Here is a 72,089-nt window from a genome sequence, read left to right as displayed (position 1 = left end):
AGACCTCATCATCACTGAAAATGTTTGAGATTTACTGGATTGCAAGATTAATATATCTCCAGAGATTTCTTTGTTAAATGGAAAGCAAGGCTCTCAATGAAACTTATTAAATACTGAAAATTGGATGTTATATTTAGTTTATAAAACTTTTGCATAGCCCTTTGAAGGACTGGCGCCCCCTTCATGGTGTATTCCGCCTTGCGCCCATTGACTCCAGGTAGGCTCTGGACCCACCGCGACCCTGAACTGGATAACTGGTTACAGATAATGAATGAATGAATGAATGAATTAACTTTTGCATTTGTATATTAAAGTATACTTTCTGTTTTTTTACTGACATTAAAAAAAATAATAAGTTGTATTTAATCACACATTTGTAACTGCAAATACATTAAACATGGCCGTTTGAATGTTCACTTTAAACATGTTCTTAAAGTAAATTGTCCACCACAGGACCACTTTTGACCCAGTGCTTTTTGGTGTGTCATGTTAGCATGTACCATGCTCTGTGCCATAGGGTACAATGGGTCGCCACTTATTAGAGAAACACATTATAGTTTTCATTTCACTGTACTTCCTTTGTATTGTACAAACAGCCATTCTGCTACCAATTAGTCATGCTCTAGTTATTTTTCAGAAGTTGGCTTCTAGCCACAGGATCACTGTTGGTTGCACACTTTTAGTTGGTGGACTATTCCCGACCCCGACCCACTTGGAGCACTGCCATATACTACCACATCACTATAATGTTCGAGGTACTGCTGAGTAATGTCAGTACTACGTAGGTGCAATTCATAAACAAAGATGAAACAATAAACCGTGAGCCAATTTGTAAATGAGCTTTCACTGAAGCGGTGAGAGGAGATGGTGGAAAGCTACTCGCTAGTGTCCTCTAGTGGGAAAGAGTTCGCACTGTCTTCCACAATCTACAGACAAACGGAGCTTAAACAAACTTTACACAGGTACAAACAGAAATTGATTTAAAAATGTACCGGTAACAGTTTATTGAAATCCTGCTATATAAAGCTGACATTAACCAGATACTCGGTGAATCATTTTTAAAGCAGCAGTGATACTGACGTGGCAGTATCATGTGATACCGTGCTTGTTGCAACACAGGACAGTTGCTAGCCTGTTCCTTAGAAACATCTTTTTCCCCAATGGTGTACATTTAGAGACAATAGACCATTTGCTGCCATATAAAATGTACATGAATAATAGTTTAGTCAGTAGTCGGTGGTTTGTGTCTTACCACTATGACTACTAGATGAACATTTTTGTTAAGTGAACTCTTCCTGACACTTCCTGCATTGCCACATATACTGCTAGGTCATGTTGTAGGAATCCATTCATTGGTAAAAAAAAAAAAAAAGTGAGGATAAATTAGATTTAAATACACCAACCACAGTGCTAAATAAGTGCTAAGTCCTTGACCTACGCCATAAACACGTATAATGCTGTCAGGATATGTCTTTTTATGTCCAGTAATAACACAATGTGTTCTTACTATTACTAGTTATTACAAAGACTGATTGCTAATGTTCAGTGTTATGAGAACAAAGATGAACATGACAAAAATGGTCATGAAAGTGCCTGCCATTGTTAATAGGACACAGTTGTAATAAAATTAAATCTTCATACTGTGTGAGTGTTTGTCGCTCTGTGAAGGACCGGTGTGTGTTTCTCCCTTGCGCCCAGTGATTCCGGGTGGGCTCTGGACCCACCACGACCCTGAACTGGATAAGCGGTTACAGACTATGAATAAAAGAAAAAATAAAATAAATTTGTTACATTATCTTGTACTAATCTTGTTATGGAGGTTTTTCTTGATTCTGTAAAGTGAGTTCTCATGACGTTTAAGGTTTGTTCAGTAGATGTTGTAAATTTAGATATCGTACATTAGTGTGTTTTATTTTTAATGTGTATGTACATAGTGCAGCTTATCAGTTCATCAGGTGTAAAGTGAAACTGTTCATGATGAACCGATAAATGTTGGGTGACACAATTTATATATGTCTTAAAATAAAAAAAAGTACTTACTAAACATTTATCAGGTGTAAAACTAAGGTGTTAACCAGATCTTATCTTGCTATTAACTGAGGGGAGATCAGAAATAGGTTTCTGGAAAGATGTCACAAGAAGGTGTCAAACAGGAGGCGGTGGAGGATAGTCACATTTTCCTCTTTCAAATACCTCAGAAGACAGTAGGGAAAAAAAAAAATTGTTTGTTTCTGAATACCGTGTTCCCCTTTTTGCAAAGTTTGAGTTTAGACTGTATAGGTCATTCAAAACTGAGGTTGTGTCAGTTTCAGTGTTGTAACATGCTAGGTATTGAACAGAAAGTCAAGGGTTACATTTACGCTTTTGATCAGCCACAGTATTTATTTTACTCACGTTTGTAGCAAACTATACTGAGGGCAATGATGAAGACCAATCCCAAACAGGCACCGATAGAGGAGCCGACAATGATGAGCCTGGATATGCTTTCAGTGATATTAGCTGAAAACACAGATGAAATAACAGTCAGTGAAACACAGTATTACTATCTGTAGAGTCATGTTTTCTTTTTCTTTTCTTTCATTTTTGTAGATAAGTTCATTTTTATACATCGTTATTAACTTTAACACGATAAAATTCAGTTATTAACAAAAAAAAAAAAAACGATAAATCAGACAAATTGTTTGGTGAATCTGTAGCAATAAAATTGTTGTATATAATTTCCAACAACAACCAAAAACAATTCTTATAGTAAACAGGTTTATCGTTCTAGTTTAGAAACAATTTTGATCTATATATAAAGGTGATAAAGGAAGTGCTTCTGCCCGATCGGTACACAAAAGCAAACAAGGACTTGTTTTTCCCTACAACAACTACAACAACATATTGTTAAATGCAAATATCTCCAAAATAAAACAGAAATGCCCTTTGAGAGAAAGTGGGATGAATGTCATAGTGAAATTGTATGAATACTTTTCCAGTGGCTTTCAACAGGTCTCAGGCAATCAGTTATCAGAGTCTGAATCTGTTTTAAATTTGATATTCTAATGGATCTCAGCTTTTAGAACACAAGACAAAGCAATCTTCTAGTGTATTTTCCATATTTACCAGGTACAGGCTGGTTAACTATTTTATAGCAGATAATATTATCAAAGTTTAAAGTTTCCCAAGGAGTCTAACAGACAAAGCAGTGGTACTTCTGCCTGGAACCAGGAATTGTATCAGGTTCAATGTTGTTGTGCAGTGCATCATTTCCTTTTTTTTTTAATTCTTCAGTACTTTCTATTTCTTTAATAAATTTCTAAATTTATTTTAATCCCCTATTCTGTTAATATGAGTCACAGAAATAATCTAAATGGACTCAAGCTCAATATATCTCCACTGTGCCTTGGTGCACGAACATTACATTTTTTTTATTACCAAAAACATAAAATAAAAATGGACAATATCTTGTTTCTCTATTGGGATAAAACAAGAATCGTATATTCTGATTCTGCAATTCTAACCCGAACCCTAGCTCAAAACCTTCCTAAGAAAATATATAACACAGCAGAAATTTATACATCGTTTTTTTCTGAATTAATTGCTTCAGCCGTTGCGCATTTACAACATATAGCCACTGTTTTTTGCACTTTCTTCCATATAAACATACTCATCATAAACAAATGACTGAAGGCAGATGCATCTCATTTTAGATTTCCACTACCACAAATAGTCGAATTATTGTTGTCGCAACAAAGCCTTATGTCCTTAAAAGGGCATCTCTACAGGAGAACAGTAAGAGACATTCTTAATCTTAAAAAAGCAGATCATGGTGCAATTAATCCGTTCAATTCAATTCAATAAGCGTTATTGCCATGACCATATTCAGACAGAGTATTGCCAAAGCATTAATCCAACAACATTGAGCATTAAGAATATTTCTTTTTTTTTCATTTTCATCAAAAGTAGTATTATTATTATTAATAATAATGAAAAGCAATCTAGTAAAACTGTAATAATCAAGGAACCAGTTAAAACATTAAATGTAAGAAATAAATAATTATTATAATTAAACTTAAATGTGTGAAAGTTGTAACAGACACAGCATTTGTGTGTGTGTGTGGGTGTCCAGTATCATTAAAATCTGATGCAGTAATAGTTCCTGGCACGCTCAAATTCTGTAAAAAAAAAAAAAAAAAAAAAAAAGGAGACATGACGGAATTCTATTTCCTTTGCTTCAATGCGATAAACCTGTGAACTGCTATGAAAAATAGAGCTTTGAGTTGTTGCTAAAGACCAATGTCGTAATTTTGAATTTCTCAAAGCAGCTGTGGTTACTGTTTTTCACACGGTTGTGTTTACAGGGAAAAATCTACAGTGGTTAACATACATTGTTGTAGTTACCTCAGAAAGGAAAGCAATGAAGAACACACCAACGACAAAATAATGTGAGCAGGCAAGTACTTCAAGAGATATTAAGATAGGTTTGTTATAAAGTGTTCCTGATACCATCATTGGGCCACAAGAAATCTGACCTTGAATTGATCCTAAATGAATGCACATAGAGTTAAGAGCAGAAAAGGCTCACCGTTGACTGTAATGCTGTTGTTGTACAGCGTGTGGTTGCTGGAGTAGCTGGCCTGGCAGGTAAAGGTGTCTCCATCATTCCAGTCCGGCTTGCAGAGTCTCAGTGTGCTGTTCATGATTGTGATGTTGCTGTTGTTGTGGCGGTGAACCACAACAGATTCTTGGCTCCAGGTGAAGTTCACCTGCTCTGGACTCAAACCCTCCAGAGAGCAGAGCAGATGTATGCATGAGGCGTTACTGCTGTTCATCTGCTTCACCACAAGAGCAACTGGAACTGAGAAGACGATACAATTTACAGACCACACAGCTTTTAAGACTGAGAGAACCGAGAGCAAACTCATATCAAGTAATCACAGAATTACTTATTTTTACGGCCAACTCCACATGGCCACTCAGGACTCCACCAATCAGTAGAAGCTAGTATGTTCTTACTCTGTGTCTTGTCAAACAAGCCAGTATATAACCTCATTAGATGACTAAGCATGCTTTAAGTAGGACACTAACTGCACAATGTTGCTAAGCTAGCTAAGACAACCACACAATATGGCTGCATAACACAATGATATGGAGCTGGAGGGACGCTTTGACTTGACCACAGATGGCTGGGCATCACAGAGGATCACAATCTCTTTATGCTCTTTGACCTGATTCAAGGGCCAATGGTTTGTCTATGGTATTTTCACATAGGATTTCTTATACACAGTATGTGACAACCTTTGTAAGACCAAGCACAAAATAATTGTGTTTAGTTTTATGAAGTATAAGACAAGTCAGCTACTTTAAACGTAATAGCATGTCATTGCTGCACAATTAAAAACATTCTCCCTAAAAAAATCTTTGAACCAAGCAGCTGCCCTTTACATTGGTGCAAACCTTCATGATGAATGAACCAATAGAAATACTTCAAAATTACTTGGAATAAAATCTTTTTTTCATTGACATCTATTGAAAGGGTTTTCCCTTCTTCTGTAAAGATGCTAATTCGGGAGATACCTATTTTTAATTGGACAGCGGCGATATGGTTATAAAGGCAAGGAAAAAAAATATATAATATATATATGAGTCACCTTTAACTTGAAGAATAACAGCTGTAAAGTCTTCCAGTATTGGTGGAGGGATGAGCCTGCTCACTGAGCAGTTATAAACACCAGCGTCGCTGCTTTTAACATCTGGTAGAATCAGTCCAAAAGGGTCTGTATTTACTTTAAACCGAGATTCACAGTTGAGATTAGAGATATTTTTGTTTTGAATACGATAATTACAGAAAATTTGCCCTCCACTTTTTATCCACTTAAAATAAACCTCGTCACTGAGGTTAAATGGTGAATAGCACGGCAGGAAGACAGAATCTCCTGTGGACTCTGTGATAACATTCTGTGCACCTGTAGAATGAAAGAGTAGATTAGTACCATGTCACGACATAAACTACCAAAAGACATTGCACCCTGAAGACACTTAAAAAAGCACTGATTCAAAAATTACACAAAACCTACTAAAGTCTTTAATTACAACAGATAAAAACCTAAAATAAAATGTTAGGATAAAAAGCTTATTCCAACAAGTGTTTGATGGATTTTGTTGGATTGATACTTTATATCTGTTAATGTACATTAATGACAGTTATAATGAAAGCATATGTAGGTGTTATACAGTGTCATATCTATAACTTTATTACACCTACATTTATACTAGAGCACACACTGCAGAAACGGGAGCTGAGCCTGAAAACTCAGGACCTTTTTTCCAGGTTAAAGCTGGAGCAGGTGTGTGTGTGTGTGTTCATATGTTCATGCGTTTTGGAGCAGTGGTTTTGGATGGAGGTCTGAAGAGCTGGTATTCTTTCAGTTTGATATTTTCAAAAACTCGATTTAACTTAATGATTTCCACAAAAATACATGCTCCAGCATTAAATGAAATTGAAGGTTTAATTCAGAGAGTTCAATGAAATTGAATCGCACCTATTCAGTTGCTTGTTTCCACATTAAGTAATTTTTAGGTTAACAGACTCAACAAACAAAGTTGTGAATATTTCTTCACATTTTTTTGGATACAAACTGCAATGTGTAAAGTCTTTACTTAAATACTAGAAAATCAGCCTATGATTAAAACTCTTTAAAATGATGTTCCTAAATAATTATTAACTTTAATGCCCCGCTGACTACAGAATAATTCCTATTATTGTTCAACAGTCTTTAAAATGAAAAAAATCCTTCAGTAGGGCATCTTACGAAATGTTTCTTTAAATAAAGATTACCAGGTTTCCAAAGAATACTTTCCGATCCACAGTCATTATGAGTTAAAGCAATAACCACCCCCTTCAGCTAAATACTCTTCTCAGTATTATAGTCTGAAAAATGTTTTATTTGGCTTGAATATAGTTTACTAGGGGATAATATTTTATTTAACTCCAGAATATAGGGGTTGTTACTATCTGTACCATCTGTACCATCAACTGAGAAGTTATTTAGGGTTCTCCAAAGAACTCCTTAGATCTCATACACCACTATTTGTAATGTTTTGATGAAGTTAAAGAGTCTAAAAGTGGTCCCTAAATGGATCTTTGTGCTTTTGTAGATTAGACTTTACATCAGTACAAAGATTACATGATTTGGAGGTGCTGAACACTCCCACAATAATAGCACTATCAGTTGAGAGTTTCTTGAGAGAAACACGAGTGGTTCTTCTGTGACATTGCACAATGCTCTGGCTTTTATTTTTAAATGTGTTTTATTAATGAAGTAGCAGAGCCATTCTTCTACTGTTCTGAAGTATTCTAAAGCCATAGAATGTGTCTGTGTAGACAATGAGTGTACCCATACTGAGGCATCGACAAACTATCGTACCAATGTAAGCAGAGAACTGAAAAAACCCTTTGTGTTTTAAGTATATTGTGAACAGAAAGTAAAAGTATGTTCACTTTGAATTTGGGCTAAAAAGTAACAAACACTGTTTTGGGGTCTTTTTACAACACTAGGATAGTATGAATGGACTTGACAGGAAATATTGAACACTGTTTACTACAATGCAGTTAACATATAGTTAATCAACTATATAAAAATGTTATAAAAGTTAAATAAGGTGGTAAACAAAGCATCTTACCTGTGTCTGTAGCAGAAGAGATCAGAAAAAATGGAAGAAAATATAATTCAATTGAGAACATGTTTATCAAGTGTCTGAACCTCTCTGTGTGTCAGAGGAAGATGTGTTATGTCAACTGCTTTGCTACACACACACACACCACAGGCACACACGCACACAAAACTCAATGTCCTGTCCACACTTTGAACCTCCACAACACAAGTGACGAAAGCAATGAGATATTTTTCCCTTCATCAAAACCAGGAAGATGCCATTTTTAATCTCTTTAAAGATTAGAATCAATGGTTATGTTTAACTCATTGAAACAAAGAAAAAAAACATATTTTGATATTTGTCTTTATGGCACTCAATTTGAAACGTGTGATGTTTCATTTTGTCTACACAGAGACTAGAGGTCTTTAAAAAGCACACAGAATCAAAATGAAGGGATCTGGGGAACTATTGTCTGAATTATTTTCGTCTTCAAAACAACCTCCAGGTTCTGCTTCTGAAGTAATGCAACACTGAAGACACAGGAAGTGAGCTTCACTGTGCATAATGACTTCAGCTTATGATGCATGGTATAGCAATCTTTATTCATCATTATGACTCAACATAGTGTTTTTATAAAGAATAACTAAAAAAAAATAATAATAACCCAACCTGGAACCCCCTTTGTGTTTAAGTCCAATGCCACAAAAGAATATAACACTTGGTGAAACAAAATTAAACACATATTGACGACTAGGTTTCATTTCCTTTCTATTTAAGTTTGGAGACATTTTTTGAGGAGATTCAATACATGCTAAACTGCCTTTAAAATAAGCACAATGCAAGACGTGGTGGACCTGTGAAGTAATTAGATAAATAGATCAAACTCTTGATTCCATCCTGATGTCCATCCTTTCATTGTGAGAAAACAGCCAATAATTTATGTTCAAAAGAATGTACAGCTGTTACTCAGAAAATGAAATGGGATAAAACCAATAAATTACAAACATGACTCGTTTCCTGTTGTGTGGGGGTGTATTAATGTGTAAATATCAAAATGATTTACACAAGTAATTTTTGGGCTTATATCAGATCATTTCTTAGATAAAATAAGACTTCATTGATCCAGAATAAAACTGCAGTTCATTATGTTTATTATGTGTAAACTGGCAGTATTGTTTTACTGGTAGCAGAATCACATTCGTAAAGTGTGTTCTTTTAAAGGATGCTAAAAATTGCAAACTGATGCCCATCCTTTACAATTCATTCATTGTTTATAACCACTTATCCAGTTCAGGGTCACGGTGAGTCCGGAGCCTACCCGGAATCACTAGACGCAAGGTGGGAACATACTCTGAAGGGGGCGCCAGTCCTTCGCAAGACAACAGACTGAAAACTAAATGTCTAACAGATTCAGAAACTAATGCAGAGTTCCATAATTCACTTCACAAAATGATGTTTGAAGTAAATCTCAATTCACACATTATTAACTCAGGTTTGATTCTTGTGAACATAAGCTGAATTAAAAACACTCCACATTTGATATGTAACAGCATTAGCTCTTATTGACTGGAAATTTACTGCCGTTAATTAGCCTGTAACCTATCTGGCAAATTCATATTTAAACAAAGAATTGATTAGAATGGCTTTGGGCTATAACTCTCCACAACTGTATTACTTGAAAGCATTAAAAACATTTTTCACAGTGAATTTTTTTTTTTACTATATGTTTGAGCTCCTGCATTTAACTTCCTTCTTCAAGCAAAACATATTTATGTCATACTAATAAGGAAACTGATTTCAGTGAATATAGGTTTTAGTTCTTATTTTCACTTTAGTCTCTTCTGTTTTATTTTCATAGCATAAACTAAACTGCATAAAATCTACAACCATTTAATGTGAATTATTTGAGAGAAAATTCCATCCACTCAGATAATACTTGTTTTATTTCAATGGGGTTGCATATATACATTTAGAAAAGAAACATTTGGTTATTTAGTTTACAGAAAAATTACACAATTACACAAAAAGATATGGCTGCTATGTGCCTTCCCAAGACACGTGAAGCCACTAATGATAAAAAAAATGGTAAAAATTACATAAAATGTTCTTCCAGTTAAAAGGTTTTGCGCCAAAAAAATGTAATGTTGACTAAGACTGATAATGAAATCATAATTATTGGTGGCCATCGAACATAACAAATGACCATTTGACCATTTAAAACTATATTAGTTTTTGTGTAAATTGTTGTGAGATCCCAGACAAAGGTAGGTAAATCGTAGTTAGGTCTTCATCCTACCAAAGGACTCATAGGATAATTACTCTCTCCACTGTCTTTTTGTTGTAAATCATTCAGAAATTGTTGATCTAGGGTTGTGCAATAATCATTTTCATTTCTCTGTTTTGTTGTAAAAATAGAAGTAAGTATCCAGTTATGAAGGTACAACACAAAGTTCCCAGTAGTTGTGGTGAGCTGATTATGGTGTCAGACATTATCTGGTGTGAGGCAGTTGTACGATCCCAAGTTGGAAACTCTTGGCCTTGTCTTCCATCTTTTTCTTCTCTGGATTACACGGTCATCAGATCTGATCAGTTTGATTTTGAGGATCTGCAGGATGTGGATGGGTCAAGAAGTCTCTCAGCTGCTTACCTACAGGATGTGGTTAATACGTCTCATACCAGAAAAAACACTACGTTTTAGGACTTTCCTTCCTCAAAGAAAATCTATTTTAGAGACTATAGATATACAAATATATAAAGATATCTAAATATCACTTATGATTATAAGAATAATACCAGGACGCTAAGTTGTTAGGAGATTAGTTTTTAATCAAAACACAATACTTCCTTATTCACTTTCTTGTTTTTCAAGAGTCATGTTGTAACACTGGCCAGCCATGTTACCAGCAGTGAGGCAGTGTATCACAAGTGCTAACAACTACTGAGAATAATCACCACAAGGAAGCATTAGTGGCAAAATCGTTTTTCAGTAAAAATGGGTGGTGAGAATAAGTGTTTCCCCATTTTCAAAGAAGAATACAACATCATACTGCTGGGTAGCTTCCTACATTTTAATACTGCAGTATTTTCATATAATTCAGTGAGTTTATTTACTTTAAGGTGCCCCAATTTTAAACAAAGACATCCTACTGTGCATATATCTGGTATGATCCTAGTGCAAAAGAAACAGTGAAATTTGTTCTAAACCTGCAGCACATAAACCTATGGTAATGCCCAGTTGCATGCCAGATGGGTAAACAGAAGCATCATGTTGTGTAGCAGTAGAACTGCATCCTCTAGAGTAATCATTACCTCATTCAATACCTTTGAGATGAATTTGAATGTTTTTAATTCAGACCTAAATTTCCAACATCGGTATTAACTGACTTCAATAATAATCTTGGTTTAATTATAATTTTGTGATTGAATGTTTAAATCCCCACAGCAATGGATGAGCCGATGTCCAGTTGGCCATGTAGCATCTACTTACTCAGCAGTCAGAAAAAAGGCCCATGCTTTCTGGCTCTAAAAAATGTTAATGTTTATGTTAATGTTAATATATTAATAATACTAATAATAATATTTGCCATACTTGTGCGGAAAAGAGGACACTGGAACAACATTTTATCTTGGAGATAAAGCTAGTTGAATACTGCATAAACAGGGCCTATAGGGACTCTATGTAAACTTTACAAATGGATGCCCCACTCAGCTACTTTCATGTTTTACCCAAGCCTTGTTATTCTCACATCAATACCCTACCACCAGGTCATATATATCACATAGCACTAACACAATGGCTTCATATGCTTTACAATAGTTTACAACTCTACAGCTTTTACACAGAGTACGTAAATAGGTGTAAATTAAATGATGCTTTATGCCTTACGTGAAAAGGTGTGATACAATATCCAAACAGTTATGATGATGAGGAGGAAGATGCAGAAGAGGATCACACAGAAAAGGTTTCCTACTTGAAGACAAATAGAAAAAATATAATCAGCTCATGAATCACATTCACAAACATGAATCTCAGACATGGTCCAAAATATTCCATCCAAATATCCTTGTTCTCAAAAGCAAAGGAGTCTGGTGAAAGTACAACCCCAGCTGGGATGCTGTGTAAAATATGCTACTTTTCAGAAAGGTTTTCTTTCATAAACAGATAATAGTTTTGCTGATTAAAATAAGCATATACAATATTAATATGTAATATATATTTTTGTCATGGCAGTGTTTTTATGCAGTTAAAATTTTCAGTTCTGAATCCTGACCTCCCTCCTCTGGCCCACAATCATTGCATTTGACTGTAATGCTGTTGATATACAGTGTGTGGTTGCTGGAGTAGCTGGCCTGGCAGGTAAAGGTGTCTCCATCATTCTAGTCCGGCTTGCAGAGTCTCAGTGCGCTGTTCATGATTATGATGTTGCTGTTGTTGTCGTGGTGAACCACAACAGAATCTTGGCTCCAGGTGAAGTTCACCTGCTCTGGACTCAAACCCTCCAGAGAGCAGAGCAGATGTATGCATGAGGCGTTACTGCTGTTCATCTGCTTCACCACAAGAGCAACTGGAACTGAGAAGACAAATTTTCAGACCACGCAAGATATAGATAGAATAGACTAAAGGAAATACCCAATTAAAATAATGCAAAACAATGACATACTGTTTAAAAAAAACTTGAGCGCACAAATACTACTTGCTGCAGTGGAAATGTATTATTTTATTATTACTGTCAAAACAATACTGTCAAGATTCAAATGTTGAAACTGAGAAATTTTATCTTTAATTTGTTTTATTATTATTATTATTATTTATTGCCAATTTGAGTTTCAGAGAATCCAGAGGTATCTCTATATCCTAAGGACAATAAGCAGTATTAGTTAGATATAGCCTTCGGGCCCTCAGACGGCAGTGGAAATGACTTGGGTCCAGAAACACTTTCTGTCAACTCAGTTTTTCATTTCAGTCACAAAAACAAGTTAAATCCAACAAATGCAATAGAAGACTTAAATAATAAATAAACAGCATCCAAAAATGCTGCCACATCTTCTGGGCCCAAACTCATTTAAATTGAAATGAGGCAAAGTGGAATTTTCCTGTGGTCTGTTAAATAAAAAATTAAATTATTTTTGGAAATCATGGATGCTACACCCTCTGGGCTAAAAAGGAATGGGACCATCCGGTTTATTATAAAGACACAGTTCCAAAGCCAGTAACTGTGATGGTATGTGGGGTCATTAGAGAACATGACATGACTTGCACATCAGTGAAAGCACTGTTAATGAATGTTATACACCAACCTGCTGCCATCCAGACAACATCTATTTCAGGCAAGGCCTTGTTTATTTCAGTAAGGCTGCGCTGGTCTGTCGATGTGTTGCAGCAAAAAGTTGAGCCGAATAATATGCAAATGAATCCGGGTGAAATGATGTGTCTATCCAATCAGAAGATAGCTGGTGTTTGCCTGGTAGTTGCAAACCACCACACATGGTTTCATTTACATTTACATTTATGCATTTGGCAGACGCTTTTATTCAAAGCGACTTACAAAAGAGGATCTAACATTCAAACTACAGTAAAATTCATACAAGGTACCTTACATTGAGTGCAATATGCCAGGAAGTAATAAGTGCATTAAAGAAAGACTTTCAGTGCAAGAGATACTCTCGGAAGAACTGGGTCTTCAATGATTTCTTGAATGCAGAGAGGGTTTCTGTTGCTCTGATAGTGCTTGGAAGCTCGTTCCACCAGCGTGGTACCAGAGATGAGAATAGCCTCAACTGACCTGTACGGGGGGTTGGTCGTGTTAGTTGGCGCTCCTTTGAGGAACGGAGAGGGCGGGCGCTAACGTATGGTTTTAAGAGTCTATTGAGGTAGATGGGAGCAGAACCAGTGAATATTCTGAAGGCCATCATTAGTGATTTAAATTTGATGCGAGCAGCTAAGGGTAGCCAATGCAGCTCAACTAATAGGGGTGTGACATGTGCTCTTTTAGGCTGGTTGAAGACCAGGCGTGCTGCAGCATTCTGGATCATCTGTAGCGGTCTCACAGCACAGGCCAGAAGACCTGTCAGGAGGGCGTTGCAATAGTCAAGACGGGAGATTACTAACGTCTGAACAAAGAGCTCAGAATCAGAATCAGAATCAGAATCAGAAATACTTTATTGATCCCAGGGGGAAATTGCAATTATTACAGTAGCAGCCAGTTGTAAAAGAATAAACACTGTAATAAAAATTTAACACAAAAGGAATTTTTTACAATATGTACACATCTATAATAATAAATACGGATATACTGTATACAGCAGTATGAGTATTGCACATTTGAGTTACACTCATAATTAAAAAAATTGTTCTATTGTAATTACTGTACATGTGAAAGGTGTCGTGCTTTAAGTGTGGAGTTAAGTGTGGAGCTGTGTCGCATGTTGAGGTAGGTATGGCCTAATCTTCCTTATGTTGAATAGGGAGAAGCGGCACGATCGAGCTACAGCTACAGCTACAGGTTTCATTGAACGGCGCAGGGAACACCTCTGTTTACGCCCACATGCAGCCAGTTGGAGAGGTTGGCTGCCTTCACCTGCGTCAACACACTGGAGCAGTGGAAATGCAGCGTGTAAGACAATCATCAATTCACATTCTGCATGGGTCCTTAGTTAGAGAGTCTGGGAGCTAAACTAGTCCCGACCTGTCACTCTCTGAAAAGAACTGGTGCATTATTTAAAAAAAAAACACACAAACAAAAATAAAAAACTATATATAGAGACCCCAAGCTGTAGAGCAGCTGAAAAACAGTTCACTTTTAGCAACTACCTCCTCACTTCCCAAATGCTTAGTGTTGTTATATTGTGATGCAACATTGTGGTAAACATATCCCTGTCCCAAAATATTTTGAAATGTGTTGTTGGCATCAAATTCAAAATAGGCAAATATAAAAAAAAATAAAACATTAAACCTTCTCAATTTCAACATTTAAAATGTGGTCTTTTTTCTATAGTTAATTTAGGTTTTAAATAATTTGCACATCATAGCATTTTGTTTTTATTTACATTTTGTCACAGTTTTTTAGAAATATATATGAAACTAGTACATTTCCTAATTTGCCAGTACAGGATTTATGTCTTAAGTACATTTTCATAGCGAGGAACACTATGAATATTGTCTTGAAATTTTGCTGTTGTGACTGCAGTCTTGTTTATGTAAAATGTTAGATTCTTAACTGTAATTCGAATAACTGTATGGACAAACTGCAGGGAAAAATGCATTAAGATAAATCACCTTTAACCTGAAGAATAACAGCTGTAAAGTCTTCCAGTATTGGTGGAGGGATGAGCCTGCTCACTGAGCAGTTATAAACACCAGCGTCGCTGCTTTTAACATCTGGTAGAATCAGTCCAAAAGGGTCTGTATTTACTTTAAACCGAGATTCACAGTTGAGATTAGAGATATTTTTGTTTTGAATAAGATAATTACAGAAAATCTGCCCTCCACTTTTTATCCACTTAAAATGAACCTGGTCACTGAGGTTAAATGGTGAATAGCACGGCAGGAAGACAGAATCTCCTGTGGACTCTGTGATAACATTCTGTGCACCTGTAGAATGAAAGAGTAGATTAGTACCCTGTCACGACATAAACTACCAAAAGACATTGCACCCTGAAGACACTTAAAAAAGCACTGATTCAAAAAATTACACAAAACCTACTAAAGTCTTTAATTACAACAGATAAAAACCTAAAATAAAATGTTAGGATAAAAAGCTTATTTCAACAAGTGTTTGTTCAACCCTATTTTGTTGGATTGTTACTTTATATCTGTTAATGTACATTAATGACAGTTATAATGAAAGCGTATGTAGGTGTTATACAGTGTCATATCTATAACTTTATTACACCTACATTTATACTAGAGCACACACTGCAGAAACGGGAGCTGGGCCTGAAAACTCAGGACCTTTTTTCCAGGTTAAAGCTGGAGCAGGTGTGTGTGTGTGTGTTCATATGTTCATGCGTTTTGGAGCAGTGGTTTTGGATGGAGGTCTGAAGAGCTGGTATTTTTTCAGTTTGATATTTTCAAAAACTCGATTTAACTTAATGATTTCCACAAAAATACATGCTCCAGCATTAAATGAAATTGAAGGTTTAATTCAGAGAGTTCAATGAAATTGAATCGCACCTATTCAGTCGCTTGTTTCCACATTAAGAATTTTTAGGTTAACAGACTCAACAAACAAAGCTGTGAATATTTCTTCACATTTTTTTGGATACAAACTGCAATGTGTAAAGTCTTTACTTAAATACTAGAAAATCAGCCTATGATTAAAACTCTTTAAAATCCATTATCTGTAACCGCTTATCCAATTTAGGGTCGCGGGGGGTCCAGAGCCTACCTGGAATCATTGGGCGCAAGGCGGGAATACACCCTGGAGGGGACGCCAGTCCTTCACAGGGCAACACAGACACACACACATTCACTCACACACTCACACACACACTCACGGACACTTTTGAGTCCCCAATCCACCTGCAACGTGTGTTTTTGGACTGTGGGAGGAAACCGGAGCACCCGGAGGAAACCCACGCGGACACGGGGAGAACACACCAACTCCTCACAGACAGTCACCCGGAGCGGGAATCGAACACACAACCTCCAGGCCCCTGGAGCTGTGTGACTGCGACACTACCTGCTGCGCCAATGATGTTCCTAAATAATTATTAACTTTAATGCCCCGCTGACTACAGAATAATTCCTATTATCCTATATCCTTCAGTAGGGCATCTTACGAAATGTTTCTTTAAATAAAGATCACCAGGTTTCCAAAGAATACTTTCCGATCCACAGTCATTATGAGTTAAAGCAATAACCACCCCCTTCAGCTAAATACTCTTCTCAGTATTATAGTCTGAAAAATGTTTTATTTGGCTTGAATATAGTTTCCTAGGGGATAATATTTTATTTAACTCCAGAATATAGGGGTTGTTACTATCTGTACCATCTGTACCATCAACTGAGAAGTTATTTAGGGTTCTCCAAAGAACTCCTTAGATCTCATACACCACTATTTGTAATGTTTTGATGAAGTTAAAGAGTCTAAAAGTGGTCCCTAAATGGATCTTTGTGCTTTTGTAGATTAGACTTTACATCAGTACAAAGATTACATGATTTGGAGGTGCTGAACACTCCCACAATAATAGCACTATCAGTTGAGAGTTTCTTGAGAGAAACACGAGTGGTTCTTCTGTGACATTGCACAATGCTCTGGCTTTTATTTTTAAATGTGTTTTATTAATGAAGTAGCAGAGCCATTCTTCTACTGTTCTGAAGTATTCTAAAGCCATAGAATGTGTCTGTGTAGACAATGAGTGTAACCATACGGAGGCATCTACTTACTACCTGTACCATCAACTGAGAAGTTATTTAGAGTTCCTGAATTTTTTCCTAAATTGCATCATGTATATGTGTGTTTTTCTAGGATAGATTTTACTTGAACTTTACATGAAGGAGCTACACCCCCCACACTAATAGCACCATTAGTTTAATGTTAAACTGCAGTAACATATTTTAAAATGGGAATAATCAGAGTTATATAAAGAAATAAAACAATGTATCTTACCTGTGTCTGTAGCAGAAGAGATCAGAAAAAGTGGAAGAAAATATAATTGAATTGAGAACATGTTTATCAAGTGTCTGAGCCTTTGTTTGTGATAAAGATTACTGATATGTCAAGTGCTTTTCCACACACAAACACACACACACACACACACATAGAGACCTGTCCTCAAGACAAGTGACGAAAGCACTGAGCTGTTTTTTTCCCCCGTAAGCAAAACCACATGCAATTATTTCATCTTTGTGCAACTTAGTATCAGTGCTTATGTTTGACTCAATAAAACAAAAAAGATACTGACTCAAGATAATGAATAAACTCAGATCTGAGAATGTGAATTTTGTGACTTCACAAGTTAAGGTACACCACATTATCACTGATGCATAAAAAGACACTCTGTTGGTGGTTAATTAATTAAATAGTTAAACGTATTAACAAATATGTGTTGAAGCTAACAGGATTAATGTCAACTGATGACCAAAGCAGAGTATGGTCAATATCCGGCAAGATCTGAGGTTTAACGGTGTAGATAAATGTGGTTTCACTGTTGCCCGTTCTGTCTAAGTGTTATAACTGAATATTAATGTATTAAGAACCAAATGAATAACTAATCAACAGATTTTAAACCATTTATAAAACTTTATAAGTGTAGTCATATTCCCATGATTTTATACAGAATTAAAAAGAACCACTTATGAGAGAATACGATGATTTGAATACACTACAAAGACAAGACATTTAATGTTCAAATGGATAAACTTTATAGTTTTTTGGCAAATATTCACTCATTTTGAATTTGAGGCCTGCAATACGTTCCAGAAGAGTTGGGACAAGGGCATGTTTACCACTGTGTTACATCATCTTTCCTTTTAACAATATTCAATAAGCGTTTGGGAACTGAGGACATTAATTGTTGAAGCGTTGTAGGTGGAATTCCTTCCAATTTTTTCTTGTTGTACAACTTCAGTTGCTCAACAGTCCGGGGTCTCTGTTGTCATATTTTGTGCTTCATAATGAGCCACATTTTCAGTGGGAGACAGTTCTGGACTGCAGGCAAGCCAGTCTAGCACCTGCACTCTTTTACTATGAAGCTATGCTGTTGTGGCTTGGCATTGTGTTGCTGAAATAAGCAGGGACGTCCCTGAAAAAGACGTTCTTTGGATGGCAGCATATTTTGCTCCAAAACCTGTATGTACCTTTCAGCATTAATGGTGCCTTCACAGATGTGCAACTTACTCATACCATGGGCACTTACACACCCCCTTACCATCAGAGATGCTGGTTGGGAATTTTGCGCTGATAACAATCCGGACAGTCCTTTTCCTCTATGGCTTGGAGGACACAATGTTCATGATTTCCAAAAACAATATGAAATGTGGACTTGACAGACCACAGGACACTTTTCCACTTTGCATCTGTCCATCTCAGATGAGCTCGGGCCCAGAGAAGCCAGTGGCGTTTCTGGTTGTTGTTGATATATGTCTTTCACTTTGCATGGTAGAGTTTTAACTTGCACTTCTAGATGGAGCGACGAATTGTGTTCACTGACAATGTTTTTCTGAAGTGTTTTCTGAATGGTTTCCTGAGCCCATGTGGTAATATCTGTTACAGAATGATGTTGGTTTTTAATGCAGTGGATAAAAGGTCATGGGTCATCATATTTGATTATATTATGGACTGTAGATGATGAATTCCCTAAATTCCTTGCAATTGTACATTGAGAAACGTTGTTCTTAGTTGGACGATTTGTTCACGCGGTGAACCTTGCCCCATCCTTGCTTGTTAAAAACTGAGCCCTTTGAGGATGGTCCCTTTATACACAATCATGACACTCACCTGATTCCAATTAAGCTGTTCACCTGTGGAATGATCCAAACAGGTGTTTTTTTCGTGAGCATTTCTCAACTTTCCCAGTCTTTTCTTGCCCCTGTCCCAACTCTTTTGGAATGTGTTGCAGGCCTCAAATTCAAAATAAGCGAATCTTTGCAAAAATACAATAACGTTTCAGTTTGAACATTAAATATCTTGTCTTTGTAGTGTATTAAATTGAATATAGGTTGGATTTACAAATTATCGTATTCTGTTTTTATTTATGTTTTACACAACGTCCCAACTTCTTTGGAATTGGGGTTGTATATACTTTGCTTTTAAGTCAAATATCAGAAAAGAATATGGCACTTGGTGAAACAATATTTAACACATACTGAAGACCAAGTCTCATTTCCATTCTACTCAAGTTTTAAGACACTTCTGAGGAGATTCAATACATGCTAAACTGCTTTTAAAATAGGTACAATACCAGACCTGATAGTCCAGGGAAATTATCACCATCTGATAAACAGATCAAACTCGTTTTTCTGTGTCCATCCTTCCATTGTGAGAAAACAGTTCATTTTTTTTGCTCAAATCAATGGACTGGCCACCCTGAGACCCAGATCTCAGCATTACTGAATGTAGTATTTGACTGGAGAAAATAGATGCCGATTTTAAAACTGAATTTCAGGGGTATGGAAAATATAGCCCCCATTCTCTCAAAAGGAACATGAGCTGAAATAAACACAAAAATATCACACTTTTATCAGTTATTCTACATTAGTGTTAGAAACTCACTGAAAATTTGCCATGTTTTGTTTTAAAAATAGAAGTATCCAGTTATGAAGGTACAACACAAAGTTCCCAGTAGTTGTAGTGAGCTGACTATGGTGTGAGACATCATCTGGTGTGAGGCAGTTGTATGATCCCAAGTTGGAAACTCTTGGCCTTGTCTTCCATCTTTTTCTTCTCTGGATTACACGGTCATCAGATCTGATCAGTTTGATTTTGAGGGTCTGCAGGACGTGGGTGGGTCAAGAAGTCTCTCAGCTGCTTACCTACAGGATGTGGTTAATACGTCTCATACCAGAAGAAACACTACATTTTAGGACTTTCCTTCCTCAAAGAAAATCTATTTTAGAGACTATAGATATACAAATATATAAAGATATCTAAATATCACTTATGATTATAAGAATAATACCAGGACGCTAAGTTGTTAGGAGATTAGTTTTTAATCAAAACACAATACTTCCTTATTCACTTTCTTGTTTTTCAAGAGTCATGTTGTAACACTGGCCAGCCATGTTACCAGCAGTGAGGCAGTGTATCACAAGTGCTAACAACTACTGAGAATAATCACCACAAGGAAGCATTAGTGGCAAAATCATTTTTCAGTAAAAATGGGTGGTGAGAATAAGTGTTTCCCCATTTTCAAAGAAGAATACATCATCATACTGCTGGGTAGCTTCCTACATTTTAATACTGCAGTATTTTCATATAATTCAGTGAGTTTATTTACTTTAAGGTGCCCCAATTTTAAACAAAGACATCCTACTGTGCATATATCTGGTATGATCCTAGTGCAAAAGAAACAGTGAAATTTGTTCTAAACCTGCAGCACATAAACCTATGATAATGCCCAGTTGCATGCCAGATGGGTAAACAGAAGCATCATGTTGTGTAGCAGTAGAACTGCATCCTCTAGAGTGATCATTACCTCATTCAATACCTTTGAGATGAATTTGAATGTTTTTAATTCAGACCTAAATTTCCAACATCGGTATTAACTGACTTCAATAATAATCTTGGTTTAATTATAATTTTGTGATTGAATGTTTAAATCCCCACAGCAATGGATGAGCCGATGTCCAGTTGGCCATGTAGAATCTAGTTACCTAGCAGTCAGTAAAAAGGCCCACGCTTTCAGGCTCTAAAGAATGTTAATATTAATATATTAATAATATTAATAATAATGTTTGCAATACTAGTGCGGCAAAGAGGACACTGGAACAACATTTTATTTCAGAGATAAAGCTAGTTGAATATTTAACAAGGGCCTATAGGGACCTGTTTCACTGGTTAAAAGCATATACAATATTAATATGTAATATATATTTTTGTCATGGCAGTGTTTTTATGCAGTTAAAATTTTCAGTTCTGAATCCTGACCTCCCTCCTCTGGCCCACAATCATTGCATTTGACTGTAATGCTGTTGATATACAGTGTGTGGTTGCTGGAGTAGCCTGCCTGGCAGGTAAAGGTGTCTCCATTATTCCAGTCTGGCTTGCAGAGTCTCAGTGCGCTGTTCATGATTATGATGTTGCTGTTGTCGTGGTGGTGAACCACAACAGAATCTCTGCTCCAGGTGAAGTTCACCTGCTCTGGACTCAAACCCTCCAGAGAGCAGAGCAGATGTATGCATGAGGCGTTACTGCTGTTCATCTGCTTCACCACAAGAGCAACTGGAACTGAGAAGACAAATTTTCAGACCACGCAAGATATAGATAGAATAGACTAAAGGAAATACCCAATTAAAATAATGCAAAACAATGACATACTGTTTAAAAAAACTTGAGCGCACAAACACTACTCGCTGCAGTGGAAATGTATTATTTTATTGTTACTGTCAAAACAATACTGTCAAGATTCAAATGTTGAAACTGAGAAATTTTATCTTTAATTATTTTTTAAATATTTTTTAATTGCCAATTTTGAGTTTCAGAGAATCCAGAGGTATCTCTATATCTAAAGGACAATAAGCAGTATTAGTTAGATATAGTCTTCGGGCCCTCAGACGGCAGTGGAAACCACAAATGCAATATAAGACTTAAATAATAAATAAACAGTATCCAAATATGCTGCCACATCTTCTGGGCCCAAACTCATTTAAAATAAAATGAGGCAAAGTGCAAGTGTCAAGTGGTCTGTTAAATAAAAAATGTAAATTATTTTTGGAAATCATGGATGCTACACCCTGTGGGCTAAAAAGGATTGGGACCATCCGGTTTATTATAAATGCACAGTTCCAAAGCCAGTAACTGTGATGGTATGTGGGGTCATTAGAGAACATGGCAGGACCTGCACATCAGTGAAAGCACTATTAATGAATGTTATACACCAACATGCTGCCATCCAGACATCATCTATTTCAGGCAAGGCCTTGTTGATTTCAATGTTGTTTATAGTTGAATAATATGCAGCCACAAAAACAAGTTAAATCCCACAAATGCAATAGAAGACTTAAATAGTATATAAACAGTGTCCAAAAATGCTTCCACATTTTCCACATCAGTGAAAGCACTGTAAATGAATGTTATACACAGGTTATATAACAACATGCTGCCATCCAGACAACATCTATTTCAGGCAAGGCCTTGTTTATTTCAGTAAGGCTGCGCTGGCGTATCGATGCATTGCAGCAAAAAGTTGAGTCGAATAATATGCAAATGAATCCGATCAAAATGATGTGTCTATTCAATCAGAAGATAGCTGGTGTTTGCCTGACAGTTGCAAACCACCACACATGGTTTCATTGAACGACGCAGGGAAGACCTCTGTTTACGCCCACATGCAGCCAGTTGGAGAGGTTGGCTGCATTCACCTACGTCAACACACTGGAGCAGTGGAAATGCAGCGTGTAAGACAATCATCAATTCACATTCTGCATGGCTCCTTAGTTAGAGAGTCTGGGAGCTAAACTAGTCCCGACCTGTCACCCTCTGAAAAGAACTGGTGCATTAAAAAACAAACAAACAACAAAAAATATTATATATATGAAAGACCCCAAGCTGTAGAGCAGCTGAAATCCTACAACAAACAGGATTACTTCACAGGATTAGTTCACTTTTAGCAAGATCCTCTTCACTTCCCAAATGCTTAGTGTTGTTAAATTGTGATGCAACATATGTGGTAAACATATCCCTGTCTCAAAATATTTTGAAATGTGTTGTTGGCATCAAATTCAAAATAGGCAAATATAAAAAAAAATAAAACATTAAACCTTCTCAATTTCAACATTTAAAATGTGGTCTTTTTTCTATAGTTAATTTAGGTTTTAAATAATTTGCACATCATAGCATTTTGTTTTATTGACATTTTTTTCACAGTTTTTTAGAAATATATATGAAACTAGTAACTTTCCAAATTTGCCAGTACAGGATTTATGTCTTAAGTACATTTTTATAGCAAGGAACACTATTGTTATAGCAAGGAACACAAAACAATATTGTCTTGAAATTTTGCTGTTGTGACTGCAGTCTTGTTTATGTAAAATGTTCAGTTCTTAACTGTAATTCTAATAACTGTTTGGACAAACTGCATAGGAAAAATGCATTAAGATAAATCACCTTTAACTTGAAGAATTACAGCTGTAAAGTCTTCCAGTGTTGGTGGAGGAATGAGCCTGCTCACTGAGCAGTTATAAACACCAGCGTCACTGCTTTTAACATCTGATAGATTCAGTCCAAATGGGTCTGTATTTACTTTAAACCGAGATTCACAGCTGGGATTAGAGATACTTTTGTTGTTAATACGATAATTACAGAAACTAGACTCTCCACTCTTGATCCACCTAAAACCTCGTCTTTGTGGTTAAATGGTGAAGAGCACGGCAGGAAGACAGTATCTCCTTCGGATGCCATGATAACATTCTGTGCACCTGTAGAATGAAAATACCATGTCACAACATAAACTACCAAAAGGCATTGCACCCTGAAGACACTTAATTAAACTGACAACACTTGGATCATTCTTTCAAACATTACATGAAACCTACTTATGTCTTTCATGACAACTGATATAAACCCAAAAAAACATTAACATATAAAAGCTTATTCCAACAAGTGTCGGTTCAAACCTAGAGTGTGTTATGACAGCTGACATTTGTTGGACTGACACTTTATATCTGTTAAAGTACATGATTGACAGTTATCATGAATGGCGTGTGTAGGTGTAATACCATCTTATAGCTATAACTTTATTACACCTATATTTACACTACAGCGCATACTTTAACAATTAAATCTGATCAATACTTTAAATCTGAAGTTGGTGTGTGTGTGTGTGTGTGTGCCTGTGTTTTATGGGAGTGGTTTTCAATGGAGGGCTAAAGATTCCAGCATTAAATGAACAAATATTACATCCAAAGTATGAATTTGAATTGCACCTATTAAGTTGTTTCCACATTATGTATATATTTAGGCTAATATAATATTATTTTATTCAATGCAGTGAATATTTCTAAATGTTTTTGTATACAAACTGTGAGGTGTAATGTCATCGCTCAAAAACAAGAAAATTAGCCTATAATTAAAACTCTCTAATTAAATAAAATCACCCATTGACTGGGTCTCCAAAGAACTTTCTAGTATTGCAGTCTCAAGAAATAAAGCAATGGCCATCCCCTTCGGCTAAAAATATGCTTCTCAGTATTATAGTCTGAAAAAATGTTTTTTGGCTTGAATGTTTTTTCTAGAGCAGAAAATATAAATTGGAACAGATCTGGGGTTTCTTGTTACTTGTACCATCTGTAGCATTAACTGAGAACCAAAAGTGTTTTTCCTATTGTGTTGCTGGTGAAATGAAAGTGTCTAAAAGTTGTTCCTAAATTGCATCATGTATTTTTGTGTTTTTATAGGATAGATTTTTACTTGAAGACAAATTTTACATGAAGTTACTACACCCTCCCACACTAATAGCACCATTAGTTTAATGTTAAAGTACAGTAACATTATTTATAATGGGAATAATATGTTCTATATTTAAAAAAATAAAAAAATAAAACAATGCATCTTACCTGTGTCTGTAGCAGAAGAGATCAGAAAAAGTGGAAGGAGGTATAATTGAATTGAGAACATGTTTATCAAGTGTCTGAGCCTTTATGAGTGAAGAAGATTAGTGATATGACAAGTGCTTTTATACACACACAAACACACACTCTCTTGAGGAGTCCAGTCCTCAAGACAAGTGACGAAAGCACTGAGCTGTTTTTTTCCCCCGTCAGCAAAACCATGTGCAATTATTTCATCTTTGTACAACTTAGTATCAGTGCTTATGTTTGACTCATTAAAACAAAAAGATACTGACTCTGAATCTTTAATTTCATGTGCACAGAGTCTAGAGAATCAAAATGAAGGGATCTGAGAAATGTCTGAATTATTTTGGTCTCCACAACAGCCTCCAGGTTCTGCTTTTGAAGACACATGAAGGAGTTTCATTGCATATAATGACTTAGGTTTTATGATGCATGATGAAACAGTCTATTCAATACTTTGATTAAATGTAGTGTTTGTTACCCCTTTACTACAAGACTATAATTAATAGGTTTATTAATAGTTTTAAAATCTGTTTATTACATGTTTATTATGTAAGTTATAAACATATTTAATGTCATTAATAATCATTTGTAATACAGAGGTAGAAAGTGCAACCGTGACCTCTTTTTTGTCTAATTCTTAAACTGGCTGAGAACATACTCAAAATGTCAAGATAATGAATAAACACAGACCTGAGAATGTGAATTTTGTGATTTCACAAGTTAAGGTACACCACATTATCTCTGATGCATAAAAAGACTCTGTTGGTGGTTAATTCATTAAATATTTAAACGTATTAACAAATATGTGTTGAAGCTAACAGGGTTAATGTCAACTGATGAACAAAGCAGTCCAAGTGTTATAACTGATTATTAATGTATTAAGAACCAAATGAATAACTATTAATCAATAGATTTTAAACCATTTATAAACCTTTACAAGTGTAGACTTATTCCCATGATTTTATACAGAATTAAAAAAAAACCATTTACAACAGAATACGATGATTTGCAAATCCTTTTCAACCTATATTCAATTTAATACACTACAAAGACAAGACATTTAATTTTCAAACAGATAAACTTTATAGTAAAAAATTCACTCATTTTGAATTTGAGGCCTGCAATTCCTTCCAGAAGAGTTGGGACAAGGGCATGTTTACCACTGTGTTACGTCACCTTTCCATTTAACAACACTCAATAAGCGTTTGGGAACTGAGGACATTAATTGTTGAAGCTTTGTAGGTGGAATTCTTTCCCATTCTTTCTTGTTGTACAACTTCAATTACTCAACAGTCTGGGGTCTCTGTTGTCATATTTTGTGCTTCATAATGATCCACATTTTCAATGGGAGACAGTTCTGGACTGCAGTCAAGCCAGTCTAGCACCTGCACTCTTTTACTACGAAACCACACTCTTGTAACATGTGCAGAATGTGGCTTGGCATTGTCTTGCTGAAATAAGCAGGGATGTCCCTGAAAAAGATGTTGCTTGGATGGCAGCATATTTTGCTCCAAAACCTGTATGTACCTTTCAGAATTAATGGTGCCTTCACAGATGTGCAACTTACCCATACCATGGGCACTTACACACCCCCTTACCATCAGAGATGCTGGTTGGTAATTTTGCGCTGATAACAATCCGGACAGTCCTTTTCCTCTATGGCCCGGAGGACACGATATTCATGATTGCGGCACGGTGGCGCAGCAGGTAGTGTCGCAGTCATTCGCTTTGCATGGTCGAGTTTTAACTTGCATTTGTAGATGCAGCGATGAATTGTGTTCAATGACAATGGTTTTCTTAAGTGTTCTTGAGCCCATGTGGTAATATCCGTTACAGAATGATGTTGGTTTTTAATGCAGTGCCACCAGAGGGATCGAAGGTCACAGGCATTCAGTGTTGGTCTTTGGCTGCATACTTGCAGAGATTTCTCCAGATTCTCTGAATCCTTTGATGATATTATGGACTGTAGATGATGAAATCCCTAAATTCCGTGCAATTGTACATTGAGAAATGTTGTTCTTAAACTGTTGGACGATATGTTCACACAGTTGTTCACAAAGCAGTGAACCTTGCCCCATTCTTGCTTGTGAAAAACTGAGCCCTTTGAGGATGGTCCCTTTATACACAATCATGACACTCACCTGATTCCAATTAAGCTGTTCACCTGTGGAATGATCCAAACAGGTGTTTCCTGATCATTTCTCAACTTTCCCAGTCTTTTCTTGCCCCTGTCCCAACCCTTTTGGAATGTGTTGCAGGCCTCAAATGAGTGAATATTTGCAAAAATACAATAAAGTTTATCAGTTTGAACATTATTTATGTTTTACACAATGTCCCAACTTCATTGGAATTGGGGTTGTATATACTTTGCTTTTAAGTCAAATATCAGAAAAGAATACAGCACTTGGTGAAACAATATTTAACACACACTGAAAACCAAGTTTCATTTCCTTTCGACTCAAGTTTTAAGACAGTTTTGAGGAGCCAAACTGCCTTTTAAAAATTAATACCAGACCTGATAGTCCAGGGAAATTATCACCATCTGATAAACAGATCAAACCCTTTTTTCTGTGTCCATCCTTCCATTGTGAGAAATTAGCTAATATATATTTTTTTGTTCAAATCAATGGACTGGCCACCCTGAGACCCAGACCTCAGCATTACTGAATGTAGTATTTGACTGGAGGAAATAAGTGCCATTTTTAAGATTGAAATTCAGTGGTAAGGAAAATATCACCCCATTCTCTCAAAAGGAACATAAGCTTAAATAAACACAAAAATAGCACAGACTTATCAGTTATTCTACACTAATGTTAGAAACTCACTGAAAATGCATCTAATGTTTATTTGCTGAAAAACATATCTCTTTGTGTTAAATCATTTATAAATGGTTGATCTGGGGTTGTGCTCGAAAACGACTATTTTGTTTTAAAAATAGAAGTAAGTATCCAGTTATGAAGGTACAACTCAACGTTCCCAGTAGTTGTGGTGAGCTGACTATGGTGGGAGACATTATCTGGTGAGGCAGTTGTACAATCCCAAGTTGGAAACTCCTGGCCTTGTCTTCCATGTTTTTCCACTCTGGATTACACGGTCATCAGATCTGATCAGTTTGACTCTGAGGGTCTGCAGGCTGTGACTGGGTCAAGAAGGCTCTCAGCTGCTCACCTACAGGATGTGGTTAACATGTCTCATATTAGAATGTTTTATGGCTTTCCTTTTTCAAAGGAAGTCCACTTTACAGGATATATAAAGATATCTAAATATCACATTATGAAATATCATATTATGATATCTTGTTACCAGCAGTGAGGCAGTGAAATACAATTGCTGACCACTACTGTGAAAAATCACAGTGAGTAAGCATTAAATGGTAAGACAATTTTTTCAGTTAAAAATGGTGGTGAGAATAAGGATTTCTCCTTTATCAAAAAGATTCTTGATACAGCAACACACTTCTGGGTAGTATTGCAGTATTTTCAAATTGGTGAGTTCAGTTACTTTAAGGTGCTCCAATTAATGATTTGGTTCATTATTAGACAGTTGTGCCAGTTGGGAATGATTGTACTACTAGTGCGGCAAAGAGGACACTAGAAAACATTTTATCTCAGAGACAAAGCTAGTTGAATACTGCAAAAATATGACCTAGGGACTCTATGTAAACTTTACAAATGGATACCCCACTCAGCTACTTGTATATTTTACTCAAGCCTTGTTATTCTCACATCAATACCCTACCACCAGGTCATATATATCACATAGCACTAACACAATGGCTTCATATGCTTTACAATAGTTTACAACTCTACAGCTTTTACACAGAGTACGTAAATAATGATTTGTGCCTTACGTGAAAAGACTCGATACAATATCCAAAAAAGTAAGATGACAATGAGGAATGTGCAGAAGAGGATCACACAGAAATAATGAGAGCATCCTGTTGCAGACAAATGGGTGGGAAAACAAAATTATAAGCAATACGTTTACAAATCTCGTAGATCCATATTTTATTCACAGTAGTGCATAGGACTCATATCAGAGGTTGAAGGTGAAACATTCTACAATTTCTTGAAAATTATGAACTCATTTAATATTTGTTGGCAGCAACACATCCCAAAAAAGTTGGGATCAGGCCACATCTACAACCGTGTAGCATCCCTTCCTCTTTTAATAACAGTCTGTAACCATCTGGGAAGTGAGGAGATCAGTTGCTGGAGTTTTGGAAGAAGAATGTTGTCCCTTTTTTGCCTGATGTAGCTGCTCAACAGCCCTGGGTCTTCTTGACCCAGAATTCAGCACTGGACTCACAACAGGTCATACTGTTGTGATGGTTGCAGTAAGTGGTTTAACATTGTCTTGCTGAAATTAGCAAGGCCTTGTCTTGATTGGAGCATGTGTTATTCTAAAACCTCTGTATACTGTATAGGATTGACAGTGCATTCCCAGATGTCTAAGCTGCCCATGCAACAGACACTAATGCAATGCCATACATCAGAGATGCAGAATTTTTAACTGTGAATTGATGTGAACTGTTCAAAAAAATATCTGATTTTGATTAATTTGACCAGAGAAAAGTTTTGCCTCAGTCCCTTATAAATGAGCTTTGGCCTAGAGAAGGCGACAGCGTTTCTGGATTGTGGTGGCATATGGCTTTTTCTTTGCATGATACAGCTTTACTTGCATTTGTGAACCTCACAGTGAACTGTGATCACCGGCAATGATTTGATGTGACATAGTTGCAAATTGCTCCTACTTTTTTTTTTATTAGCTCCTCTTTTCCAGCCTTTTCTTGCCCCATCCACTTTTCTGAGATTTGCTGCTGCCATCAAGTTCTAAAATAGTTAATATTTTTCTTGATATGACAAAATGTCTCGCTTTCAACATCCGTGCTCTGTTACATTGTGAATAAAATGTAGGTATAAGATATTTTCAAATCATTTAATTTTTATTTTTTTACATTTAATATTTAATGAGTTGTACATTATTTACATATTTATTTTTTCTGCTTATTTTATCTTATTTATACATTTCCCTAGAGTTGTCCAGATATTCATCTTAAATTAAATAGGAAATGTAGTTAATATAATGAAAGTTTCTTTGTTTATATTATTATCATTATAATTAACTAATAATTGATTTTACTTTAAAATTATTACAACTAAGTTAGATAAATTAACTATTAAAATAAAAAAAAAACATGCACTTAATTTATGGCGTTATTTTTGTGCCACAATTCTGCACACGCGCGGATATTTTGAGCTAGCAAGAAGGTTTCTGTGCGCTCTGTCTCTGCTGCGTGCTCGCTCCACACTTACAGCCTTTACAAAGTGCCTCAGATTCAGCCAATCAGAAACGTCAAATGACAAAGGTCATTTCTGATTGGATGGCTTGACCGCCAAGTGGGAAGGACATACAGGCCGGAGACCAGTAAATAAGCGGATACTGGCGAGTGGGAGGTTATGGTTAGGGGGAAATCTGACAGTGCCCTCTGAACGGCAACAGACCAGTACATCACAACCAGTCATTTTATTTATTTTATATTCATTGAATTGGCAACATTTTAGAGTTTTTATCTGTTGTTTTTGGCCTTGTATTTATCTTGATTAACTGAGTCAGCAACGTAGCGGATGTGCTAAAAACAATGTACATAGTTAAAGTTAGTGCTAGCAACAGCAGTAAATTGTACTGCAACTACTGTAGAAACTACTTTATTAGTAATAGAAAGTACTGTAAATGCTATTCAGATAGGTAGTTATCAACATACAGGGCTAGCTGATTGTGTAATGCTTAAATCTAAATAACTTTCTAAAGGAAGCTTAATACTGCAATAAATTTAGCTTGCGGTTATCTATTCGGAATTCTGTTGGCTATAACTCTGTAATTTAGTAACGTACACCTGCGTATATTAGTGTGTATTTGATTTAACTACGCTTCACAATTTAGGTATAGCAAAAGAGTATTTCATTTCTTTGTCGTAAATATTGGCAAAGCAATGCATGTAGCCTTAATAACATACAGGGGAATGAAAGAAGGGTGAACTGAACCCACCTGGTCTGTGAAATATTTCTGTAATTTGTTATTTTTTTTAATTATTTTTTTGGTCTTTTTCTGATAAACTCAGTAGAGCTTTCCAGAGTTAAAACCTATTTGTTCAGTGTTGTTGTTGTTGTTTTGTTTTTGTGTGTGTGTGTGTAAAACTCAGGAGGGTTGCACAGGTGGTTTGAATTAAACCTGCCTTCCTCTCTCTACATGAACAGTTTTTGAACTGCAGTATTAAGCTTCCTTTAGAAAGTTATTTACTGGTCTCCGGCCTGCATGTCCTTCACACTTGGCGGTCAAGCCATCCAATCAGAAATGACCTTTGTCATTTTACGTTTCTGATTGGCTGAAACGGAGGCACATTGTAAGTGTGGAGCGAGTGCGCGGGTCAGAGACATCGCGCGCACAGGACAGGAGAGCAAGATGTGTAGGTTGTAGGGTGCGTTCAAGAAACATCCTTGCTCGCTCAAAATATCCGTGCCCGCACGCAGAATCCTTCTTGCTCGCTCAAAATATCCGCGCGCGTCCAGAAACCTTCTTGCTCACTTGAAATATCCGCGCACGTGCAGAATTGTGGCACAAAAATAAAGCCATATAAATTAGTTTGATATTCTTTCAGATTGACACATACTTATCCCAGTTTTATATCAGATTTTGTTTGAACATAATTACAAATAAATATAAATAAAGTTAGACCTTTTGACACAACATGGTTCAGGTCTGATTCCTTACCTCTATCCTCCTCTGTAGATGGGAGTGTGATGTTGTTGTGCAGTGTGTGGTTGCTGGAGTAGCGGGCCTGGCAGGTGAATGTGTCTCCATCTTTCCAGTGCGGCTTGCAGACTCTCAGTTTGCTGCTCGTGACTCTGTTGTCAATGGTACTGTTGTATTGGAGAAGCTGCTCAGACTCTCGGCTCCAGGTGAAGTTCACCTGCTTTGGATGCAAACCCTCCAGAAAGCAGAGTAGATCAACACAGGACACATAAATGCTTTCCGTTTGCTTCACCACAAGAACAACTGGAACTGAGAAGACAATGCAGAAATATTTATAGTGAGCCACACTACAAATGTCTCAAATTTAGCTGTTGTAACTGCAGTCTTGTCTTTATAGAGTAGATCCTTAATTGTAATTCTAATAACTACTTGGACAAACTGCAGGGGAAATATGCAGGACGGTTAATCACCTTTTACCTCAAGATTTAGAGCTGAAAAGTTTTCCAGTGTTGGCGGAGGAATGAGCCTGCTCATTGAGCAGTTATAAACACCAGCATCACTGCTTTTAACATCTGATAGATTCAGTCCAAAAGGGTCTGTATTTACTTTAAACCGAGATTCACACCTGAGATTAGAGATAATTTTGTTGTTAATACGATAACTACAGAAACTAGGCTCTTCACTTTTTATCCACTCAAAATGAACCTCATCATTGTAGTAAAATGGTGAAGAGCATGGCAGGAAGACAGAATCTCCTTTGGATGCTGTGATAACGTGCTGTGCACCTGCAGTAAGAGTAAAAATATAGTTATACATATTGGTTTCTTTACACAGTAAATTATTTCAGTAAATTTTAAATACAAATAGTAAGCACACATATTCTACATATACACTTGAGAAATATTTGTGATAAAATATCTATACTTAATACACTGTTGCAGTCCAAGGCAACTTTTACAATTTTATATAAATTTATATTAACGTAAGAAAATAAAAACTATCTACTATTGCTAGAAAGATAAATAACTTACATACCAACAAGCATAGTGAGAGAAACAAGGGCTGAGAGGACAGCATTATGCATCTTTGGTGGAGTGTTTAACGGTTGCTTCCTCTTCACAGTCCCTAGTAACATTACCTATTTAGCAACCCACGTTCAAGTCTCACTTTGTCATGGGACTTCACACTGCTGTTCATCCTTCCTCTGACCACAATTTAATGATTTGTTTTCAAATTTGGTCTGTTGCACATAATCCATTTTGTGTTTAAGGTTTTAAACCGCATTAACACTCTATGTGCAGTGTCACAACATGAGGACAAATCACTATTGTCTGATAATTTTATTTATTGGAGCCACTGACTTCAACATTGTCTAGGAATGTTCCTCATTTAAAAAAAGTGTGCACATTGTGTTTTTGAGCAGATAAAATAAAAAAGCAGAGGCAGGAGTATGTATATGTTACTTTAATATGTGTTAAAGGAATAATATTTGCGTCAGCAGACAGTGTTATGACGTAGGACTCTTTGAGAAGGGCAATGGCAAAGGGACCCCTTTCTACGCTGGGTTTCAGTAAGGCAAGGCTGCATCAACAACTGGGCTGTAACAATCAAGTTCCAAGCATGGCATCATACAGTACGAGTGACACTAATCAGGTCAAGCACACATTTTACAAACTCTTAAGGGGTGACAGAGGAGTAACCCTTCAACAAGATTGCTTCAAAAAAGCCGACGGACATACATTCTCATGTAGAGCAGAAAAAAGGAGTCACAATTTCAAAATGGGTGCATAATCCATATTAAACACTCAGAATTGGAAAGATTGAAAAAAAAAAATGTTTGTAAGAGGGTTTGGCACCCTTGTGATTGCTGCAGTTGATTTCCCTGGTTTCTCTATATCTTCAAATAAAGGTAACAGACTGGAATTCTGACTGTGGGTATTTGGACCAGACAGGCAATGTAGTGATGAAGCTATGAGGCTCTCTACAGAGCTCAGGATCTGATGATGACTGGAAATTATTATAAAGGTTTTGCTGTAGGAAGCAGCCCTAAAACTCCTCCATACAAAGCCATCCTATACAGAAAGACTGGAATTGGAATTAGAAAAATACAGGTAGAAAATCCATTACATTCAAGAGACAATTCTAGCACAAAAGGGTGTTATACCGTAAGCTTAATAGCTAATATAGGAACTTGAGATTCATAGAGGCATCTTCTACAGTATATATAGAAAATAGAGGGGAATGACATTTATATGGGAATGGGACCAAACCTATTGCGACATGCAAAGGATGTTCTAATAAGCGTATCATCATTCAAGGCATTACTGTATAATGACTATTTTTCAATGCAATAACGTCCCTCGAGACAGCAGAGGGATTAAAAAGAGCAAATTTCATGAGAAGGGATGCAGATATGACTGGTGGTGTGGGACAAAATCATTCAGAATGTGACATTTTGGTTTGGGTTAAGGTGCAAATATCATTTTTCTAAAATAGGCATTTTAAAAACGCTCTGTACACCATGCCAAAACTGCAGGTAGAGGCTAAGGAAATCCATCAGAAATATATATAGAATTGTGCTAATATAATGCATTTATTACCTGAAAACAGACACGCTGACTAGACCCAGTTGACCCAGTTTGTCTGACTTTCTGCACCATCAAATTTCTTAAAAGAGACAGCGTTTTCTTTTCTTTGGCAAATGTCTGAAAAAACCCACTTGTTGGTCAGGTACAGTACAGTTCATATATGTACGCTTTCTTCCGCTTATCGCTCTTATTTGCTGGGAAGAACTTACCAGGCACCTTGCTGGGTGCGCACATAACACTTGGGAAGACATTTTGCAGAGGAAATCTTAACTTACAAATGTTTGGAAATCGTTTGGACCTGCCCCAAGGATCAAGCTACAGCACCTCCTTGTGGAAATACTGGTCAGTGGGAGTACTTCTGATTATGTTAGCTAGCAATTTGATTAGAATCTTAACTTCTAATAATCACAATCTGATCATTTACCTCAGTAAATTAGCCTTATTACAATCTCAATCCAAAGCAAGCGTTTTAACAGTTCACGACGAGACATGGCAGAGGATTAAAAAAGACCTCAAATCTTCGTAAGCTTACAGAGGTAACAGAAGTGACCAGGTCCTGACTGAGCGGGCTGTTAAATCGATCTCAGCGTGCCACTGACATTACATTTCAAGCCTGTCCAACTTTCTGTTCAAATACAATGAGGTGAAAACCCTAGGCTCTGTGAAGTACAGGGGGACATTCAGACTCTCATAGACGGCAGACTCTACACACAAACAAACACACGCACACATACAAACTTCACTGTGCTCATTAGACACTAGCAAAATGTGGCAATGCAGGTTACCTCACCTGTGCACTTCCAAAAGCAAGGGGAAATCCCTCTAAAAGCGGTGCATTACTTCTCAGTGCTCATTGGCTTAATAGGTAAGCATAGGTATATACAGTTTGATTTTATATATATATATATATATATATATATATATGAGCTTCTGACATTAGTCTTCATCCAGTAGAGTACACCTCAGGGTGAGGTTTAAATCTAAACATTATTACAAAGAGAAAAAGCCAGCAGAACCACCACACCCTAAAGCATATAAACAAAGGATAAAACGGATCAAATACAGTATACTAGTTTTTCCTAAAAAAAAAAAATAAAAAAATAATAATAATAATAATAATACAAATTTTGAAATTCACAGACATCGTTCTGAGGACAATGGTGGGGAAAAATCTAGGCGTTATTAAAAAGCACTTGGTTGACATTTCAGATATCTATTGGAGATTTAAGCCTGGCTTTAAGTGTTCCTTCATTTAGACTGAGCAGCTTAATTCCTGGAATCAGAACTGCAGGAGCCAACCTGACGCTGTGCATTTTTGCAGCTTCTTGTTCACACAGGTGTACTGCTGCGTGGATCCAATTTTGTCTGTAAATTGAATAAACTAATACCCTGTGGTACGGACTGATGAGCCGTGAGAGATGCTTTGGGCATAAATTAGTTTAAGGGCTACAGGGAAAAAAGAGCCTCCTTCTTGTACTATATTTTCAATATCTGAACCTGTGTAACTTTTCTCTCTATCTCTCTCTCTCTCTAACAATAGACTCTCAGGAATGAACACACAACAGAAAAGCCTAATATCATCTAAGAAAGAGATCCAGTCCTTTCTGCCTCTGCTAGCACATGGCAAAGGAAAAAGGTGCAACAGGAAGAGAAAAAAAAACAAAAACAAAAAGAGAAACAGCCATCCCACCACTCAAATTAATGACATACTCCTTCATTGCTGAAGGGCATTGCAATGAAAACTAAGTGGATCAAAAGTGGAAATACAAAAGGTTGATTAGAGAGACAGGAAAAAAAAAAACATTTACAAAAATTTAATAAATGATAAACATTGCCTAAAAGACTACATATAGCTAAAAATTAGTGCAGTGTCTGTTACGAAACTACCTTAAGAAACTAGTAGCACTCTTTTGGATTAGCTATTGAGACGCTACGCACACCCATTCATATGCGCGCACACTTGTACACGCAAACACACATTCACCCTTACTCACTGCAGGAAGGTCAAGTATTGACATAAAATGCATTGTATCATTCAAGTATACTGCTCTAAAAAAATCAATTCATCTCTATAGCTGTGCACGTGAAAAGTGGAAGGGTGCCCAGTACAGTAACAGGGTGCCATTATAGCGAAAATAAGGAAACGGGATGGCTTCTGACCAGGTCAGTATTTAGTCAACTCAGTAACTCTGTTTGCTTTGGATCACAGAGCACCACTCAAAAACCCTCACTTATCAAGTCTTTCTCTCTCAGCCTTGCATCAGGCTGTATTCGTGTTGCACAGGAATCCCATGACACCTGGGAAACTTTTAGAGCTCTAACTTGTTCATGTATGCCTGGTGCACTGGGCCTTTCAAACCAATACAAATGTCCTTGGACAGAAGGAGGCATCTAGGCATTTAAAAAGTGTGCATTGTCAAGGTGAAGCCTGCGCTGAGAGGGACACAAAACTCGGGCAGATAAGCAGGCTGGCTGTGAGGTATGGGGTCTACTGAGCAATATTAGACAAACACACACAAATAAGCACACACTGTGCATGTGTGTTTGGTTCAGGGCAGGAAGGAGAACAGGAAGCCTCAAGATTATCTTCTAACAGAGAGAGAGAGAGAGAGAGAGAGAGAGAGAGTGAGAAAGAGAGAGAGAAAGAGTGAGAAAGAGAGAGAGAGAGAGAGAGAGAGAGAGAGAAAGTGTCCTTAGTACAGGAAAAAACAAAAAAAAACAGAATGGAGAGAGTGCGTCCCTAGATTATTTGATTCAAATTCAGCCAGCTCCTTCGTGACAGTGTACAATTTTGGTGCAGGTGGAGGAAGCATGCTCACGATTGTCTGGGGCTTGGCACCAGCCTGCCCCCTCCACAGCTCTGCTCATTTGAGGAATATTCTCCTAGTAAAGAAAAACCTTCCTCCTCTTCTTCATCTTCCTGATCATCTCAGAGTAATCAGCTCCCATGTGGCTCTCTCGCTCTCTCTCTCTCTTTTCCATTCTCTCTCTCTTTCCCCAAAATGAAGCTCAAGAGTTAGAGATATGCCCCATGTAGTCCAGGTCCAGACCAGAGCAGGACCAGACCTAGCAGATCCTTCACTGGTCAGCACAGGAGATCAGCACAGCCGTCTGAGAAGCAATGTCCTTCACCTGACCTTCGGCACGCTGGCCTCTACAAGTGCACAGATATACATGCCAGGATAAGCATAGCATCGCTGTTATTGTGTGTCTTTGTAATATTTGATTGTGTGTGTAAAGGGTATAAAAGTCTGATAATTCATTTTCTCTTGATGTCTTTCTGAATCAACAAATTCATGTGATCCGACAAATAATTATGCAGCATAAACAAAGAATAAATTCTTAAGCCTTTCACAATTATTACAAAATCATTTGATAGCAATTATTCAATATAACTGTCATAATTTTCAACAGTTGGCTTTAAATATCATATATTTACATCCCAAAACTAACAGGATATCAAAGGGGATTTGTATGATGGACTGAGGTAACTATCAAAAGAAAGCTTAAATCGTATTTATTGTGAAAAAACAAATAGAAGCACTTTTAAATATTTCTTTGTTTATCTACCTATATTGCACGTTCAATTATATGACAATTAATTGTCATGTATGACAGTTATATGACATTTAATAAAGCAATATAGAAATCTTAGTATGATATATTATCAATTTTGTGAAATGCTCCAGTATGGAATCTGTGCTTCTGCTTACCTGTGTACGTTTTCCATAGCTGCGACCTCAGCGAGGGCTGCAAGGCTGAAGAAGGCCGGCAAGCTGCCTGTCTCTTCCGCACCGTCTGCTTCAGCGGGTCTGGGGTCAGTATAGCAGCTCTCTTTGTTGCATAAAATCTCTTGAGTTAATGGCTTTTCATCCTGATCCTGGATCAACTCCTTGGCTTTGTCTGCTGCAAAACAAAAACAAAAACAAAAAAAAAAAAAAAAAAACCTGTTAATCTAGATAGCCAGACTGCTATCTTATGAAATCTGCGTTATTAGTTCAAATACCCTACAAAACATGTTAAACAAGGATTTGTAAACATGTTAAATAAGGATTTGAAATATAACTAAAATAGCAAATAGAACGTTTTTTTTGGTTCAGTTAGTTCTTAGTTATAATTTTCAATTAATTTTTTTACATTTTATTTTAAGACTTTAACACCTTATGCTAACTGAATATTGGGTATAAATACAGCAATAAAAATATTTACTTTAAATCATATAGCTTTGTGCTAATACATGATTTCAATAGGTTAAGATATCGAAGGACTGAAAATGTCAAATTTAAATTGTAGCCAAAGTTTCTAAAATAATGTTTATATAGTTTTGTTCAATGTGTAGTATGTTACATGTTAAATGTCTAGCAACATGTATATGTATGTATTCAGTATATGTATTTGTGATTTTTATAATGAATACATACATACATACATACTACACCGTTAGTTCAAAATAAAATTGGATGCCTTTCTGACAGTATATTTTCTTAAATATGACAGCTTGAAATATCAAGCTTTGAAATCTTGGGTTAAACATTATATTGTAGTTTGATTAAAAATAATGGCTAGCACCCCAACTGAAAACTTGTAGTCTGATGATATAGTCTAGTTGACCTATATTATTCATTCATTCATCCATTTATTTTCTTTTCTGCTTGACCAGTTACAGGGTCATGGTGATCTACATATTTTTAATTACAATGACCTTTAACATTAAATAAATAAATAAATCTATTTAATACATTAACTCTTAATACATTAACTGTAAAATATTTTCTCAAAATGATGCAACCCTGTGCTCAACCCATACATTCCGCACGCATATCTGCATAGAGATTACATGGGTGTTTTTCCATACTTGTGTCTGACACTGTCTGAACATGGGTGGATGACTCACCCTCTGCAGGTGACAAACGCCCATCAGCTGTGCGCACCAGGTGAGTAATCTTACTCTTCCTGGCTTTTCTTTTTTGGCTCCCCACAGGCACAGCACTAGCCTTGCAGGTGTCAAGAGAAAGTTGTGTGCAAACAGGGCCTGGCTTCACCGTGACACCCACGTCGACGGCCACTGGTTCCGGTTGAGCTATGGCTACAAATAATAAAAAAGGCAAGGGCAGTGTTGCCGTTAATGAAGATGCTACTTCAGTGTAGGTTAAATAAAGGCATGTAATGATGTGTTTAAGCTTGAATGCTGCATTTATGAAAGCTGTGTATGCACCAGAGAATCTCCACTGATGTTTTACTTGCGAACTTTGCGTTTTGGTGACCTAGATTTGGTCTGAGACTTCTCAATCTAAACCACTGATAAACAACACTCCTTACCACTGGCCTATTTTCAAACACACGTCTATACAGATACACCCACACATACACGCACCCACCCACACAGAAGACAAATGAATCAAACTGAAAATAAACGTAAAGTCACATGGTACATGCTTTCTTTGCTTCACCTTTGTTCGTGGTACCCGACTTCTCCTTTTTGTGCTTGTACTTGCTAACAATCTTGTGGAATAAAGTCTTTTTCTGAGATGGGGATGGACCTGATTGTAAGTAAAACACAAAGAGGAAGACAGCATGCCATGTTAGATGATTGCCATGATGTGCTTTAACACGGAGGTGAGCATATCCTGTCCATGACAAAAACATGCAATGAGTGGATGCACCAGGAGGAAGTGATCTTAAGCGGCCCAATGTGCTCACCCTTGCTTGGTGTGGGAGTTTCAGGAAGGCTAGCTGAGTTGGCTTTCTTCCTTTTTGTGACCGCAGTGCTTTTTTTATCAAATGTTAGAGGACTATACTGAGGCAGGCTGTTAAACTTCTTTTCAAACTCCTCCTCCAGCTTTCCTAGATTTCTGCAAACAAAAACAAGGTTATAACTTCAAAAATTATTAATAACCACTGAAGGATTTTACAAGTGTTGATACAGTAAGGATCCTCCTTTATCAATAAGTCTGTTAACTTTGTATATAAGCAATCAATGTTCAACTCAAATTCACAACATCAAACTTATCCATAAATGTATTTGCTTCATTACTATTTTATCTGTACTTCTTTACTTACATCACCTGCACTTATCTGACACACTTATCACCTGCACGTGGTGGAAATAGGCTTTCATGCTCTTTTTTATGACATGGCAGAGGAGACAGAATAGTATAATAAAAATAAAAGTAACGGGAGAGGGAAAAGCTCACCCTGGCACTGTTTCATCTTTAGACTTGGACTTTTTCAGCTTTTTGGGATTGCTGACTGCTGGCTGGCTGAAACCACAGCTTTCTTCTGTCCATCCAATTTCATGCTCGGATACAATGCCCCGCAATGAACCTCTCTTTCCTGTAGGACACAGGAACAGGCAGACCATAATGAGCAGGTAAACTAACAAAAGAAAATTGTGAGTGAACTTATAAAATAAATGAACTATATTTTCCATAATATGACAAATTATACTTAAGTTATAAAAGTTTATTTAACTTAATAACAATAACAAAGTTCACAAGATTAATGAACCAATAATTCCTGAGCTAAAACACTAACATTGTTGCAACTAATTTAATCATATGCAATTATTTGTCATTGGCAGCAGTCGTGAATTTGGTGCCTTGCTAATAGGCACCTCAGCTGTGGATTGAGGGAGGAGGACAGTGCTGTTTCTTCACTCCCGCTGCTCCCAATTTTCCCGCTAGTCATGGGAATGGAACCAACAAACCTTTCAGTCTTAAGCCCTCTTCTATAACCATTAGGCCATGCCTCCCCAACTACATGCTGTAATAACATTTTAAACGATTCTTTCAAAACAATCTGAAACTAAACTGTCACCAGGGTCAAACTACCTATACAACTGGTTAACACTAATAGTAGTGTCCTTCAGAACCGTGAACCTACGTACTGCTATTAGTGTATCCATCCAAGGATACATTAATCTGTTTAAATGTTTATTTAACTGATATATTTTGTAGAGATGAGCCTGATCTGATCCTATATCAGCATCAGGTCTGATACTGACATAATTCACAAATCAGATAAAGGCCAGATTTACTCTTGCATACAATGTGTGTTTCAGATCATCTCTAAAATGTTTCAGATCATCAAACTAATTTAAATATTAGTCAAAGATAACACAAGTAAACACAAAATACAGTTTTTAAATGAAGGTTTCACACCACTGTATTACTATACGATCCATTTACATGAACAAGCTGTAAGATAACGTCACTGTTAAAGATTCCATTCCACATCTAGCTATGAACCCGCAGAAATGTCAGTTAATAACTGAGTCCACGTACACAGGAAAAACTGAGGTTGTGGTCTGTCTTGGCCTTCAATCACAACAAAACAGCATATTGGGAAACTGTGTGTGTGTGTGCGCGCGCGTGTCTGAGTGTGTGAGTGTGAGAGAGAGAGAGAGAGAGAGAGAGAATGAATGAGAATGAGACAGAAGAGAGAAAAGGTGATACAGAAATAATAATGAGAAAAAAGGAGAAAATAAAACAGAGAAAAAGAGCATTGAGTCATTCTTTTGTTTTTAACAACTCTGGGTGTGGTTGAGAATATTTTTGAAGACGCAGGCTAAAACCTCAGCATTTTTTTAGCTTATATTTTTTGATGTGCTAATAATAAGTGTGGTGTTGTCTATTTCAGATCCATGATGTAAACATGATGAATCTGAAACACTAAACTAACAGCAGCAATGATAATATTAATGTAAAACGAGCTGAATCTATATTTGCATCGTCTGTGTATCTAATACAGATCTGAACTGAAAAAAAAAGGCTAATTTTTTAGTCATGAGATGACATAATTTATAACTTCAGTACCTCTGTCCACATTGGCCCGCAGTGATGTCAGCATCCCTTCAGAGACCAGAGTCTTATACAGAGCTCCTTTACAGCTGCGTTCAGACTTCCTGGACCCACAAACCTCAGGTTTGGGCTCGTTGTCCTTCTCCTCTGGTTTGACTGGCTTGGCCTCGGGTTCCCTCTCCTCTTCTCCGACTGGATGTAGGATGTCCTCCTCACCTGCTTTAACTGACGGCAAGGAGCCAGGCTCTTCCACACTGATTGACTGTGGTGTGGTGATGTGCTGAGCCGGGACATCTGTGCTGCTAGGGGTCTTCACCTTCATCTCTGCCTCTTCCTTGTACTCGGTTTTTACCTCCGTTTCATGGCTAAGTGGAGCTGCTTCCTGTTCCATCTCTTGCTGCTTGCTTTCCTTTCCGATATTCTGGTCCTCTTGCTCCATCAACTCCTCCTTGGCCCTGGGCTGTTTCTTTATTTTGGGTTTGGTCTTCTTTTTGATGGCTGGAGGCTGGTCTGTGGGGCTGTTGCTGTCCTCGCTGTCTTCGAGTCGTGCTCGTTTACTGGATGCCTCCTCGGTGCCGAAGGCCCCTTTAGCTACTGCCTCTATAGTGTACATCAAGCTCTCTAGGTCTGAGCTAGATGACGGGCGCTTCTTGCAGGTCTTTTTGGGTGAGCCAGGAGTCTTCTCGGGAGTCGCGGTGTCTTTGCCTTCCTTTGGCTTCTTCTTTTTCTTTTTCTTAGAAGGCTGTTCAAGTGTGAGGGCACTGCACTTTGTAGGTGAGGAAGAAGATGATGAAGATGAAGATGGGGTAGGCAGAGCAACATCAGCATCACTGGGCTCCACATTAGTAGTGCTGTGCTGTGCACAGAGGGAGGATGAGTCCACAACAGGCTGAGAAGAAAGAGCCTCCAGTTTCTCTGCTTCAGAGGCCAAACACATCTGATACATAAACACACAGACTTAGTGTACATTGACATAAGTTCCATATTCTAGCATTACATATATACATGTTCTAGTATTATGCAGTTACTGTGAACTTGTTCTTTTAGCTCCTGGCGTACTACCATTCTCAATGTTTTTTTTGTTTCTGTGTACTTACATCACACCTCAGTAAAAACACATTTGGTAATATAGAGCCAATGGAGGTAAAATATTAATTTCCAACACAAACTAGGACTACACTTTTGTTTTATATTCATTTCTGGTTTTGAAGAGCTTCTCAATCCATCTTGCTAAATTAATAGTTTCTTGAGTGTAGACCATATGTTTATGAAACCAAAGGCCATACAGACCAGTCTTTCACTACAATGTACTACTGCAATAAGAATTTGAATAATGTTTTGTGTTTAATTTCTATTCATGAATGATTATTTCTATGATGGTTTATAACAAAATAATACACTGTTCATAATAACTTAGCTGTCATTTTTTTCTCTGTATAATAATATAACACTGTCAGGAAAACATATGTATAATTATGGAAATTAAATAAGAAAAAGGATATAAACATAAGCAACAGATATCTACAACTATTCACAGAAGCCCTAAGAAACAGACCATCTGTTAGTTAAAGGTTGTCCACCAGGTGTCAGCATTAACAAATCATAAATATCAGAATAGTCCTTGGGCCAATTATGTAACATCTATCATTCTGCATTATGAAAATTGACCATTGCTTCTGCCAATGAGACCCTCGACGAGTCAATGTGTGATTAAATTAAATATGTAATTACACATTTAGAAAATGCATGTGCAAATGGGGTACAAAACGAATAGAGTCTCTTTTACCTCAGCAAGCTGAAAAAGAGCAGACTGACCACACTGCTTCCCCTCAGGAACTGAGGACTGTGATCCACTGGAGGAGATCTGCAACAGTGAAAGTAAAAATGATTGTGTAAAAGAGTATATCTTATGTATTTGGTCTAAACTAGATACTGTAGACCAATTCTAAAGTTACTCTACACAGTACAAGGTGTTAAACGTTAACTATTTGAATAGTTTCACATTAAAATATTTAAGAAAATGGGGAAAATGAAAAATTTAACAAGATATTGTATAGTAATGAGGTCCAAGATTTAACTGAAATGTTGCCATGTTAATTTCTCTGTACCACCAAATTCCACTACTGCCATCTTGAGGTACACTGATGAATTCTGTTTAGAATTTTGAAGCAGACTTTCTCTGGTACTACAAAAACACGTGACCTGTAATTGCTAAGAGGCCAGCCTACACAAACATAACCACTGAAATTAATCCACGTGTGATTAAGCAGTGAAGTAGTAAGCACTGTACATTTATTTTTGGTTTGCTACAGCAGTGTAGTTATAGTCATTGACCAGTTTATAAAGACATCTCTTTATGGTCATTTATATCTTACCTGTAAATGTAGTCTTTTGTAGCTACCCTAGTGTGTTTAATGTTGTTTTAAAGTACATTCCTTGCACCCCTGTTCCCAGTTCCCTCTTACTTGATGGGGAATGCGTCTGTGAGTGTATGTGTGTGCATAAGCACAAACTGCATGTTGTGTAAAATTTTAAAAGGTGAGGGAAATCAGTAGAGTGCATCCACACATGGAGGTGGTCATGTTTAAAATAGGTTTATTCATCAGAACCTCTCACATATCCAAGTTATTGAATGTCAGTATAATGGCTGTTTCAAGAAGCACTTCAAAAAATGATTAACTGCTCAATTATGGTATGCTCCATAATCCTTGCAACATACATAAAGAGTAGCTGTCACCAACTCCTATTCCTTGATCAATTAATTAATCATCCTTTTTTTTTTTTTAAATAATGCTCTTCGTAAAGCTACAACAGCTACATATTTGACATAAATGCAGGATGGATGAGATGCTAGATTATTCCTTGAACAACTCATAGGAAATATTTTTGCCTGAACTAAACAGACTCCTTTATGTCTAACCTGGTATAACAAACAAAAAAAAAAATCTAAATTGACACTCTACCTCGGCCAATTGGAAGAGGGGAGACCGCACACAGCTGCTAGGAAGATCGGGCGAGTTTGGCTGCGATGGGCCACATGCCTAAAGGCAAAAGCAAAGAACATGAGACAGACAACATTTTAAGAGTGCTTCAGAATTGCAGCAAGTAAAAGCACTGAAACCGATGCTACTATTCTTAATTCTGTAGCATAATGCAGCAATTTCCACATAAGGTTCTAGCTCCTACAGCAGTGAAGTAGCATCCTTATATATAACAGAGGAATCATTGCCAATTCGGTTCAAACATGCTGATTCAATTAAATCATCATTATTATTAAATAAATTCCAGAAGTGGCACAAAGCTGATATTACATTACTAATTCTGCTATACCAAAGTGTTCTACATTTGTAGCAACTGAATAAATACAATAAAGGTCCAGGTAAAAATCTGCTTAAAAAATCCATTAGTTCAATAATATTACTGAGTGAACTGTATTTCCTATTAAAAGGTTCTTAAACTTGTCACACTCTACACTTTTTATTACCTGAAGTTGTAATATTCCAAGATACTACTAGAATTATTTTGTAAGTACTTCATTTAAATTAGAAATATAATTTGAAATTCTATATTTAAGTTATGGCAGAACAATAACTGTGTGGTTGTGAAACTGCACTGCTTCAAGGCCTAACATACACACAAACTATAGGTCAATTTAATACATACATTTTCTAGCCCTTTAATTAGGAATACATTTAAACATACTGCAAATGCAGATAGTAGTGTAAGAATTTGTTGTAATCCACATAAAAAAAAACAAAAAACATTTGTCTGGTGACAACAATTCAAGTCAGTGGTGGTGCAGTAATAATAATGGGAGTTTTCATGGTGGCCACTAGCCCCTTAATACCAATGAAACATCACTGCCACTAGATGAGTACTGTTGCTAACCATGTGCATCCCTTTATGACCATATTTTACATGTCATTGTTCTAATGGCTGCTCCCAGTTTGATAATGTCCCTTATCACAAGTGATCTCAAACTTGATCCATGTACATGGCAATGGGTTCATTGTTTTTAAGGTCCCCCTCAATGGGTGAGCAGAATCCACTAAAACACATTTGAGATATGCTACAACAGAAAAGCCTGCAACAATTAAAGGATGAAATGATATCTATATAGACCAGATCTTATAAGGAATATTTCCATTACCACGTTGAATCCAAATAACTTTGGATTTCTCCGAGAGAAAAGGGGTCATACCTATAGCTGGAATTCTAATAAATTGACACGTGATACTGTTTATGTTCATGTAAATGAGACCCTATTTTCAATGTTGTAGCTATAGCCTTCTCACCTCTGTCTGGGGGAGAGCTGGGCTCTTAGTTTCTGAGCTTTTGAGTCCTTCAGCAGGCTGGTGTGGACAGGAGGAAATCTGGTGATATAAAGTACCCAGCATTAAACTGCACTATTATTACATTAAGGTTCTATATGTTGACACAAGACAATGAATAATATTGTATGCAAATATGAAATGGGTTGAGGTTTCTCACCTCAGCCAACTGGTAAAGGGCAGATTTCCCAGAATGTTTACTGATATCTGTGCCCCCAGGCTGTGAAGTGCTAGAAGAAATCTGAAAACAAACACAAATTAAACAAAACATAAATCTTACCATTATATTAATAGTCATTCTTTATGTAATTTTCCTCCTGAAGCTGCATACAATGTACTGCTCAGTGCAATAACTAGTAGTAAAATTTGAACCAGAATCTACAAATGAAATGAAGTTCTGCCTGTGAACATGAGAACTCTAAGCTGAAAACATTGCTGGGATGATCAGTAATTGCACATTTGATGCTGGATGCAAAATTTTAATTTCCTTTAAAATAACAAGCATTTTGTTAATTATAGTGGAAGCAGGCTGCAATAAAAAAAATAAATCAGTAAAAAAGCCTAAAACATTAATAATATTAATAAAAACAGTACTACTTCTAATAGATACTCATGTAGTGAGATTTGATGCAGTAATAAATTAAAGGGAAATATGGCAACTATATCACAAAGGTTACTTATCCAGTTTTTCACGTTCTGCTAAAATACTAAATTATATCTGTTGAAAATTCAAGGTGGAAAACTGCATTTTGACAAGTCATTGTTGGCTTGATTTTTAAACAGAGACAGTTCCATGCAGAGACATTTTTGCCAGTGATGTAATACTGTTTTACCCATAAAGAAGCTGCTTATTGTTTTTTTTTCTTTTTTTCCTGATAGACCCCCTTTAGCACACTTTATTGACATAACCACAGCACTGAAGGCAATTAGGATCAATTAGCAGCAGCAAAATGGAATTCACTGCAGATTAACAAGAGTGAGATGAATCTACAGAGACACAGAAAAAAGCTCTACTTCTACAAATCAAAGAAACAGACATGAATACACAAAAATAAATACATAGCTACACAGATGATTACATACAGAGTTCATTGCATACTAGGGCTGTGTAATATGGTCAAAATATTGAACACTTCAGTAAACTTGTTGGATATTGCAATTATAATAAATCTATGAGAAGTGACAAATTATTATTACAACTGAATGTCCCATAGCATGTATGGACCTTGGTTATTCATTTTCTTCTTAAAGGCAATAAGAAGCTTAAGCTAAATTTAAGGTAGCCTTAAAAACCTTCCATTGGTTCAGAAAAATATATTAAAATTAAATAAATAATATATTCATATAATAGAAGAGCATTTAGTTTTTTCTCCCAAGAAGTTTTTGAGCTGTGCATGTGTTTGCTTTGTAATTTTACTCTGTAGCACAGTAGTTAAATCACTCACCTTTCAAACAGCAAAAGGTTCCAAATCACATAAGCATTACAGCACACTACTGCTATAATAATAGGCTTGATACAAAACATTAATTTAACTGAATCTAAGTAGTTCATATACTTCTGATCACTTCAGAATTGGTAGGCTGTTTTAAAATAATAATTAATAATTGGCACACAAAATATGTATCCACCAAAAGCACAAGTACACAATTACAGTTATGTCATAACTATTCCATATTTCTTCTAATGGCCTAGAGACCAAATCAGAGCAGCAAAGCCTCGTTTATAAAGCCAGCAATTCCAGTGGCAGCATTGGAGCTGGATCTGTCACAATGAATTTGACTAGGCAGAGATCATGTGTTTTTATATCAGGAAACATAGTGAATATATTCCTAACAGGCAGCACAACTATGAACCCGCATACATACACCTACAGTAATCATTCTTCATCTCTAAATCCATAGTATTATACACGGGCATTTTCAAGTGCCAAGGATTAGACTACACAGATATTATGTAGCGATTGTGCTATTAACAGATGTGTTAAACCACAGCTGATGTATCAAATAGATTGTGTTTACTGACATGTGCAACACGCCTCATAAACAGCTTGTCTAACCTTGTTGACAGGAAGTGCTTGGATGAAACTGCAATTCCATTCAGGTCTCACTAGAGGGCAGGAGAAGCTTTACATCTACCGAGGCCTGAGTTTGAAATTGCTTCTTTTTTGAGTTAACTGACAGTTTCTGTTTGTCGTGATTCAACAAACGTCTTATTCTTCAAGAAATAATTAAATCAGTTTAAATTAGTAAATGTGAGATATGAGTATATTGAGCAGGGTGACGATGGTCAAAATCCTCTTTTAAATATTTTGGACATTTTATGTGCCTATTGTAGTGAAATACATAGCATGTTGTATTGTGTTTACAATAAAAGCAAGCATTAGGTGTTGGAGCAAGCCTTAACACAAGTTAAACTGTGTAACTAAAGATGTACAGGTGGATTTTAAATGTCACACACCCTGTTATGCAACTCCACCCACCTTGTCACAAGCGCAGTTATATATATCCAACAAATAAACAAATGGCAATAAATATGCATGCCCTAAAAAGGCTTGAACACCTTTATCAGTATCAGTATCAATATTAAATCCTTGATATTCATTCAAAAATGATAACATAACCACACAGAATGAATGGGTAATGCAATAGATTTTTACAATTTGCTAAGTAAACTTCAGGCATTTAGCATTAAAACCAGCTCACACAAAAACACTACATTTTTATATCTCACAAATATATCATGCAGAAATATCAATGGAACTCCTTTTTCCTGTACATGGCATAATATATAAACAGCAATACTGCTCTCTTGTATTTATTATAAATGTAACATAAAATGGCTTACTGAAAAAATGCATTACTTATACACGTATATAATCGTAAACATAGTTTATCCCATGTACTGAAGACAATCAATTTGCCAGCTAGCTGTGCTTTTTGGTGTAGCAAGTGTGACATTAGCATTGTAGGTTGAGGTATTAGTGTAAAAATCTGTTGGAGTGTTACCATACCTCTCTGGCAGTTAGAGCATGCTCCCCAGCCAGCAGCAGCATACTCAACCCCCCCATCTTTGTTGGATCTAAAAACCAAACCAAAAAATATATAATTACATTATTAATACAAGTACTAGAACACACACACACACACAAACACATTAATAATGAAATATCACGGAAAAAATATCACGGAAAAAGAATGCAGTAAAAGCAGACATAGGTTATATGAGATTATTCTTTCATTGTCAATCACTGGTTTCAATAACAAGAATTCTATCATGCCCTAATAAACACATCTGCATGACTAGTGCAAGACTCTCCTAGCTCAGTTTTTTTTTTTTTTAATATTTGACCAAGACTATAATTAAAGACCAATAATGCTGTCTGGATACAAAAATAAGAACAAAGAAACTCAAAGAACCATAGAAACAGGTATTTACCTACTGCCAATACAACTGAACTATAATTTTCTCTGGTCAAATTACATATTTTTGTTGAACTGTAATGTGTACACAACCTCTACATATAAACATTTGCACATTGTAATGCAAAATAATGGTTTGTTTTTGGAAATTAACATACTGAAAAGCATCAAACCAGAAAATGTGGCCTGTATCAACACTGCCACACACTTTTGACATCAAAGTGTACAAATCAATTGTAGTGCCCTAAATTTCCTTGGTTATCTGCATTGTCATTGTATTGTTAAAATATGCTGGAAATTTTAAAATGTGCTCATACAAAAACTGGAATCTTTTCATCAAGATTTATATTGAACAACAAATAAATTTAGCAGCACTATGCACATTTTGTTTGCAGAAACCCAACTGTTAGCATAAAGTAACCCCCTCTTATGCCACTTTTATTTCCATATGATATTTTTATAGATTTAACAACTATTCATTGTTAATTTTAAAACTAACTACATTCAGCTGTAGCAGGTTATAGACTTTTAAAATAACTGATAAATCTGTGGCCAACACTGAAACAAGAGGATAATAACTATTGTCACAGATAACTGTTGCTATTATAATAATCGAGTGATTACAATGTTAAATCATCATTTAAATAAAGTTTATGCAAAATAGACCTAAATGATCAATAAAATGAATTTGAATGATAACTTTAAATTTACTGTGGAACCTAGGAGTGGCAGAATGTTACAGATGGCACAGCCCAAGTTGGAAAGTGGCTCAGAACTACTTTATAGTTTAATGTAAATGGGGTGAAAAAAAATCATGGTGCCAAGCTGCTGCACTATTTAAGGTAGGTGCAGATTAAGTTTAATGAACAAGAGTATGATGCAAATTCAGTAAAAACATACAGAGCTATTTGCAAGAAAGCTGACAGTGGAGAAATCTGCATACTAGTGAAACCAGTACGTGTTGGTCACCTTCATGACACAGAGGGACTGATATGAAATGACAGTAATGGAGTTGTTTAGTAACCCCTAGCTACTTCTGTGTGCAGACATGTTAAAGCTGAACTTACAGAGGAGTTGAATACTACTATATTCCTCTCTTCAAAAATTACTGGAATATAAGGTTTTATACATTAATATATAAAGATTTTTTTTGGATTATATCACTGGTTATACACACAACACTATACACACTACTTTTCAATACAGCTGAAAAGCCGCGTAACCGTGCATTCCTTCGCCGCGCACACCAAACACGAAGTTTGCGTTATGACATTTACGACGCAAAACCACTTAAGTTGAAACAGGGTTTTATGTAGTAAATGGGAGATGTGTCGAAACCACAAAACATCGTAACTCGGGACTGACGTAACCCGAGGACCTCCTGTACTTTAGTCACTTCTTTTAGGATACTACTTCTTCAAATAATTTAAAAAGATTAACAAATTACTTAAATACTAATAATATGAATATAATTTTGTGCTCAATGATACAAACATCATCAAATGTATTCTAATGGCCCTTAGCTAAACACATTGTTAACATTATTTTCAGTATTCTGTATAATCACCAGCTTCACCTAATATCTTGTCAATATCTGGTCTAATCATCTGACCAATGATGAATGAAGTAAACACCAGCTAACACACTGAGCATAACAGACCAACTAACTGGTAACTACATATAGATAACATACCAGTACATGAGAGTACAAAGTAGAGGCCTTTAATAAAGCAAGTAGTGTACAAATGTACCTCACGATACTCACCTGCCATGGCAAAGTTAAGCTGTGGTGTGTTGTCTGATTTGGGCACTTTTTTGGCAACAGCAGCATCCTTGGTTGGGTTGGAGGGCAAAGACCATGCCTTTTTTCGGACATTACTCACACTGTGAGTGGGACTCTTCACGGGCTTACTGGTGGCAGGACACCACTTATAACCTGGGTTAGCTTTCATGAAGGCATCCTTATACTAAAGAGGGCAAAGACACATCAAGGAATCAATAAGTATACAATCATTTAAACAGCAATTGAAGACTATAGGAGTAAACTCTTCATCAAAAATATTTATTAATTAAAAAACTGATATCACTATTAAAATTTTACACCAAACTGTAATTACTCTAGCAGCTATTTTTCATGTCTGAAATGCTTCTTTTGTTTTGCATTAGACAGATGTTGCACCTTCAACTTTTATAAAAAGATATTACTCTTAAATTATTAACAAAGAATAAACAAGCTGAGTTTAGTATTTAAGTTATGTAATTATGCAAATGAATAAATTGAAACATGAACCTGCAGACAGACACATGCACTATGAGGGGTTAAATAGCACCTACACCAATGCAACTGTCGCTAGATATCTGGAAAAATTTAATGCTGTTTCTGTTGAATGACATTTGAATGTCATTTGAAGAACTACACTCCATAAAACTATAGCGAGAGACACACTAGCTATATTAAAGAAGTCATGTGACAATTTGCGTTTTAAGCTTGCATTTTTCTCATGGCAATGAGTGAAAGCAGGCAATGCAGAAAAGCTTTCTTCTTGTTTTTTTTTTTTTTTGCCTCCCGGAACTGCTCCTTTTCCTGGTCAGAAAGTAACATGTAAAGGCCTTAGCTATGGATAGGACAATTGGTATGACATTGTATTAGCAAATTCTTGAAAAATTCGATTACTTATATATGTATTTATCTGATCCCCAGACTCAAGACTGACAAGTAGCAATACTTTTATAGCTGGCTGTTATTTAGTTGCAAATTCCAACAGCATTTTGACTAGTGATATACTGATCCACATTTTTTCACTTCCGATCAAAGTCCAATACACAACTTCTAGTACCAACTTTAGCAATTTCATTATAGTTGTATGTTGTGTGTTTAAGATTAAAAGCCTGAAACAGACCACAAATTACTTCTTAGTAGAAGAGCAAAAAATATACACAAGTGACATAATACTGAATAACAACAAATAACATTGTTACTAAGATATTCCTATTTCAATTCTGGAAATATTTTAAGAATGACCACTGGGTCCAATTACAATTACATTCGTCAGAGCTACACACCACCCACTGATACATTGTCTCACCTCCTTGGCCATATCTGTGTACTTCTGCTTTTCGCTGGGTTCCAGCACAGCCCACCAGTCAGCCAGAATCTTTGTGGCTCCACGGTTGTCCAGCCGTGGGTGTTCCTGGCGAACTAGGGAGCGATGCCGTTTACAAAAAAGCAGGAAGGCGTTCATGGGCCGCCGTGCTCTCTGCTCTGAGGAGTCTTCCTCACCTTCATCCTCCATCGTCCCACATTCTGTCTCTTGACTACCACGCTCTGCACAGACCATCGGGTCCTGGAGAGAAAACATAAAAACACACACACACTTTACAATGTAAAGTTTTGTTTTAGTAAACAGATGCATAAACATGCATTTATAGATATTCCATATGAAGTCACAAATGATGTCCCACTGAAAAAAGTGGCTTATAAGCCATGGAACTGATTATGGAAATAAATATTTAAAGAATAGGTTTGGAAATATTTTGAACCAACGCAACTGAAACTGTCTCACATAAACCAGCCATTGATCAATTTTACATATTTAACTAGAAACTGTATATTTAGGTGATGTTAAAGCAGAGCCAGTTAAACTGTAGCTTTTTTACTGGTCTAAGAAAACTACATGAGTTTACTAAAGTTTTGCCTTTCCCTGTGTTAAATTTAACTTAACAGATTGATCATTTTGTTGTAATTTCAACAACCTTTTATCATCATCAATCATGCCTAGATTTATCGCAATAATGTTTTTTACTAATTTAGAAATTACATGGTTAATCAACAAATTGACAAATAATTAACAAATGAACTAGACACCCTGCTGACTGGACAAAGTTTGTGTGTATAACAACTAAACAAATAAAAAGCATTTTTGAGCACCAAATAAATTGTATAAACGTGATTTAGGCAGAATCGTTGCTTTAAAAGAGCAGTGAATGAATGAAGCTTTAACCTATCTTAAGCAAGTATGAGTATGTAATTACAGTTAAAGCTATCTAAACATTTCCACTGCCAATTCCATCATTATTACAGTTTTGCTAGTACCATTTATGCCACTGCACAAAATCCACTTGTTATAAGGTTGAGAGAGGAACTACTAAAAAAGCAATGAAGAGGGGGGGGGTAATAAAAATAAAATAAAATAAATAAATAATAATTCACACCACCTCCCTCATCTCTTCCACAGTCTGTGTTGCCAGGATATTCATAATCTCCCTAGGTTCACACACCTGGGCCTCAAAAGGTCATCTTTATAAAAACTCTATGGGCACTCACTGATGGCGCTTTTCCACTGCATAGAACCTACATGACTCTACTTGATTTGGCACTGCTCTTTTGCTTTTCCACTGGTCAAATCTGCTACCTGGTCCGTGAAACCGGGTAGGTTTTCAGTCCCAGCTCCCGCAGAGTTCCAACCGTGCAGAGTAGATACTAAATAGTGACATGTAAACCCTGCAGAGCGCTGACTGATGAAAATTTCCAGTGAAAGAAGAGTAGTTAGTTAGAGATTTCCAATTAGGGTTTTCCAATTTCAAGTAGTGGAAGAGACTGCTATTTATTTATTTCTTTAATTTTATTACATTTAATTACATTTTTTTGCCCGTTATTCCATTTGTGAGCCGGCTTCTGATGCTTCTTCTTGCACTTTTGGATGTGTATTTGGAACTTGTTCTTTAAATATGTCTAATTTTAAGATTTAATTTTACAAATTTAAATAGTCTCTGAACGTATTTATGACACACATACCAGAGCTGAAATTTCTGGTTATCGGTCACGCTACAATTATCAATTTACTTTTTACAAGTGATCTATGAAAAAGAACAACTCACCTTCTCCAGATCTTCTTCATCCTCATCTTCCTCTTCCTCTGAAAAGTCCAAAGCCTTTTTCTTTGACAGCAGTGGGTGCCACTGCAGGCACTTGCGTTTAGGCCGCTGTTTCCCGCTCACCTCTCCCTCTACTGGTGGCTCCTTCCCCCCAACTCCACCCTTCATGGTGCTGATGACCCTAGCAAATGAGAAGATCAGAGGTCAAGCTCTCCAAGTTCTGTGCTCTCCAAAAACATTTAACACATATGTAATTGCTTTGGCTGAACTACAAATTACATTTGTTTTGTTTTTTTTTGGTAGTGCAAGCTGGAGCTCTAAAATTGTAATTGTATTCAGTAAATGTATCTAAAAACTAGGTAAGCCTAGTTTTGCCTGACAGCCATGGTCACAGAAGTGTTTCTGGCATTTCAAAAACAGGAACGCCCAAAATATATACCCTTGTCATTGGGTCTGGAGAAGCTTTGGTGCTTCATATCAATGTCTTTGTTTACATTTGGCCTTTATTATGTGATTGTGTTGTACAGAAAATATGGAGGGCAGTAAATACAGAAATAAAAAAGGAGCACGGAGTTTTGTTAATAGTATATAACACCAGCTTTGTGTATTTCTTGTTCATTTTATTTAAAAATAAATACTAGATAATCTACCGCCAAAGAACAAAGAAGACCAAGAACATCTTGTTCGTTTTAAGTATTACAATTACTTATTTTTTCAATGTAACAGGTTAAAGCATGTGAAGTTTAAGGAGGCTGTGCACAGCTCTATGGAGATTTATAAACACACTAATGCCACAAAATGTCTCCCCACCACTTCCCTTTATAATATTTCAAGCAAATACACACACTCACTTGAAATAAGACAAATTCAGCAGTCCTACTCTCTCTTCGAGACATAATACGAGTGTAAATGTTGCAGAGTTCCAAGCCATCCTGCTGAGCTTGTGAACAAACCAACGCAGAGCTGAAGCTCTGGCCAACACAGCCTTATTTCCTATTTTTTCATCTATGGTTCTTGCTGAAGAACCTACTGTTTTTTGGTTCCAGTTGGGAACTAATTTTCCTGGTTCATGAATTATGTCGATGGAAATGCCACCATTTGCTAGCTCTGCAGTGTGTTTGAGTGCTGGACTAAATTGGTGTGGGTGAAAATCAAAAGGACTACAAAAAATAAACAACTCTAATCACAAATGAGTTTCAAATGGTGAAAAAGGTGAACTTCAACCGCATAGAAAACAACTGTTATTTTTCTCCTCAAACATACAATTCCATCTTAAAAGCTTCTGAATGTAAACAAACCAGAGAGAACTGCAGTTCCCCAGAATTGTCTATATTGCTTTTAAGTAATTTCCAACGATTCTTATTTCCAATAAAATATCTCAGAGGCAACAATAGATTATACTTGGTTTATTATTGTCTCTGTTCAGAATTTTATTCCGGGCAGGCTCCAGACCCACCATGAACTGGGTTACTGGTTATAGACAATGAATGCATAAATGTTCAGAATTTTTATAGTTTGAACTTTTATAAGAAATTTGCATTACTTAACTAACTATAAGTGTGCCTTTATTCTACTTTTTGTCTGCACTTTTGTCCAATATAGGTGAACTTATAATTTGCTGTGTTGGTTTATGTACCAAACATAGTCCTAAATGATAATTTACATGTTTAAATATATATTCTGGAACTTTAAGATGGGTCTATGTTTATGAAATTTAGCATGAATGAATGGGGCATGGCAATTATATTTCAATGGGTTAGTTCATGTGACATTCCCCGCCCACTTTCTGAAGCTTTGATATCTGGGAGTGAATAACTGGGCTTAACAATATATCATATCACTTTATCATTTAACTTATAAATATTTTCTATGACTATATATCCAGATCTGTTTTGTTTTTTTTGTTGGCTAGAACACCAGCATAGTTACTTTTTTTGTCTTTAGATTGCCAGTTAGTTGTGGCTGTGTTTGATGGTGACAGTGCTATTGGAGTGATGTGGTTGGTAACACACTGTACAGGACTAGCCCACATAACAGGCCTGAGTGAACATCAGCTTTATAAAAGCCACCAGAGAGAGAGAGACAGATAGGCAAAGAGGGCCAGAGAGTGGGAGAGGGAGACTGAGAGAAACAGAGAGAATGCTATATGCAGCAGAGATTGGTGTTAGCTGAGGGAGTAGAGACTCAGAACTCCTTGCTCATCTCAGCACTGTCTCTGCAGTGCTTCACTGTACATGTGACCTTCACACACAAATTCACAGGACTACATATACAAGCCTACACTGTACTACACAACTGCAGTGCTGTGCTTAGCACAACTGCTGCTAAGCAGTATGTAGTCATCTATGACTAGCAGACATTTCACTGCCTTCTAGCAGGCTCCTTTCCATTAGTATCTGCTGCCCTCTTGCTGTTAACAGAGTCATTCCAGTAACAGGAATGCAGTTCATGTCTGTGGCCTACAACCTTCAACTAAGTATTGAAATGTGCAACCAGACCTCTGTTGATGTAAGAATTCTCACTGAAAATATAGTACAAACAGTTTTGAACTTGTGGTTAACTTGAATTCAAACAACAGCCTGTAGCTACACTGTAAATGCTCTTAAATTTTTTTAAGTGTCAAACTTTGAAAATATAACTCTACTTTTAGGAATAAAGAGATTATTTATTCATATTAGTATAGACAGAAATTTGTATTAACATTTATTATCAACTGAAAGATTTGATAACAAAAAATTTTAATCAATATTTAATCATTTACTGTACTCCAGAAAAGCAACAATTTCAAACATTGTGTTACTGTACTGTATTTCTAAATTCACAAATAAATGTTCCAAATCCCTGTAATGTTAATACAGTTAAATTTAGTTTCATTAACACCGTAATTCCGTAAAATATGATACATGAATTGAAAAGCATTTATATACTTGCATGATGTCATGATCAGAAGATCTGAATTTAAAAAAAAAAAAAAAAAAGTTAAATGCACAAACTAGGTCAATGACAGAGTAGAGCTGAAAGATTAGCCGTTTTTATACTGAAATTTCAATTATTTAAGAATGCAACTTTTAAATGGCATAAGCTGCCATTTTAATTATAGCCTACATTATAAAGAACAATGTTTTTAATGGGGACATTTAGCTTACAAGTTTTAATCGGAGCACTTAGTTTACATATAACAGAATTAGACCATTCAGATGCAACTGAACAGTGCGCGTTGTACATGAAAATAACCACAACTATATGAGTCTGGCAGTGTTCATTAAATTTCTAAAAATAAAGACAGGTCTTCATGGTTTTATACAAGCCTGAACCTACTTTTATACAAAACATCGCTATCTTTATTATAAAATTGCAAAAATATGACAAATCAATGAGCATGATCATTCATATATGTCACACACTGAATTTGGAACACCTAACAATAACAATTCAATTGTGTTTTCTATCAAAGGCAGCTGTCGACAGAAATGCTCAGTGATGTATTTTTAAAATGATTTCAACTGAGGAAAAGTCTTGCATCATTTGCTATCAAGTTAAAAAATGTTGCTATTTGAAAACCATGTCTGCGTTCATATATTTTTTAGAATGAAAGTATAGATTGGGTGTAAAAATTATTTATATTTATATTGTACTGTCATGTTATCATGTTTTATTTCAGTCCAAGTAGAGGAATTAGCAGAATAATTCCATAAATGAAAATCAATTAGTGTGCTCTCAAGAGAATTTCTTAGTCCATGCAGAGTTACTTAAAAAGGCTGAAGTGGAATAGGGTTGACCCATGCTTGCCAGGATGCAGGGGGGTGTGGGGGGTCAAACTGCAATTTTTCCTAACTGATATACTGCAATTATGTTTCAAAGGGGAATTAAATAAGCTTTTTTCAATGTTTGGTATGTTTAAAGAGTTAAGATGTGAACAAAGTCCTTCAGAAGGACTGATAATGATAATGATATACTCTTTTCAGAGAAACTTGACAAGTCAGAAGTGTTCACAGTGATGACAATAGGAACCAGATATCTGGTGTATTCAATGCCTATGTGAGTTAGATAAAATTTTTGCTAGATTTTTATGAAATCCAAACCTGCTTCCTGACATATTTAATTGTTCGAGTTTTGATCCAAGTTTCTTTCTTAATAAATCGATGTCAGAGCGTAAAATGCAAGTTGTTGTGTGGTAAAATACTTCCCAAAAAACGTATTATTAAGATTTCCTCATGTAGGTTCCCTATATAGTATTGCAGATATCAAAGCTTCCAGTGATTATCACTACCATTGTGAAGAAATGTATGCTTTTCTTTAATAAACAATTTGTATCAAAATCACTTTGCATGATTTTGTTTATATCAGTCATTGAAATATACATTTGTCTCATTTGTCTTGGTCCATAAAACAACATTTGTTTTATTTCAACTCTGGCCTCTGTCCAAGTGAGAGATACCTGAAATTACCATTTATAAATTACATTTTCAGCCTATTTTAGGAAAGATCATGTCAGATACAAATATAATATGCATACACTGTTGTGACGAAAAAGCAATGGATGGACACTGGCTCATAGTCCTGTCACTCAAATGCTTTCCTTTGTTAGAGTTTACTGTAACCAGTGATATTCCATTCCACCCCAAAGTGAAACTGCCCTGGATTCAGGTGTCACTGCAGTCTTCATAATGGCTTCAGAGAGTGTTGCCTCTAGATACATATCATCTAACCTGAACCTGACATTAAACCTTAAACTATACTTAAGTCAAATCGTACACCTGACTCTACAAAATTGCTGTTTACACACCAGCAGCTGTGGCAATTAACTCTCAAATCAATTAGTTTCATTGCCAGTGCAATATGCTGTCATGACGCTGTTGTTCTATTCAACATGTGTACGCAGTATTCTTTGTTGATTCAAGACATTTCATACCTTCGTAGAATTATTTTTAGCCTCAAAAAGCCAAGACCAGCAGAAAATGAATCCGACCCTTAATCATTACACTGGATATAATTTACATTTTAGTTTGTATGAGTCAGGTCCCTTTACCACAAAGAGGTACAACCTGACAATTCATATAACAGATGTTAATTTAACGGAAAAACGTAAGTCTTCTTCGTGTATCATTTTTAACTACACCGCTTGAACATCTGAGCTGTAAAACTGAACAAATCCTTAATGTTTCTGTATTTTTTAATCAATATTCTTATGAATATATGGGTGGGTTTTTTTTCATAGACAATGTCTACTTTTTTATGTTGTTATTCCTCTCAATATTTACAGTATGGTCAGCTTTAAGGTCATGGATTCCACTGCAGGAAAAAAAAACATGTGATTAACTTACATGGGGTGGGGGGATAAATAAAAAACCATTTAGTACAGAGCAGGGCTAGCTACAGCAATTAGAAAATGTATTCCAATATTACTTTTTCAAATATTAAAATACCAATTGATAAACTTCATAATTCATTGTCTGTAATCCCTGATCCAGTTCCAGGTCGCGGTGGGTCCGGAGCCTATCAGGAATCACTGGGTGCAAGTCATAGATTGAACTGAGTAGAGATTACTGATAACTTGCCGTAAACTTTAAATGATATAAAAAAAATTGTTTAAACTGCCTCCACGCTATGGGCTTTCCTGTCCAATATGATGTTATGACATTTCAGGTTGGTTTGTGTGAGCAGACCTCATTAAATTACGTAGAATTAATTTAGTCAAATTTCTTAGTCCTTTTTCGTAGTTCAGGGCAATTTTGAAGATGCCATTTTGGTTTCTGGATGTGGTAGTAGCCTACCACAAGCAAAAGTGGACAAACTGACTGCCTGCTGAGCGATGTCTGTGTCTTGGAAATAATTTACTCCATACAATACCAAATGCACAATATCTTATAGGATAAACATAATGTTTATTACAACAAATATCACCAACTACTACTGCTGAGGACCCTTATAACACTAAGCTTCAGAAAACTTTTGGAGAGAGAAGAAAGCATACAGAGCCATACATTAGATGTAATAGTGGGTTTCAAACAGCTTGCAAACATCGCTTATGCCTACAGTTTTCCCCCAAAATTCCAGAACCCAAAAACTGTGGCACAGTACTCTTCAAATTTCTCACTGTCAGCACTTTATCTGTACAACTGGACTCTTTTCTGTCATGTTTTCAACATCTGATATGTTAAAATTAAAAAACAAATATAGTGATTTAAGTATGCTAGCAGTGATGGTTCCATTTCATGAATTAATACTTTAGATGATTCATTTAAATTAACAGAATGTCAGATTTACCTTTGTTTCATTATATATCACTGACATATATTGGACATATAGGCTGCAATTAAACCAATGACAATTTTGAATCAACAGGTTATTTAAATCAATTTGACTGAGTCAGACTTTTCAATAGAGCATTCATGAATGGGACATCACTGCAGGGTAAGCTACTACACCCCAGATCCTGGATGTGTTCAGTATTTAAAGATTCAAATGTGTATTTTTTATACATTTGAATATGTGCATTTCCAGTAAATTTGCTTAATGTTCGAAGTTTGATTTTTTTTTTGCCAGCCATAGAGCTGATTCATGAAATATCTCAGTTCTTACTCTCTGCTCATCAGAGTACTCATCAGTGTGAATGTTTGTAGTGTTGCAAAATTATCACCTATAACATTGCAATATGGTACCTGAGAACATTTTCCTGATACAAAATAAACATAATAATATTTAAATTCCTGAGGAATTGAGATTCCTGGGGTGTGATATGAAGGAATATGGCGCTTGTAAGTTCAGACACATTTTTGCAACCAAAAACGGTGGATACTAAAATTATTGAAGTTTTGCATTTGTATATTTCTCATTAAAAATATGCAGTTGGTCAGTTATCTGAGTACTTGATACCCATGATATGCTTAGAAACATGTTGTTACTTACTGACACATTACCCATTATTAGACCAGTGATTTGTAGGTAATCTAGGAGCATCATACACTGGTTTAATCCAAGGTGAATAGTGAATAAGATATTTTTAAAACACCACCATTCGGTAAGTCATCAATTAATTACATAATTAATTAAAGGTTTATGTGACCTTGTGTAGTAGATGATGACAGTGAATAATGGGCTGACATTTTAGCACAGGTTAAATTAACCAGTATGGATAGAGACATGATGACTGGATCTGAAATAGTGTGAACTCAAAACCATTGATTTAATGAGAGACAGGACGTTATAAAGTGCCTGTTTATTCTATGGGTTTGGGAAAACAAAACATACACTAGGCATGTGCCGATATATAAACAAATTTTCATCACGATTACCGCCTAACCTTTCACAATAGTTTATATTATCCTGATATTGTAGTATGAATTTTTCCCTCTATTTTTGTTTTTGGTACTGCACATTGTCACTGTGGAATTTTTTTTTACTTTTACAGACAAAATATTTTGACACACATTCGAATACTGGTATTGGTCTATTCATCTGGAAATTCAGATACACTGAAAAGGGAACGTATACAATATGTGATAATAATGAGGTGTTAAGATGTTCAGCTGGTTCTAATACACCAAAACACCTGCATAAACATCAAATAAAGTATGTGACGACAGTGCCACAGTGCTGAGAAGATGTACACTGTGTCTGTATGAAATCGCAACTTGTTTGTTTAAAATATGGCATCCAGTGACTTTATCCACCATAACAATTTCAGGAGGGTTGATATCGCAATATACCATGTTCTCAAGTATCGGCACATGTCTAACACAGACACACACAAGACTTGAACTGGGTAAAATAAAATATGTATGCCATGAGCTGAAGGTGTACTTACTGAATCACAGAATATGGAAATACTGTGTTTGAGAGATGAAGATGGATCTGTCAGTCAGGCTGTTTCATGCGATGGCTGTGACCTATAAAATACACAAAACACTGCGTCCTCAGTGCAGAAACACAAGCCCAGCCTAATGCACCACACAAACCCGCCTAAGCACCATCTCGCCGCTCGCCATCGACATTTTTGAGACGGACATTTCGCCTGTGTGGTCGCTGTATTAGTTGATCGAGCTAACGTTAACATGTGAGTGCTGAGAGCCTACGTGCGGTGGTCGAGCTGGGAACTATGGAGGGCACGTTTTCATCAGGCTAGCGCTGATGAAGCGTAAAGTTATGAATGTACAGACACGGTGCTTTGGAAATTCGGTCAAAAAAGACAGAAAAAGCCGATGTGAAAACGTGTCGAAGCGACCAGCACGACTCGTGTCGAAGGGGGCTCTGTGTACACTATCAGCGTTTAGTTTTCAGGTGAGACCAGTGGGGGACTCTCCATCACCCCAAACCAGAAGTCCACCTAATGACCAAACACCGCCGCTAATTCACCACTTATCTCCATGTTCTTGTTTTAAGAGGCCATTATTTTATTTCCGCTGACCCCTGGCCAGTGAAAGCAGGCTCGGTGCTCGAATGTCGATCTGACAAGACAGACAAGCGAAAAGAGAGAGAGAGTCCATCTTGCTTTGGGGGGAAAATGAAGTAGAAATCATACTACTGTCAAACTCTCTCGGACACAGAAACATCTCCTCCCTCGAACACTTTCGTTCCTTTCGTTTCTTTAGAGAGTTTTCAGTGAATACTTTTCGCCTCTGCCTCGGCAGGTCTCTCCCTCTCTCCTTCTCTCTATCTGTCTGTCTCTCTCGGTTTGTTGGACGGTGTAAAAGTAGCTCGCTAGCTTAGCTAGCTCACTGATGCGAAGAGCTGTTGTAGATTTACTGGACGTGTCAACAGCAGAACCGCTTGCTTTACTCGCTATTTACCTCAGACTCGACGACCACTTCACTTTTGTAACTCAACTTCGGTCGTGTTTTTAACGGTCACTCTCGCATTTCGTTGCGTTTTGTGACCTGAGGAGGGAAGTGCCCTCTTTAGAGTGGGCTTCTCTGATGTGTGTGAGAGAGAGAGAGTGAGTGAGAGAGAACTAGGCTGTGTCCAGACCCATAAACTGCTATACTGTTATATACTGTACTAATGGTGGCACTTTTAATTGTGGCGTACCGTTTTTTTTTCACACACTATTTAGTGGACTAGTTGCTGTTCTGGACGTAGCCAAGGTCTTTCGCTGCCTTGACTTGTGTCGTACATATTGTCATATTATCTCCACGGTTTGTATCAGCAAAACACGAAGTAGAAACGCGAAGGTGGATAGTCTCAAAGCTGAACTCGTGTAAATACCCCGAAGCCCATCGAGGCGGAATCTCTCTGCACAGCCGCACCGTACCGCGAACTGGCACCAAATTCAACCGAAAAACTGGGAGCCACCAAACAAACCAGAACGAGGAGTATGTGTACATAAATATGACCAAGTTCTCTGTCATGACGGCCTCTTAGGACAAAAACTCACCCCATGAATTCGAGACCAAACGCCAAGGCCTTCTCATTCCAGCCTCCGTCCACCTTAAACTTACTGACACATCTGAGCAGAGCAGTTCTCCGTGTCCTCCGTCCACCACACCGCACACTACACTGTTTCACTCCTCTTACTTGGTTGCATTTTCACCGCCGTGCTAGCAACGGCGCGGTCTTCCGAAGTCGACAAAAAGTCAACAGTAACGGGCTACATCCATTAAAAACCGAGTGAATGTGCGGATAAATGGGTCTCCACAGCACTACTTTCGATTCAGCTTGTTTTTTCTCAGCCCTCCCCCTCTCTCGGAGTGTTGAAGCGCTCCCACTGACTGGTCTCTCTCGAGTCCTGTGAGCTGAGTGTGGATGTTCACGGCTCTGTTAACGTTACTGACTGGCCTAGTCACTCACCATCATCCACTATGGCCTTCCTTTAGCTCAAACTTTTTCATCTGTAATTCAGTCTGAGAGAGAAGTGACTCAGAAAAGGACCCCGAACTGACCGGAGCCGCTGGTTTGAGCCACTATCCGTGTGTTTGTTGTGAGAGACTTAATAGAGCTTCCTGTGTGCTGTGGCGGAGAATGATCACTGAAGTGGTTTTGCAAAATCGAGTCAAAGAGTGCGCCACTTACCTGTAAACAGGGCAGAAAAGTGAGCAAAGTGAGCGGAATGTTGCTGTGAAGAGGTCGTCGTCCACCTCTGTCACCCTCCGATAGTGTGTTGTGCTGTTCACTTTTCTTTTTTTCTTTGCAACATGGGCTACTGTACATGGAGTGAGTGAAAATATATATTTTTTCATGGAAGGTCGGTGCTGATTGGCTGAACGCTTGAACGGCAGCCGGTCTCAGCCAATCAGAGCACGTTTAACATTTCTCCAGACAGATTAATGCAACATCTTAAATGTTCTGCTTGTGCACTCGCACCACAAAACACACAACACATTTGTGAGGCAGCGAAGCTCAAATTCTCCAGTTCCACGAGTTTAGGCGATTAAAACCAGTAGAAACAGAAGGGAGGCGCCTTCGACTGTGGAGGTTTCACACAGCAAGCCCTCTCTCACACAGCCCTTCATTGAGTGCAAAACACACTGTTTACTGCCCTTTCACGATAATAAGACTCGACTCGCTCTTTCCACCGCTCTTTCTCTGTGAGAGACGAGTTCAAGTCGTTTGAAATCTCCTGTTATTTAGCGACATGCTGTCTCACTCGGTCTCCCATATTCCGTGGCACCGTTTTCCTGTCTCTCGCTCTCTTGTCTCTCGCTCGTTCCTCATTCCTCGTTGCCCTTTTTGTCAAGACTTTTCCGTGAGTCGGCATCTCATCAATACACTCACACCTATGAAGATAAGACATGTACTAACATACATAAAGCGAGTCACGCGGAGGGGGACGACGATGCTAATCATTAAAGGTCATTAGCTCACTGTACGTAGCTACAGTGAATGGGGTTCTGATGTTTAGCTTCTAAGTTGAGAACGGAACACGTTCGCGACTCGTCTTTTTCACTTAAACTACAGGGTTTACATTGTTACTGTCACAGATATTGTGGCACAATGGCCTAATAACATGTCATCCAACAGAAAAGAGTCGGCTAATCACGACTAACAGACCTTCTCACAACTGGTAGCCCAACTTTCTTCCTTCTGGGCATTTCTGCCTGTTTATTAAACCGTCCAGTTCTCTGGGTGCACCTTAGACACTGTCATTGATATTAAACGGTTTTCTGATGGCATTCAGTGTTTTGGTCTTAGGTATTCTAGCTTTACTTTGTGGAAAAATTCACCATTTATGTCAATATAGGCTACATTGACCAATGTTGAGTAAATTAGCACAACTCGTTTTTCCAAATGCCTACAAACTCTTATATTCCTTTCAAATATGGTGATATTATCAGCAAAAAGCAGTAACTGAATGGACTCCCACTGCATTTATGCATCCTATACAATATATCGACTGTACAACTATGTATAATTTGTCTGGGGCCTTTGTTAGGCTTTGTTAATCCACAAGGTCACATTTTCTACTCCTACTGATATGTGGTTTCCCATGGGTGTTGTCATCTGTGACAGCATCTGGATATTAATGTGGCACTTGAAGTTGCTTTTGACAGGCCAAAAAAGCAATACAGTTTCTCCATAACACTGTGTGAGGAAACCCATTCCTCATGCATCCCTGCATCCCCCAGACAGCCAAACTCTAAATTCAGAGATATCTCAGATAGGTTTCTTGTTCTGTTTAGGTTTTTGTGGGGAAAACAAGTTGTTAATACCTGAATTTGTTTTTATTTTTATCTCAAACACAATAGATGAAACAACATAAATTGCCTAACATTTTCTGTTGTTTATACTCTTAGATTAATTTAAAAACATTTTTGAATCAATTTATTGGCATGCATTTGGGACTATATAGCATTAAACCTAGAGTATGTGATTTGTCTTAAAATCAGTTTTTGTTATATTTCTTAAAATATTCTTTACATTCTAATAGCAATCAGAAGAGCAAATGTTCTGACAACATAAATAAATAAATATATACATAAATGCATTCCTTTTCCAATATAGGCAACAGGAATATAAAATCCCTGTCCAATCATTTCACTCGTCCTGAACAAAATGATTAGATGGTTTACCTGCCTGTCTAAAAATCACCCTGCCCCCATGCATCGGCGATGTAGACATTTATGGAGACTTGTATAGCTGAAGGCTTTAGCAATGGCTGAGAGTTGCACAGATCTCTGTGTGCCTTAGCAAACCAGTCTTCTTGTGTTTACAGGAGTGAAAATGGTGAGACTGCATAGTATGTGCAATCATTTGTGAGGAGTTCTTATGATTAGGGAATTCAGCTACTACAGGGTGCGCATATTGTGGACAATGAAATTCAGTTGTAAACATACATCTTTTATAATCTTAGAAAAAAAAGTATGAAATGGACAGGGATGCTGTTTAATAGATTATAGTCACAACAGCAGTTTTAAGCATCAGTTAGATAATGTCCATCCAGCACTGATATGGAGGTGGCATTATATTCAAAATGGGCATATATGTCTCAGTTTCAGTTTTTTGATATGTAAATGTTAAATATCAGTAACCTAATGTGAAGAGAGTTCATCCAAATCACTTCCTTAACAAATATTGTAAAATTGTAACCTGTGTGTAGTGTGCAGTTACGGTTAAAAATAACTTTTGTTTCCATTGTAATTTTATGGATATACAAACCAATTTCCAAAAATATGTTTAACACTAAAATATAAATAATTACAGAATGTAATATATAAATATTATTTAAAGGAACACTAAGTAAGATTTGGGTTTTTTACTCCTGTGGCTCCTTCTAGTATAATTCATTTTTACATCACTATACTGAAATCAGTGGGATTGGGGGACGGTTCCTACACTCCAAAGTTACACAGTGCAGTTTCTGCGGTGCTGAGCCCAGAGTAGCCATGACAGGCTCTATTCCCCTATTACAGATCTGTGTAGCATCGCAATGGTATTAAAGCTATAATTTTAAGGCAGGAATATTACATAGTGTTCATTTAAATCCTATATTTAATAGAAAACTTTACAAAGGCAAAATTTAAAATGTGGAAAACGAGGAATTGTTTTGTAAAATTTTCTGCACATTTTAATTTTAATACCATGCAAATGTGGGTTGAGAAACAAGACTGGGTAGGTTTTGTAATTTTACAAATAAATGAATTAATTGATTTAATTGGCAATGATCAGTGACAAAAAGAGATAGAGGCAGTCTTTCAGAAGTAAATATGGCGAAGGTTTCACCATTCTGTGAAAGAGTAGGCAAGTGCAGGCAAATATTGAAACAATTCAAGAATCACATTCCTCAGTTTTTTCACTGAGCAAAGAACCAGGGTATTACATCATCTACACTACATGCCCTAAGGTGGCACTGCATTAAAAACAGACATGATTCTATATTAGAAATCACTGCATGGTCACACTGCAAGGTAAAACTCATAATGGCAAAGAAGATACCATATATAAATAGAATCCATAAATGCTGCTGCCTTCTCTGGGCCTGAGCTCATTCTTGAAGTGGAAAAGTCTCCTTTGGAATAAAATGTGAAATAAAACATTTCTTTTTAGAAACTCTCTATGCGGTGTCCTATGGGCTAAAGCAGAGAAGGACCCTCCGGCCTGATATATGTTCACAGTTCAAAAGCCAGCATCTGTGATGGTAGGGGTTGCACATGGCATGACTTGCATGACTGTGAAGGCATTTTTAAAGCTAAATGAGAACATACAGGTGTTAGAGCAACTTGTTGCCATTCAGACCTTGTTTTTTCCATGAAAGACCTTGTTTATTTTAGTAAGACAATACCAATCCACCTCCTGCATGTAATATAATAGTCTTATTCTATAGGAATAGAGAGGCGTCAAACTAGTTCAGACCCATTGAAAACATCTGATGCATTATGAAATAAAAAAATAGGATAATAAGAGAAAATCAAAATGTTGAGCAGGTGATATCCTATAACAAGCAAGAATAGGAAAATCAGAATTCAACTTCTGAAACTACAGCAGTTGGTCTTATCAGATCCCAAACATATACATAGTGTTGTTAAATGAGGAGGGGATGCAACACAGCTGTCCCATTTTTTTATATTTTGCTGGCATCTATTACAAATTCAACATAACTTTCTTAAAAAAAGCATTTGAAATGTTGTCTATTATTATAAATATATGGAAGTAAGAAATACAGAAGTAAGAAATCCTGTTAAAAAACAAATTCAAGCCACATTTGTAGAAGTGGGACAACTGGTTAATCTCAGGTAAAGTCAACAAAGATTATATTCATAGTTGTTAAATATTATAAGTGATGGTGGCCTGTAAATGAAAATTAATTTAATATTGTCACTTGTTGAAAAATAAAAGTTACTGTATGATAGTAGTCCCCCCCCCCCAATTTTATGGGTTCCTTTGATAGAACTCACTGTACATTTTTCGTAGATCTCAAGTCAGGAGGTGGCTAGACCATCCAAGCATCTTCACATTTTTTATGCAGTCTTGAGTTATTTATGTACAGTTATGTGCATTTTGTGGTCGTTGTCTACTCAAATACACTAAACTGCTGCATTATGAGCAGAAGCTAATGGAATACTGACTGCCAGGCTCTCCTGCTACTCGCCCTAGACTAGTTGCCCACATGCCATCTACTGCTTGCTACCTGACTCCTGCCCACCCACCGTTATCAACTACATTGAAATTCACATGAATGTCAATTTTTAACCCCTCTTCATTACTGCCATTAACCATTATCACTTTGAATTATTCTTACCATTACAAATATGATTATGTCAGTATGCCAGAGCTTATTTGAGGGTACTGTGACTTTTTATGAATAATTTATAAGTGTTTCTTACCACAGGAAGATGGGTTCTGCTAGAATTCTGTAGTTTAGAGGGTTGTTTTCCCTTGCTGCTGTCACCTTTGGCTTGATCAGCTGTGGTTGTGTTTAACATGTTATTGACATATTGTCTTATTACTGGATTTCTGTAAAGTTGCTTTTCAACTTCATCAGTTGTAAAAAGTGCTGTATACATTGATTTGATGATACTCCCACCTCTGTATTTCACAGTTGGAATGGTGTACTAGGGATCATAAATGCAACCTTTCTTCAGTCATCATGAGTTTTTCATCTCTATTGCCATAGAGTTCCAATTTTATTTTTCTAAATGCATGTGTGCAGACATGGAACTTATTACAGTGCCTCACTTGTATAATCTGTACAGCTGTGCCACTTTTCAAGTGACTATTGGCTTATGATAAAATATGACATGTCTAGACACTACCGTTGAATGCATATGCCCTTCAAGCCCTCACACAGCACTGCATGAATAACAAATTCTCCTGTGATAAATATAAGCACATGGGCTTGTTACACTCGAAAAAGCAGTTTGCAATTCGTTCTATGCAGAGACAACCCAGTTCTCTGTGCCAAAGCTCATATCAAATGGTCTGAAAGACAGTGTAATTGTTTGCTGTGGTCAGATGAGTCCATGTTTCAACTTTTTTTGGGGAAAATGAAAATAGGTGATGTTAAAATGAAGTGTAATATAACACTGTGGTAAAGATAAATATGTCCCCTTTTTGTTTGCGTGTTTTTAAAGCATAAAATTAAAAATGGATTTTATTTACAAAATGAAATCAGTTTGGTTATTGAAAATCACATCACAGCTTCTGGATTTTATTGCATTTTACAAACATTCTCAGCTTTTAAGGAATCAGGATTTGAATTTGCAATGTCAACAATGGACATTTATTTGCAGAAATATGAAATGGATATATCCAGTGGAAGTCTTTTAAATAATAATAGAGAAGTATTTTTCATTTTTGGTATAATTTGGAAAGTTCTACTGCACAGTTCTGGGAGGCTAAATACCCTTCCAGCCCACACTTGGCACTGGGCATGGTGACATTTATACAAGCTGTGCATTTGTGTCAGTGAGAGGTGCACATGTATGTAGATCACTTATTAGTTGGAATCCCCTCAAAACAAAGTTTATTCTTTTATTTAATACCCATAAGGATTTCACAAAAGGAAAAACTGAGTGAAAGTGACTGCATTTCCCATGCTGATAAATGATGGACATGTTAAGAAATTCCACTGCAGTTCTATATGTGATGCAGGAGTTAAAGGTAGAGCAATTAATGTTATCCATGTGCCCTAGTTATGAGATATTCTGCCTTAGTTTTGTGACTGAATGGCTTTAGTTTCCATTTTGAATATAGATAGATTGTTGGCATCCTATTATTTTGTTTGTTGACCAAAGCATGAGTCACACTAATATTTTGGTGGTATTAGCCTTTTATACAGTGACTAGCTTAGCATTTAGGAATGACTGACATCATAGGGAATCCTAATTGTTGTATAATGTGTTTGTGTAATCCATGTTAAGGATTTTAGTGGAGGAACACTAATGAACCAAAGTATGAACACATTGTGTTAAAATGTGAATTCTGTCAGACTGATAAGGCTATGGGAGACTGTCTGATCACCTATCATTGTTCTGGTACATGCCACTCATGGAACTCATGGACTCAGGGAAGCCATCACATCTTTACAGCATCAGTTTCAAAATATTGAATCAAATGTTCTCACAAACTATAGACTCTCACACAGACTTGGACACATCAAATTTATCAAACTTGTTAAACTTGTAGTGACAATGTGCCTTCTGTCAAATATGTGAAAATCTTTCCTAAACCAGAAATCCTGGAAGAAACCAGACGTTTGCCTACTGCTAAATGCCTGTGATGATATTATCAGGTCTGATGATGATGAGGCCTACAGCTCCGCCTGGGAAAACCTGAAAAGGGTCATTAAGAAAGCCTGATAATCCTACAAACTGTCTGGAGAGGAACACTTCCACACACCTTTTGTATGTGAAAAGACCAAACCATAACCGGCTACCAACCATCTCCTCCAACCTACCCATCCAGAAGCTCCTTGCTCTCAGAGGACCTAAATTAGTTTAATGCTTGTTTCAACAAGTATTCAATAGTCTCCACAACAGATATGTGGTCAGCATTACACAGAGTGAATGCAGGGAAAAGCCTGATGGCATCCCTGCAGATTGTCCTCAGAGTGTGGGCTGGACAGTTCAAAGCTTCACTGATATTTTCAAAGTGTAACTAGCCTAGGCTACTGTCCTTGCATGCTGGTAGACAACCACCAGCATACTGATGCCAAAGCAACTTGCTGCTGCATGCCTGATTTACTTACGCACTGTTACAATCACCTCCACTATGATGAATTGCTTTGAGAAACTGGTTCTCACTTACTTGAAGACAGAATTTCCATCATAACTGAATATCATCAAGTTTGAGATCCGCCCTCTCCAACGTGGACACCTACATCTGAACATCTACATTCGGATGCTCTTCGTCAACTTCAGCTCTTGATTCAATACAGTCTTGTCTACAGGGTTTGTCACCAAGCTCAGTGATTTGGAGATTAGAAGAATTTTGTTTAACTGGCTTTTGGACTTCCTGACCACAGTTTGTGAGGTTGGGCAATCACATGTCCTCCAGCCTCACATTGAATACCAGAGGT

The 72,089-nt window shown here is 36.7% G+C and overlaps 2 protein-coding genes and 1 long non-coding RNA gene across 5 annotated transcripts in view; all 3 read right to left on the bottom strand.

Moving 5' to 3' along the window:
- LOC136675304 (uncharacterized) overlaps positions 1–7,803 on the bottom strand; it is an 8,421-nt gene extending 618 nt beyond the window's left edge. The window contains exons 1-4 of the mRNA XM_066651804.1: positions 7,666–7,803; positions 5,634–5,948; positions 4,568–4,840; positions 2,395–2,499 (exon numbers count right to left, since the gene is read on the bottom strand). Of these exons, the coding sequence (XP_066507901.1) occupies positions 2,395–2,499; positions 4,568–4,840; positions 5,634–5,948; positions 7,666–7,726 (754 nt within the window). The 5' untranslated portion in view covers positions 7,727–7,803. The remainder of the gene's footprint in view (positions 1–2,394; positions 2,500–4,567; positions 4,841–5,633; positions 5,949–7,665) is intronic.
- A 12,534-nt stretch (positions 7,804–20,337) lies between these two features.
- Positions 20,338–24,935, bottom strand: LOC136674230 (uncharacterized). Its single transcript, XR_010796025.1, has 3 exons — positions 24,854–24,935; positions 23,406–23,716; positions 20,338–21,527 (listed from the first exon to the last, which is right to left on the bottom strand). It is a non-coding gene; the product is annotated as an uncharacterized lncRNA (long non-coding RNA).
- Positions 24,936–36,884: 11,949 nt separating this feature from the next.
- On the bottom strand, positions 36,885–64,878 carry LOC136674820 (HMG box transcription factor BBX). Of its 3 annotated transcripts, none has more exons than XM_066651073.1 (17): positions 64,649–64,878; positions 62,448–62,529; positions 54,644–54,821; positions 52,852–53,109; positions 51,531–51,732; positions 49,357–49,424; positions 46,506–46,586; positions 46,310–46,387; positions 44,978–45,055; positions 43,801–43,878; positions 42,030–42,951; positions 40,410–40,548; positions 39,916–40,067; positions 39,666–39,755; positions 39,110–39,301; positions 37,929–38,121; positions 36,885–37,369 (listed from the first exon to the last, which is right to left on the bottom strand). In XM_066651073.1, exons 3-17 carry the CDS (start codon positions 54,806–54,808, stop codon positions 37,294–37,296), a joined length of 2,772 nt encoding a protein of 923 aa, XP_066507170.1. In that variant the 5' UTR covers positions 54,809–54,821; positions 62,448–62,529; positions 64,649–64,878; the 3' UTR covers positions 36,885–37,293. The 3 variants fall into 3 exon arrangements, with proteins under 3 accessions (XP_066507170.1, XP_066507172.1, XP_066507171.1); XM_066651075.1 differs by lacking the exon at positions 64,649–64,878 and adding an exon at positions 64,427–64,550; XM_066651074.1 differs by lacking the exon at positions 64,649–64,878 and adding an exon at positions 64,014–64,382.
- Positions 64,879–72,089: the final 7,211 nt, after the last annotated feature.

This window comes from Hoplias malabaricus, chromosome 18 (assembly GCF_029633855.1).
Source record: "Hoplias malabaricus isolate fHopMal1 chromosome 18, fHopMal1.hap1, whole genome shotgun sequence".
Classification (NCBI taxonomy): domain Eukaryota; kingdom Metazoa; phylum Chordata; class Actinopteri; order Characiformes; family Erythrinidae; genus Hoplias; species Hoplias malabaricus.
This window is presented reverse-complemented; position numbering and strand designations above follow the sequence as displayed.

Excerpts from the sequence above, each read along its gene's own strand:
- LOC136674820 (XM_066651073.1), bottom strand. The coding sequence starts at position 54,808 with ATGAAGGGTGGAGTTGGGGGGAAGGAGCCACCAGTAGAGGGAGAGGTG. Across the intron at positions 46,587-49,356 it reads ATGCTCTAACTGCCAGAGAG|ATTTCTTCTAGCACTTCACA; the intron begins GTATGGTAACAC and ends GTTTGTTTTCAG. Across the intron at positions 43,879-44,977 it reads CCCTCTTCCAATTGGCCGAG|ATCTCCTCCAGTGGATCACA; the intron begins GTAGAGTGTCAA and ends TCACTGTTGCAG.